Below are 72,089 nucleotides of genomic sequence, written 5' to 3'. Positions count from 1 at the left end.
AAAAATGCAGCACAGTTATGCCAAAGTTGCTCACATGTCAGACTTACTTAGCTAAGTAACAATTGAAAATTTGTTCTCTGTTCTTTTTTTTGTTTCTTTGCTTGTTTTTTAATTTAAAACATTGTTTTAAAATGTTTTTACAATAGCACTAAATGTAAAATATTTTCATAATTAAAATCATATTGTAGAGCATAATTACAGTCAATAAAGGATACAAGTATGTATTTAGTTTTCAAATATAATAAAGGTCAATACACAGTTTGATCAAGAGGTCTAGTTACATACTGAAATAGTAAACTTATGGTTAATTTTGGTTTGTTTATACATTGTACACTTTTATGAGGAACCCAACAATTCTTCTAATCATTTTTCTATGGTATTTTTCTGTTTATTCTTACTATATGCAAGTTTATTTCTATTGCTTTTGCTTTTTTTTGTTGTTTTCAGTAGAATTTTTTTGTTCTTTTTTTTACCAATAATTCAGATTAAGTGAACACTCATAGAAACTAGTTATACTTTTTCAGTTTGCATAAATATGCTCTTGAAAATCTTGAACACAATGCAAAGCTTTGAAAAAATGAAAAAATGATTTTATTTCAATTCCAACTGTATTTCATGTGTTTAACCATACATTTGGTACCTAAGTTACTTTTTTCTACCTAACTATAAAAAGGCCAGTAATGTGTTATTCTGAATGTGTGCAGTAAGCAGGGTACACTGGTTACTGATAACAGTTGCAACTGTTTCCCTTTTGTACCATAATTTTTATTTATTTATCTAAATGTCTACCATATCTGCTATGAAGAACATTAGAAAAAGTAGACAAATGTCTAAGTTCCAAAGCTTAGGAAATCAGTTATATTTAAATCATCACTAGAAATATTTAAACAGAATTAGCATGCCTTTACTAATTCTAAAAAAGTACCAAAGATTAATGGATTAAATAATACCATAGAGGTATTATATTAAAAGCTAAATAATACCATAAAGGATTTTTTTAACTTCTGTTATTTGTGTATGTTGATATGCCTTTGAGTGTTTTATCTTACCACATCTTAGCTCTAAAAGTCAAAACTCACTTTGAATTGTCAGTATTTCTAAAACATCTTGCATACTTCTGATTACCATAGAATCACAGAATCATACAATAGTATGGGTTGGAAGGGACCTTAAAGATCATCTAGTTCCAATCAGACCTGCTATAGGCAGGGACACCTCCCTCTAGACTAGTTTGTTCAAAACCTCATTTAGCCTGAACTTGAATGCTTCCAGGAAGAGGATATTCACAGTGTCACTGGGCAACTTGTTCCAGTATCTCATCATCCTCACAGTGAATAATTTCTTCTTAGTATCTACTCTAAATCTACCCTCTTCCTGTTTAAGACCATTTCCCCTCATCCTGTTTCTGCCTTCCCTTATAAAATGTCCAAGTCTATTATAATTGTTTACATTATTTTCATATTTTATATTATATATATTAATTATCATTATTATTTATATTATTTTTCCTATATAGAATGACATCTAGAGTCAGGTATTTTGATGTCTTAGCAACAGTAGCAACATTTACAAGTTTCTAGCAAAATACTTTATTAAGATTGGCTTTTCTTGAAATCATATATAGGCTCAAATACATCTTAGTTATTTTAGAAAAGATTCTCTCTATCTGCACACTCAATCTGCAGTAAGGAAAGTGTCTTTCTGTAAGTATCATAAACACTTGGACAGTATTTAAAAGTTTACAAGTATAGTGTTCCAGTGTAGCCAAAGTTATTGTTAAATTTAAGCAGGCACAAAGACAGCTTTCTGAAAAGCATGTGTGGCAAATGAAATAAAATAACCAAATAAGAAATCAATGATAATGATGTAATCCAAGGATCATACATGAAATGTTACTGGTGTTTGGATAAGCGTACTTGTGCTGCTTATGTGGGATAAATAAATAAATAGAAAACTGCATTTTTCTTCTTGGGAAGTACTACAGAAGAACTAGAGAAGGATAAAGTATTCATGCTGTAGAAGTCACATACTGTGGAAAGGCACAGAGAATTCATAATTGCTTCCACTAAGAAGCAGGCTAAAACAGTTAAAAAGCATGGCTTTATCTATTTAGCTCATGTTTTTCTGCCTTCTTTAAGGTATTACAATTTTCTTTAGTACATAAAAAAACTGCCACCACTCCATTTCATGTTGCATTTGTAGACAAGAACTTTAAGACCAGAAGTAAGCAGTTATTTGCTAGTAGAAATCTCATTCAGCTGTCAGGAGAGGGGTTTCCTAAGAGTACCTAATAAATTAATATTAGGTAGACCAGTTAGATTTTCTGCTTGTAAAGTAAGATTTAAACAGGCACATTACTTAGCAGTCAAGAACTCACTAACTTTTCAGAAGTTTAGAAATGTGTTTAGTGGAAAAAAATCTACTCTATAAAACAAAGATAAAATATTTAGGCTACTGTGAAACTGAAGATTAAAGCTATTAGTGTTTTGCCATCTCATATTATTTATTAGGGAGATTACAATAAAGAGTAAAGTTGTCTTGTATAATTAGAGTACATTATATTACATTATTAAAAAACAACAACAACAACAACAAACCCACCTAATTCATTTGCATTATCTTAGGTAACTGGTTTCTTATTATTAGTTATTTATGTTCATTAGCTTAGATATCAAAATACTTTTTCTAACACAGAAAAGGTAACACAGTTTTGCTGTTGTTGCTGACAGGTAGGATTCACATAACTTAGCCTTAGCCTGTAATATAGATAGAAGCTTCTGTTATCCTTTATAATAAAAAGTATCATTCAACATTTTCTGGACAGCTATTTTGAGAAAAGAATTATAATTTCAGATTTCCTCATTCTTTCCATTGGCCACACAAAAACCTCAGAAACACTACCTCATCGTACTCAAATTTCTCTATATTAAGTGTTTCTTTCTAGCTAGATGAATAGTTTGAGGTCCTTTCCTACTGCTTTCTGAAAAAGAAAACAAATGTACAAAATGTATGTACATTATTAATCACAATGTTGGAACCCTGTTGTTTGTTGTGTATCAGCTGATAGTCAAGTACCACAGCCAATCTCTCCCTCCCATATCTCTAAAGAAAATATGTTTAAGAAAAGCTTTAGGGTTGAGATGACTTGCCAAATGATGATGTGGGTAAAACAGACTCAGCTTGGGGAAGATTAATGTGATTTTTTGCCTACTGAAAACAGACTTGTGCAGTGAGAACTAAAAGTAAATTTAAAACCCCTTCCAACCACCCACCTTCTACCACCTCCCATCCCCATGAATGGCAGCTTCTGCAGCGCTCCTGCCCCACCATGATCCACAAGCTGCAGCTCCAGTCCAGGGCCTGCCCCTGTTGGGGGCTCTCCACAGGGTACAGGATGGATATTTTCTTTGTCATAATACATGATGAGCTTCAAGAAAATTGTACCCTGGTGTTTAGACCACCTCCTCTCCTTATGCACTCACCTTGATATCTGCTGGGTTGTTTATATCTGCATTGTTCTCATTTCTCTCTCCCAATTTCTCTCATACAGTGTTTTGCCCCTTTCTTAAATCTGCTCTCAAAGAAGCACAACCAGCAACACTCATTAGTCCAGCTCTGGCCAGCAGCAAGTCTCTTCTGCAGACACCTGGGACTGGCTCTTATCTAAATTATCTTTTCTGTTCTTACAGAAGCTACAACTATGGACTCCCCACCCCTAACACCATACCAAACAAACTCCACTCCACTAATGAAGTCTTGACACATAGCTTTCCTTAAAACACTTATATTGTCTCCTTTAATGGGCTATTATTGCATTCCAAGGAAAGAGAGATTTATCAGTTTCTATTGCATGTGAATTAGAAAAGTACAAAAGTTACATGGAAGAATGAACAAAATCTTCCAGCTCAGAATAAATAATAACCTAGTCTGGATAGAATGAGACTGTGATATGTCTTTCAAATTCAAATTTGTAAAAATCTGTGGCTTTTTTAACACAGTTAATTTTAATCCAAATTTAAATAACCTAAACTAAGTTAGAGCTTGAGTCAAAACCAAAATGCTTTGGTTTCATTGAATCTGCTTGCCCCCTTTGTTATTTTATTTTCTAATCAGTATCCATTGAATTTTAGATGGAAAAAATGTTGACTTGAGGTAAGGTCTACCATAGTGTTTTTATATTCAACATTTTGAAATTAAAAAACAGATTTGTCTTTTTATTCATAATCATGAATTGTTTCACTATTCTAAAATAGCAGGGTTCCAATTATTTATTATTCATGAAGATATCTTTACCAAGCAGTATTTCTGTGTCAATTCTAGAAGAGAACAAGAACATACTTGAAACTTTAAGCTTTCTTGTCACAAGGTGATTTCTATCCAGCTCTACAATTTACCCATAAAATCTTATCAAATTTCTGATTTTATGAGACAATTATCTTCTTTTATAAGACAATTGTCTTCTTTTATAGTCCTGCTCAATGCAGTTGGACACTGTTTGTATTTTTTATGTTTTTTTTTTTCCTTGAAACTTTTCTTTGACTGTATAGTTCTTCTCTGAATCATTTTCCCTCATCACTTTTGTGATGTGTGGTACAAATTTGTTTTCAGCATTTTTAATTCTTCAGAATTATTCTTAAATCATGTGCCTTCTGTTATCAAGATTTCACCATTTCCCTCTAGTTTGTTGAAGATATCCAGCCTCTATCATCTACTGGTAAATTGTGAAATTAGAGGATATGAGGTATCTCTTTAGTTATTTACTTAAACTTAGAAGAAGCTATCTCATTTTCCTCCCTTGAATTTCTATCTAAAGCCTACTTTTGTCTTAATGCTTACAATAAATTTTTCAACATTCAGATCAGAATTCCGGTGAGCTGATAACATTGACTTTCATAATGTCATCTTTTACTATGTACTCCCTTTCCATCTGTTTCAATCTCTGACAGAGGTCAAGGAGTCAAGTCTTTGTTTTGTGCTTATAAAGCAATTTTTATAAGACAATTTTCTTTTAGTAAAGTAGTATTTATTTTCAGGAAGTGAAGTCTAATCCATTATGAAAGTTTTCATACTTTTACTCTGTATTCATTACTTTTCTTTCTCCACTACTCTTCTGAAATGTAATCACTTGAAGATAAATCAATATATAGATAAGTTTATCCATATAGTAAAACTGCAATATCAAAGATCTCTCTGAAGAATATTACATTTCATCTAGCAAATACGTAGGTTGCTCTGAAACTAATACCTTCTATTTATTTCAAAGAAAAAAAAATATATGCAAAGAGAACAATAACTTTATTTGCCATCCACTGTTTGATCTCTGTAAACAGTCAACAAGCACCAATGATTGTCAATGGTGCAATATTTTTTCTGCATGGAGGAATTCAATGGCATACCTTTGGTTCATGTACACTTCCATGTCTGATGCCATTTTGTCAGATTGTCCCTCCACTGCCATCTGTCACATAGCAACAAATTTTAACAGAATATTGTTGGGAAAGTTCAACCTCTCAGCATTGTGAGGATTTCAGCAGGGGCAACAGTGACAGCGGGTTGTGTCATTGTGTCAGTTTTCACAAATGCAGCATGCAGTCTCTTGTTCATCACTGGCAAAAAATGCATAAATAATAGTTATGACTATGCTGAAAGAATACTGATCTATAGATGAGAATTTGCCCCGTCATATAGCTTTGTAGTATCGGTTGTAGTTTCCATGGAAAAAATTAAGAGGCATTACTTTCAGAGCTACATATGTATGTATCTTTTTATAAATAAACATCATGAAGAGCTATCAGACTGCACTAAATAAAATATGAATATTTGAAAGCATTGTGCTTGAAGATATAAATTAATTTCATTTATACATTTTTTTATGTAAGAAAATACACTTTAAGAAGTGAAGATAATTTTATATGGTTTGATGAATTCATCACCTTAGCGCATCTATTTTGAGTGACTAAATATTGTTTGTCTTCTCTCTACAAACTGCTATTCTTCCAGTAAAAAGAGTAAGACAGGAATTTTAAAGCATGACTTGAGACAGCTGTCTTAGTAACAGAAATTTATGTCATCATCATTAAAAATATTACCTGCAAAACATGGTAACTTTAAATGAAGCACTTTAAGTCCATGTTTCACATAGGCTAAATGATATTATAGCAAAGTTGATATCTGGTCCATAAGAACCCAAATCAGAATTTCATTTAGTACTAGAAACTAGTACTGCTAAATTACAGGATATAGTTACACGTTACAATCAGATTATTACTTTCTGAAATTTAAATCTACACCTAGGATATAATAAAATAAAAATTTGAACAGATATTCTGAAGTATTTTTTAAATATTACAAAAGATTAAAGTGTTATAGGCACAATACCATTATTTATGCATAATTGTGAAATGTGTTCGCAAAGGACAGTGTTCTTTCATGGAATTACTCCTACTCACAAAGCTTTTATGGCTCTGAACAAATGCAGAAAGGAAGGGACATGTATAACTTCCTCTCCCCAGAAAAAAATTAAGATGGATGACATATATAATAATGTTCTAAATACTTAAGCAGAGCTGGCAATGAAAGCTCCAAGGGACAAGCTGATATTAAAAAAAGACTGAAATTGAGGTATTATGAAGACTGAAATAACTAACAATAACAAGATCAATAATAATATCAATAAATAATAATAATGACAGACTACTACTGTTATGGAAGGAATGCTTCACTGGGGTTGTATCCAGTTTTGCAGTCATGATTACTTAGACCATGGGAACCATGGAAATTAACCATCATTCACTCAACTTTCTGTCTTTTATTCTTGTGAACTTCATTTTCTTATCTCTCAGAGTAGTAATGCATTTTAAAAAAATGGAGGCAAAAACTTTCCCCCTTGATCTGTATGAAGTAGATAACAGGTATTGGGTATCTGGAAACTGAGAAATACTCATCTGTCACAATTTAGATACAATTTCTGATGAATAATTCAGGGAAACTTAGACAGTTTTTAAAACTTCCAACTAACATTTAGGAAATTCATCTAGATTTCCTAGATAAAATTGAACAATTGAAATACTCTAAATGTACCTACACTTCCTGTTTAATCACCACTTCTTAATCTGACATACCTAATTCCTCCTTTCTAATAAACTATAGGTGCTACAAACATTGACATGTTCATTTATTCTATTGTTTAAAATCTCAACAAAATGCAGAAATTGATAAAGATCTTCTCTAAAGTTGTTATTATAGTATTCTACTTTAATCTGTGTGAGCATTTCTGAAAAAGAAAAAATCTTAATTTCAAATACCATAAGGATATACTTATATGAATTCCATGTTCTATCTTGACATTATCATTTTGTTAAAACAAAAACAAAAAAAAAAAGAAAGAAAGAAAAGAGAACGAGGCCATAAAACACGTCCTGGTGAGTACAGTAACAAAAATGTTCTGCAAATAAATTGGGTCACAGCAGGAAGGACTCTGTATGTAAGCAGCAGGCTCTTAAAATTGATCATCTATCTTACTGAAAGTTAATGGAGCTCTCTCAATATAGAAACAATATAGTCAATCATGCTTCATAGTATAATTAACTACTGATTAAAATTGGAATGAGTTGAAAATATTTCATGAGCGTGGCAGAAAGGCTAGCACAGTTGATGATATTCCTGGTTTTGTAATAACAATAGGAGATGTTGGATGTTTGTATCAAGATAGGGTGTACCTAAGCAGAAAAAAAATTAAAAACCAACCAACCAACCAACCAACCAACCCACCAACCAACCAACCAAACAAACAAAAACAACCAGCATATGGTGTTAAATTCTTTCTAGACCGGTATGAAATTTGTAAAAGTAGTTGCACCTTCTACATATGTTGATAATCCAGAATTTCAACTCCAAGGTTTGTAAAATCTAGATCTGAATTTTAGTTGTGTTACTTAGTTATGATGAGTAAATCTTATCCTTTGTAACTGTCATTCAAGTTATTGAATGTCTACATCCTCATAATTTCTAAACAAGTTGTCAACATGTCAGCAGAAAATAAAATATTGGGAAATCATGAGCTGTACTTGAATGAATACAGCTAGAGGCAAATATAAAAAATTCTAAAACAGTAAATGATAAACCATTTTGATGATGTAGGCAAATAAATGAGTCTTTATTCTAGATGCATGAAGTGCTACTGACAAGTCCAGCAGGAGAAAATTGCAGCCACTCCTAGAAGTATGTATCATTCCAAACATAGATATTTCAACAATGTGAACTGGATGAATTCAAAGCTGAAACCGATTATATAAGTCATCACTGTATGTTTCTGTGTAAACTATAGATGAGTGGTCAGACACTTTTGAGCAGCCTTTGATAATAACAGTGCTTTTGAAATTACATAGCGTCTTCAAGTTCATCATTTGTCAGAACTATTTTCCCAGATGGTGAAATGGTAAAGCTTTTACGTTGGTAGTGGTTGCTTTTCGTTGTTGTTGTTTTAAAAATCTATTTATTCATTTATTTAATTGTTTAAGTAACATGGGACAATGTTGTAAAGACTCAAAGTCTTGAAACAGAGATAACTGTTAATAAAATACCCAGGTTAAGGAAAATCAACAGACCAGTAAATAAGAACCTTCAACAATGTCCTAAATTTCCATGATTAACAGTAAAGCTGGCAACAAATGTGTAAGTTAGAAATGCTGCATGTTAAGCATTGTTTTAATGGCCAGTTGACTGATTTTTTTTTTAATACAAGAAATGAACTTGGACACTAAACCTAGGATTTCATTTTTGAAGACAGAGGTGCATTTAAAGTGGACAAAATATCTTCTGGTCTGAGACTTCTTAAATTTAGGGCAGAAAACAAACAAACAAACAAACAAAAAACACCCAGATGCAGGGAAAAGTGCTGTGGATTGCCTTATGTTGAAAGAATAATGTATGTTGAACCTACATATGATTTGAGTGTAGCTTTCTCTCAACAAGAAATTCTGTCCACATTAACTTGAACCCTGGAAACACGAGCCATTGTGGCATCTTTTGTCCGTATTACTTTCATTCAGAGTATACTGGTATTAGAATATAAATGCAAATCTTTATTCAGAGGTATTGCTATTAATGAACAGAAAGAATGAAAGAATGTTAAGCTGTAATCAGGAGCCAATAATATGAGAACAGTGTTTTTATTTAATTTCATTAAGGTTTATCTTGTTTACTGATAAGAAGTAAAACTGCAAGATGGGGTTAGAAAACAAATGTAATATGATGCACATGGATCATATCTTTCTTCATTGAAGTGACACATAAATCTAAGATAAGTGTGAATAATCAACACTGCATATTACATGCTATGGATCTCCATGAAAATGAGAGTTTCTGAAGTTTACAGAATTTTCTAACATTTCTTGTTATAGAAAAAGTGGCTGATCTCATTGTGTGTGACCCAAATATGCAAAGATTTTTAAGCAGTAACATCAACTAACTACATATGTGCATCATGAGAGCTTTGTGGTAATAAGGAAACAATGATGAAAAAGAAAACTAATCAGCTTTACGAAACTTACGTCATGAGGCTTTTCTGTAGGGTTAAGGGGAGTGGATATATTCTAGTTTTAGGCACTTTCCTTGTTCATTCATTCCTCCTGATGATCTTGATACACATACTTTTGCAAGAATTTAATGGATTTTTACCTCCTCTACTAACACGACTATAGGAGCCATTAGAAGATTCCAGAGGATGTAAGGAGCACTCAGAGAGACCTCTGAGAGAAAACATGGGAAAGGCTTCCTAACTTATAACTTTCTTTACCTTGACTTCAAAAAGAAAGGAATAGAATAAGATTAAATTCAAATACCATGGCTTGTAATAAATGGCATATTTTTAAGATCTACAGGGGACTTGATCTTTTTAACACCACAGTCAACTTTCCTGAAAACAGCATCTGAAATTCAACGATTTTCTTCCCAACTTTTCTCATTTTGTTTTCATTGTTAACATAAAAATTCTAGGCCATGAACAAGGAAGGTCAAAGTACACAAAGTTTAGAGTTTCTTTTTATAGACCTGTGATTTATAAGTAAATGTCCTTATGTAATACTTGCTGAAACTATGGAGGGATTTTTTCATTGATTTATCTAAGCAATATTTAAACCTTGAATTATATAAAATATAAAAGTGGAAAGATATCATTAAAATGACCATTATGTGAAAAAAAAATTTAAATAAAATTCTTACAAGGTAGAGCATAAAAATATTTAAAGCTTTTTCAGAAAAAGTGTTTATTCCTTTCTCTTTATTTCCTTCTGTTCATATAAACACCTAAACATAAACATAAGTCTCCACAGATGTACTATGAAATTGATTATTCAGTCTCAAATTTTCCCTGAATTAAATAAACTATTATCAGTATGATGGACCCAAGTGTATAAATACCAATATGTATCTTTCTATGAATTCTGTTGGCAGTTTCCCTCAAAGCACAAAACTCCAATTATACAGATTTCTGTCATTTAAAAACACAATTATGACAATAATTATTCTGTTTTGTTTGATGCAGTAATTTCTTTTAATTCAGCAGCACTCCTGTGTGCACATGTGTGCATACAACTGTTTGTTTTTTAAGGTATTAAATCTACATTAGAGTTGTTAAGATGGAGTAGAAAAAGATTCAGAAGTATATTAAGACAGTATAAATTTTTTAAAAGTCTTTCAAACTAAAACCAAACATAGCATGTAAAGCTTTAAAATTTGAGTGACAGTACTGTAAAGAATACAGAGAAAATTATAGGAGGATACTTCTATGAACTGTGAATTACTGAGGGAGTTTCCAGAGGACTACTTTTACCATACAGGAAATAACTTGGTGTTAAAGAAATCCAGAAAAAGTTATGTGTGCCTGAATACACTTAAATATAAAGCTACTTTCAAGTGCTAACTATGTATTTACTTGACTTACCTGAGGTTTTTGGGTAATATATATGTATATATGCTTGGATATATATGAATTCTACTCAAAATAGCTGATGTAACGTGGTAAATCTGTACAAAATTATCTTAGTGATATCAAATTTATTAGTTGCTATTCATTCATAACTGCATGATTACAGCATACAAAATGCATGTCTATAGTGTGGAAATTCTAACTGTCAAAATGCCTTTTTAACTGTAGCTGTCTATTGTCATGATTTTATGACTTTTTGTTATTGGTATTCCACATCATAACTTCATGTAGTGCGCTGGGAGTTAAAGAGTTAATGCTCCAGTTCTGAGGATCATCGATAGTTCCAGGAATACCTGTCGCAGAAGAGAAGAACTATGTACTCCAGAGGACTTTGTGTTACTTTATGATTTTTACATTTTCCATTCAGAGGGAAAGATAAAACTTTTGGCAAGTCACAAGATCCGTCTCTTTTCCCTTTCTGCTCAGCCCAGCAGCGTGTGCTCCCTAGCCATCTCGCCTTCAGCTTTAGAGAAAGGCCTCTGGTTTTCAGACACTCTCTCTCATTTTATTTGATTTATTAATTTCAATTCCAATTATATTGTCTTATATTACGTTATTTTGGATTCTGATATCTTATTTTAGTAAATTAGCTTTCCTCCTGAGACCATTGCCACTGTTCTGTTTTTAGGACCATCTCCCTACCCTTTTTCCATTTCCCCTTTCCCTTTCCTGGGACATGGGTCTGTGAACCCCCTGCCCTATTAGTCACAGAATGGGACTGAACTGGCCCGAAAACTTTTGACATCTATATTCTTAATCATAAATAGATATTTATGGAATAATCATACACTTCCTCCAAAATGTACATGGACTGTGCAAAGTAATTACATATCCTGGCAAGGAGAGTGTTTTTGATCTTTGGTTTCATATTTATTCTTCAGAGTGCACCTAAGACATCATAATGATTATATCCTTCATTATGCTCTGCCTTCAAATATAAAAAAAATCTAAAAAGATTCATCTGGGGGAAAAAAGTCAATTAACACAAATGAATCTCAGACAAACAGACTGTGGCCTATAGGTGGCAAATCGCTGCAACTGTGAGGGAAATGAGAAAAGAAAAGTGATATACAGCTGTTCAAGACAGGTCATTTTGTAAACAGATAAGGCCACAACTCAGCATCTTGTCTCTGTTGCAACAGATGTTCAAATGTTAGAAAAAAAATTAAGTGTAGGAAGTTATATTATCTCATGGTTGATTAGAAGAAGAGAGCTCTAAGGGTTTCAGTTAGATTTCAGATATAAACCTCTGCTTCCAGCTGAGACATCCTGTATTATCCAAGATTTCTGCAGGACTGACTTTTATGACACAGGCTTGGTGGAAATACTAGTCTTTCTGACGTGATATCTAGATGATATCCTATAATACGTATGGTTTCATAAAATGCCTAACTGAAACAATTGAATCACTTCATAGTATCCAGCTATTTCTGTAGCAAGAGATGCTACTTTTCTCTAGTAAAGGATAAAGGGAGAGAAGCTCTACGTGTTAGGAGGAACAGAATTCATGTTCCAGGGAAAATGATATACTAAGCACAGACTGTGTGACTGTTCTCTCCTTGGAACAATCCTTGGCTGTACTCAGACGAATTTGGAAAGCCATAGATCTTTCTAGCCAGGCTTCTGTGGTCTTGTATATTGTGTTGTGGAGGTAGGAAACAGGACTAATACATAGGATCTCCATAACCAAGCCATCATAGTATTTCTGGGCTGTGGCATAAGCAAAATAAAATAGACTGCATTGGAAAACTACCTGGAAAGTTAGCTGAAAGTTATTCTGTGAGAATGTTTCTATGGGACATTTTTTATCCCTCTGTGATTAAGTAATCATTCAAACCATCCTTGACAACTACTCATTCTACTTCAATATAAATGAGTTATACCAATATGTATGAGAACAGTACGTTTGTGTTTTAGTTCATATATAAACACATATATACTATTACTTAGAAATCTCTTTTCAAGTAAATTATACAGTATAAAATATGAATATTCTGAAAATAGCATCCAGAGTAGAAAGAATCTGATGCAGAGTGTCTTAAAAGACATTAAAAATTAATAGAAAAATGAAATACCTACACCAACTCTATTTAAGCTGATCAGTGTATTATATATCTCTTCTCCCTCCTATCCTAAATCTAAATTTAGTTTCTCTGGACATTTTTTGTGCTTTTTTATTTTTATTTTTTTGTCTGCCTATATTTTCATTTACCTCATTGTACTTTTCTGTTTGTTTGTTTGTTTGTTTTGGAGGGGGGATTTGTTATACACTACTTTTCTCATAGGAAAATAGAACAGTAGCAGTATTTTACCATGTTGCTGCCAGCAAGAAGGGAAGGTTCAAAAGAAAACTTCAAAGGACTTGGGAAGGTTTTTTTTTTTTTGGTAGTTATTATTTTGAAGAACCTGCAGACTGTTTTATTGGAATAGAAACACAGTAGGGAAACTCTGCTCAGAAAACAGCCAGATACTGAATACATAGAACTGTGACTGTAGACACAACGAGCCTCATACCATTTTCTTACATGTATGGCTGTTCAGCAGAATTTTTCCTGATTTACCTTAGTCTAGCTGAAAGCATATTCCAGCCCAATGAGCTTACAAAACATCTAAGGAAAGAAATGTAGGAGTCTAATATTCAATCAGTTGATATTTTATTTCTTGTTTTTCATTTTCTCTTTTTGCTCTTTGATTTCTTATCTCCCTTCTACTTGCTTAAATGAAATTTTGATTAGGTTGTTTATTATTATAGCATAAAGACAGTGTCTCCTTCCAAAATTTTGTCTGGATATGGCATTCAGTTTTATAACACTGCATATTTATGCAGTAAATAATGATTATTTAGAATTAGTAGAGAACAGCATCTTGAATATTCAAACGGAAGAAATGTATGAGTGGGAAAGAAGCTCTGAATATAGGTAGGTATGTTGCTACAGAAGTAATGCCTCCTATTTATTTCCAATGAAACTACAACAGATAAATGGAGCACAATAGTGCTATTTGATAAAGCAAATTCTCGTTTACAAAGTACTATTTGTCAATATAGTCATCACCATTAGCTATGCACTTCGGCCAGTAATGAACAAAATCCTGCATACTGTGCTCATAAAAATATGCACTAGTGGAGATAACCAACTATTTCACAGCCGCTATGACAACATAGTTCCTAGGAAAATTGCAGAATCACAGAATTGTAAGGGTTGGAAGGGACCTCTAGAGATCATCTAGTCCAACTCCCCTGACAAAAGAGGCTCCCTAGCCCAGGTTGCACAGGTAGGCGTCCAGGTGGGTCTTGGACGTCTCCAGAGAAGGAGACTCCACAACCTCTCTGGGAAGCTTGTTCCAGCACTCTGTCACCTTCACTGTGAAGAAGTACCCACACACATTTGTGCAGAACTTCCTATGCATCAGTTTGTTGCCATTTCCCCTTGATCTATCACCACACACTGCTGAGAAGAGTTCAGCTCCATCCTTTTGCCTCTTATTCTTATTTATTCTTTATTTATTCTTATTTATAGACGTGGACCAGATCCCCTCTGAGTCTTCTTTTTTCAAGGCTGAACAGATCCAGGTCTCTCAGCCTTACCTTATTAGTGAGGTGTTCCAGACCCTTTACGATCTTTTAGTACTACATTGGACTCTTTCCAGAAGATACTTGTCTTTTTTTACCAGCTGCCCATGCAGTGCATCTTATCAAACTGAACACATGGAGGTCAGAACAGGCCAAATCTGGAATACATGGTGTGTGTAGTACAACAGTTCAGACAAGATAGGCAATGTGCTCCATGGTTTTCAAATTGGTATTTTTCCTGGCAGTTATCATGTTGCAAGAGAAAGATTGCCTTCTTCTCTGTCATGATTTTGGAACTTCAAGCCTTCAACTTTTCTGGCATCATGATGAAGTGGTCAGAGTTGATGGTTTGTCCAGATCCCAGGAAATCAGTAGGATCACTCCTTTCCTATTCCACAATACAGTGTACATTACTTTTTCTTTGTTAGGGATTATCTTTGATAGTTAATGTTGCTGCACCATGGACCACCATTTTGACTCTTGTTTGTATCAGTGACAACATGCCTAATCACTAGTAATGATGTGATCCAGGAAACTGTCACCTTCAGGCCTGTACTTGTTCAACTGAAAAATTCGCAGTTATCTCTTTTTCTATGAGAGCATTTGTGGGACCCACTTCATTCAAACTTTGTGATTTTTCAACATTGCTACCATCATTTCCAATGCACTGAAGCTGATATTCAGATCAGCACACAGTTCTCTTGATATAATCTGAAAATTTGCATGGATGAGTTAATCAATATGCTCTTCATTTTGTAGTGTGGCAGCTGTGCATTGCTGCCCAGAATGTGGCTTGTCTCATGCTGCTGTGGCCACTGCTGAAATATCACCCACTACCTCAGCACATTCCCATCCACTGTTTGGTTTCCACAAGTGCTCAGAAAGCATCAATGAATGTCATGGGTGCCATTTTTTCTGCATAGAGGAATTCAGTTCCACATCTTTGCTTCATATGCACTTCTATGTCAGATGGCGCTCTGTCAGACTGCCCCTCTGCTGCCACCTTTTGCATTGCAACAAAATATAATGGAATATTAGGTTTTAACCTCTACTACCATACCACCAACATCCACCTCTGGTATCATGGATTAACAAAATAAAATGTTGATTGAATTGCTCTTAGAGAAGCCCTCGTACATTAATAAATATCCTTTGCATATATATTGTTACTTCTTCACAAGTATATATACATGACATTCGGACTACATTGATAGATTTTCTGTGTTGTCGTATTAAAAAATAATAATTCCAACAGTTAGCTTCAATGGAAAAAAAAGCACTTAGTTAAATGTCATCTTCAAAACCCATATTTCACAGTTCAGAAGCATTCCAGAGGTAATTGACAGCTACTCTTTTAATTTGCCTTCATCTACAACAACTCATTCTAGTGATTTTATTATAATGTACATAAATATATAAATAAATGAATATTCTTTATGTGAAATGTTCCATACAACATCTGGTAGTTCACTTTCATGTGTGCTTATGCATACATGCTCACAAGACAAAACCTGATGAGATCCTTACCAAGATTAACACAAAGAAACTCCAAATAATTTTTTCTGCATGAAAAACTCTGGCATGAGTTTACTTACACTGCTTTATCAGACACACAAATGCTGAATTCAGCCCAACATAAAATATAGACCGGTATTCATGAAAAAAAAAAAAAAGTAGAAATTAAGCAAAACAAAATTGAAAAAAAAAACAAAAAAGAGATATTTTTCTATATGATCTTATTTTTCCCAACTGGAGTTTATTTTGCGATAAGCTCATGAGATTCCAATTAACAATATCAGAATTTGGCATAATTGTTTCCTGAATATTTATTTTCTAAAATGTTAGACAATAGTCATCAAATTAATCATTTTTTGAAGAACATACTGACTACTAGGTAAATTGAAACAAATCTTTTGATATTTTATAATCGGGTATAAATTATTAAATTGCACTTTATTTTTCCCTAGTTTCTGGAGAAATATAATCAATATTTACAGTTAGAATGATGTAAATTTAATGTAAAAGGCTTACTAAGTCTAAGATACTCTTTAAACTGATTAGAAAAATAGTTTATTCTAAATGTGAATACATTTATTCTTTGTCATGCTTTTATGATTTTTGGTACTGGTATTCCACATCATAACATCATGTAGTGCATTTAGAGTTAAAGAGTTAATGCTCCAGCTCCGTGGATCATCAATAGTTCCAGGTATACCTGTCTCAGAAGAGAAGAAGAACTCTATCGTCACTGAACTGGGCCGAGTCTGCTCATAAACCATTGACAATCTTTTATAAGTAATTTTATTAAAAAAACCCTAAAAATATATATATTTTTTCCATTTTTTCCTCAAGGATTTCACAGTGTGCATACTTAAGTCATTCTACATTATTATCCATAAATGATTATCCTGGGAACAGGACTGCAATTGTATGTTTTCGAGTTATACCCTATGGTGATGATCCTTTAAACTGATTTTGGTGTGAACCAAAATCGTCTTGCATGAGACCCTAAAAAACACAGCAGATTGACTCTAATTAAATTACCTTGTAATCTTAAAGTTTTGTAGCTGAGAATTTGCTCTATTGAACAGTGTTATTATGTACCATGTATTTGTTGTTGATTCCATGGAAATAAATAGGAGGTATTTCTTTTGGACCAGTAGGCATATTAGCAAATTTACTAGCTTATGCATGACTAAATATTCACTGAATAATATTTCTTAACAGTTTTTTGTACATACATACTGCAATATTTATGTGTATGTTTCTATTCCTCCTGACTAATCAACTGAAAATAATGAAAGGAAAATAATTATGAATATTGAGTAACAAAGATTTTTGCCTGATTGTCCTTAATCTCTAATAGAAGTATGGTGAGTAATCAGCTGCAAATATTATTGAATAGGAATATGGGCATCTAATAAAATGCAGATGAATTATATTTATTTTCTGAGATTTAATTCGTATTATTTAACATCCTATAGATGAGACCATTGCAATAGCCTAATGTACCCTACTATACAGCTCTAACAGAAGGTAGAATAAGTCCATTAATGCAGCACCTGATTGTGCTTCTAACTTATATTAATTATCTGCAAATATAATCTTTCAAAATAAATGGCCTTTAAATGTTCTTACTGGCAAAATTCTGTCTGGAAATTTTTTTTACTGGCAAAATTATCTGGAAAAAAGAAAGCACTCTAGAGGGTATATGAACAGATGGGTAAAGACACAAAATTACTACAAATCTGGAGCTGTGTACTCTTTTATTTCCAAGCTCATCATGTGTGAAATATCCATACCAGCATATTGTCTTTTTTTAAATTATTATTATTATTTAGATTGTTTCCAGGTATAAAACTTATTCATAACACTTAATTGTTATGACGTGCAAAATTAAGATAATCTACCACAGTGAAAAGTATGCTGAAGGTTTTCTAGTTAGTTTTTTGAATTGTAATTAGCTAAGAAAATATATTTAATTGAATACTTATAATTTAAATAGAAACATTGAGTCTAACAGGCAAGGTAAAGATGCTGAGGAATCAGATTCATTCTACCACTGAATTGATTTTTTTCTTAATCAGATGAGACAGTTAAGAATTAAGTCTTTCCTGTTTTCTTGCTTCTTTTTTTGTTTTTTCACTATATATAAAAAAAAAGGAAAACAAGAAGGAAAACATTCTTAAGGTATCTGGCTTATCTACATAGCTAATAGCCTTGAATAAACACTGAAAATTATTTCCATTTTTTTCCTTCTGAACATATATTCTGAGGTTATTTTTCCAACTCCATAAAAGTTAATGGGAATTTATATGTTAATTTTACATATGCCAGAAATTCTTCTAGGACCTGGTCCTCAACATTTGTGCGGTAAAAGAAAAGAAAGAATAACACACTAACACCAACTGAAACAAAATCAAACAAACAGACGAACAAACAAGAAGTTTAAGTTTTGACTTTCAGCAAATGTTAGAAGCTGTTTTACAAGCAAGACACCTTAAAGAACATAATTTCAGAAACACATTTCCTTTCTGAATAATGATCTGAAAAGAATCATGGAATCATATAGTCAGAGAAACAATGAATTTTAGAATGGCTTGAGTTGGAAGGGACGTTAAAAATCATCTAGTTCCAATCCCCCTACCATAAGCAAGGTTACCAACTATTCGGCTTCCAAATGCCCCATCCAACTTGGCCTTGAACACCTTCAGGGATGGGGCATCCACAGCTTTTGTGGACAACCTATTCCAGGCCCTCACCACCCTCTGAGTAAAAAAAATAAATAAAAAGTCTCCTAATATCTAATCTACATCACCCCTCTTTAAATATAAATGTTATGTGAGATGTTGAGTGGGGACACAGTCCGCCAGCTGATTAAAATTGAACAAAGGGATACCACGTGATGTTTTGCTCAGAAATAAAATATGACAAGCTATCCAAGCACGTATGCAAGCTCTGAAAAATTGAAACTTTTTCTTCCTGTTTCAGTTTGTTAAAAACTTTATTTTGTTATAACATGAATGAAAAAGTCTCCATTTGTAAGTTGATTGAACAATCCCTATTTTAAAAAATATCGCAGTTCTGAGAAAAAGCCTGGAAAGTGTAGCTGGGGTAATTCATTGTTCTCAGAGTTATCTGGATTTAGGATTTTGAAAGAAATAGCTGCACAAATTTAATTATTGAAAGTGATAAAGGAAGAGCTGTGGCTTGTGAGGTCAGTGAGCAATGAAACGATGAAAGGCTAACGTCCTTTCAGATCTCCTTCCTCCCCTTTCTTTCTTGTGCTTATTTTCCTTTCTTCTTCCACAGCAATTTTGTTTTGTTCAATGGTCTATACTGGCTGCATGGGAAATAATTTGATCAAATTTGTGTTAAATTTAAATATAACTCTCAAGACAATATTCTCATAAACACATTTTCTATTATTTGGGTGTTCAGATGAAATCTACTGATATATTAGAGATGATGACAAGAAGAAATCAAAGAAACATTATGTTGACTTCTCACCAAACAAACAAGTATCATTACGTTTTAAAAGATTAAGTATGCTCAGTCCCATAACCTTACATACTGAGTTTTGCAACAATAATAGCAATCTCTATGGCATAGAAGAATTTTGGAGGATTGATGAAAACTGGAGATGAATTATGCAGTCTCTTCTTATTTCTTTGGAGAACTTAGCATTTGGGAAAATACAATTCATTAGGTTACAGGCTTCCACATAACAAACTTCAGAATTTACAACTGGCTGCACTGCTGATCTGATACTGCTTTGCATACTAGTTGTCTGAATTGCTGGGTGTGATTCAGAACTATTGAGGCATCTGTGTATGTCAGTACCCACATATTTATACTGTGCTCAGGGCGGTTCATTTCCACCTTGATGCTCATGCAATGCTCAAATCACTTCTCTTAAGTTTTAACATTTATGCTGCGTTGTCCTTTGCAGTAGACTGAACTTTTAATACATTTCATCACATTTTTTACGGAATACTCTGTCTCAGTACTGAGACATTACTAAAGCCATACTGATGATGGTTAAAAATACAAGGTCAATTTAGAACTATCATGTTCAATGTGGATTTTGAATGTGCTGGCAATTTATTGAGGTTACTTAGAAATTAATTTTGATATGTCATATGGGAATCCTGTGGGAGAAATTTAATTATAATGTTAGGAATTTTCTTCAAAATAAGAAAGGGGAAATTTCAAAATATAATTGTCTTATAAAAGCAATATAAACTATAGTGCAAATATTTATTCCAGTAAACTTATTCCAAGGGAGTTGTATACTAGGCTTGGGAATCTTATAAAAAAATTACCTTTTTAGTTATAGGTTAATAGGTTCATAGGTAAACATATCATTTCTTCATCTTCACATACAATAATAATTTGATTGCATTCTTCTCTGCTTTTAGAGTAATTCTGAAACTACCAAATTAGAACTAGTTGGAAGATGGAACCAAGGTATGTATTAACTAGTTGATAAGTAAAGGGATGTGAGCACGGGAAAAGAAAATGACTGCACAAAACATATTGTCAATTTGTGTTTGGTAGAATATTTTCAGAGGTGTTTTTGCTATTAATTAGCTCTTTCACCAGTTTCACATTGTTAACAGGCTTACACAGGCAACTGCAACTGCTGAAAATACATGCCCTCAGATTCTAAATACAAAGTAAAATTTAGGAACCTAGGTACAGGATGGATACTACAGTAACATATCTATATGCATATCACTCAGCTTGTCCTGGAAATTAATATCTGATACTTCACAAATGTTTTGGAAAGCCTTCAGATGAGAACAGGTTTTGAATAGGATAATTAACCTTGATGCTAATTTCTTCATTTCAGAGCCAAACAGTGGCTGGAAAGATGTACTCACTTTTCACAGAGCACTAGATACTTATGGCTTGGAAAGAGGCTCTAATGATTCCAAAGTAAGTGTATTTCAAGCAGGCACTGAAAAGTTTTCCAACAGAGACTCATCCATCAAAATCTTGAAGAAGGACGCGATTCACAGAGAAGGTAATAGAGTCCCTAGCTGAATATTTACAGTGGTTTATTTTCATTCCTAAACCAGCTGAAGTGACTGTTTCCTGAGCCACTATGCTCACACAGCATAATACATATCCACTATCCTAAATGGTGCTTTTAGTTTATTAAAAATTAGTCTACATGCCTTTACTCCTGCAGCAAAGAGAACTGGAAATAATTAATCAGTAAGGTATCAAATCTGTATGTAATTCTGTAGGTATATCTGTTTGCAATTTATTACAACAGATACATTTAAAACAGATATAGAAGATTCTTTTGATGTTTTCAATTTCTCAGTTTTCATCAAATAATTCTCTGTTATTTACATTTTTATTTCATAAATCAGAAAATGTAGTGTTTTGGCTTTTGTATTCAGAGGTAAACTTCCACCATGTGAACTATGGATATTATGTCCAAAAGTAAATAAATAAAGTATGTAAGTAAGAAAAAGAAAGTGTGGATTACTTTACCTGTTTAGGGATCTGAAATCTAAGTTCATACTGCTTGTATAATTTGAGCTGAAAACAGCTCTCTCACAAGATGTTATCTGAGGCTTTTTAAGAATGATTAATACAAATCTGATGTATCCCATAAAGTACTGCTGTTTAGAATTCATTTTTTTCTGAAGCAACATGCAAATTGTAAAAGAGAATTTCATAGGAATATCATTTGAATGAACACTTCTATTACAGCTATCCTACTTTGTCTAAGGTTCTTTATTCTAAGGCTTCTCAGACAAACAATGGGTGAGATTTCTTAAGATTAAGAGAGGTGATATAAATCAGTTCTTAACCTGCTTACAAACCCTAGCTAAATATAAGCATGCACAGAAAGCATAAATTGCAAGTCTAGTTTTGAAAAGGTATAACTTCAAGTTGAGTTAACAAGCTATGTAGCACAGAAAAATCTCTAATTCAAATAAAACTGAATAGCTCTATCAATTCTAATGTTTGCATTGATTTGTTCTTCATAAAACCGTAACAAAAGTTTAAACATCATTTCCACAGCTTGGTTTTAGACATCTACTTTGTAGGTGCTGAATTCTGTGCTACAAGTTTCAGTGTAAAATCAGAGCAATCATCAGTGGATAAATTCTACAAATTAACCTCAGTAGTAGTTCTTGCTATATCAGTGGTAGGCATCACAAGATATATTTTAAAATTTCTTAATGGATAAATATTGTAGCCTTAAGTAACTTGCTACAGGTTGTAAACTTCTCTATTGATTTCTCTTCATGTGTGAATTGTCCTTGGTAGAAAACTGAAAAGTCATTCCAGACAGTGGATTGTAGTATGGCATTTAATGGAATATATTTCTTTACATTTCTTTCAACGTTTTAGGGATTTGCCTCACAAATGGAAACTTCATGTTCTGAAATGTATGTGTACAGGTGCAAAATTATGGTGGAAAAAGGAAGATGGTACTGTTTAGCTGGCCTGTGATGCACCTTCTTGGTTGCATGTTAATTTACTTGTAAGTACCAATATCTAAGGGGAAACATTATTAGAGGCATGTACTGAATGTAGCCCCTGAGCCACATGCACCCTGGCCAGCTCACAGCGCAGCTGACCTGGTAGCAGCTATTCCCCAGCAAGCAGTGTGGCCCAGCTCCCAAGCATGCTCCTACTGGTCAAAACAACCAAACACCAGAGTGCAATTGGGACTGTCTGGGCTGAAACTGGGACATGGGAAGGGCACAGTGCTGTGTTAAGGTATGGGAAATAATTGTATGCATTTTGGTACATCACCTAAACACAGTTCTGTGAACAATTAAAAAAAATGCACCCTTGCTTTCTGTTTTGATGTAGGAATTTGAGAATAGGTTTCAAGATTGCCAAAAAAAATCATCAATATATATTTATAACTCCACTTTCAGTCAACATAAATACATTACCTGTAATTTTTCAGATGTAATGTATAGAGTTATAATCAGATATTCAACACAAAAATTGGATCATATGTCTTTATCAGATTGATTTAAGTCCTATCTTAGCAGAAAGAAATATTATTTACCTCAGTCATACTTTATTGATGTCAGTGCTTTTTGGGAGTGCATATATTTGTGAATAATTTCAAGGGTGAAGTACAGGAAGAGTAAAATTTCATCAAAAATCTGATGAACAACTTGAGAACTCACTAAGAATTGCAACTACTGCCACTGAACAAGACTGATATATTAGTTTCACAAAAATAAAGTCAAATAGCCCATTAGTTTTACGCTTTCGTTTCTACTTTAATGTTTTAATAAAATGATTAAATATTAAAACATTTTATTATTATATATAAACAGTTTTATGAGGACTGTTCTGAAAGTAATGCCTTCTATTTTAGTATTTTGGCTCATAACTATAAGAATGGGTGTTAGTGGTATGGTAATAGGTTAAACCTTCCAACAATATTCCATTATATTTTGTTGCCATGTGATAGACAGCAACAGAGGGGCAGTCTGACAAAATGGCATCTGGTGTGGATGTGCATATGAACAAATCGAATTCCTCCATGCAGATAAAAATTGCACTCATTGATGTACTTGCTGAAAGTGTATAGAGACCCAAATAGTCAAAGTGAGTACAGTCAGGTGCTAGGTAGCGCTTTTCAGCAGTGGCAATAGAGGGTGCAGATTTTTACAAAACTTATATGTAGCTTCTTGTTCATAGCAAGCAAAAATGCATAGCTAATGGTGATGAGTATGATGAAAACTAGTGCTATGTATGTGAGAATTTGTTCTACCAAATTGAGTTATTGTGCTCTTCATATCTGTTGTAGTTACCATTGAAATAAATAAGAGGAATTACTTTTGTAGAGACCTATGTATATGCAGTCCAAGACAATTCCTCTTCACTCAGTGTGCCCCAGGCAAGTCAGATTGAGACATCCATGAATTAAAATTTAAGGTATGTTGATGTAAAGAAATTACCTAAACAAGCTTATATTACCACTCATTATGTTGCTTACATATGGAGAGAGATAGTTGTTTAGACTGCAGAGAACATATTAAAGAATAAAGGAGAAAATCAATAATATGTGTAAATTAAGTCAGAAGTGAAATGATATGATTACTACACAACAGCTCCACATCTTGTTCTGTGGTCCCCAGGTCTGGACACAATACTTCAGATGGAACCTCAGAAGGGCAGAGTAGAGGGAGACAGCCACCTCCATTGATCTGCTGACCACTCTTCTTTATCCACTGAATAGTCAACAGTTCAAATCTGTGCAACCTTAACTTGGCAACAAGTGCTCACCATTCTCCTTCTGAAGCTTGCAGAGCCTTAGTGCCCTGCCATGTGAGCTACTGCTCTGGCTGTTGCAGTATGCCATGGTTGTACAGCTGACACTCACACTCTGCCAGCCCTGTGTTCAGTGTGCAGTGGACTAGTTGCTGATCTCCCTGAGGCTTCTTTTAGGGACATGGATGGGGTCTCCATTGCCCAGGCAATGCCTATGCCATATCAGTCTTTCTCTCAAGTGTGCATCTTGAGATCAGTCGCTCTGGTTCTGGCTGGGCTGGCTCCAAAGTAGCTGCCTTGATGACTGTCATCTGAATGTAGTCATATGAAAGGTCGTTGATATAACTACATTGAATGTATATCTTTGCATAGTCAGAAAAATGAAACATAAGACACTTAGATCAATTTAATAAAAAGTAAAAAGCCCAAAACTCTTGCCTTTCATAATGCTTCCTCCTATATTGTCAAGACAAAGCAAAACAACAACGACAAAAAAGCAGGTATCTGTAAGAACAAATGAGAATAGCCCAGGCAAAGCATAGAAATTATTGCAACAGGATATACTCTTCCATTGTTTCCTACATCAAGCAAACGAATAGGATCATCTGCTATTTGTTAATGCTGGAATCAATCAGTTAAGTCCAGAAAACAGTATTCACTTCCTAAGAGGAGTATTCTTCTGTCTAAGAGTTTAAACAAGATTTTCAGAAATACCAAACAATGATTATGTAGTAACCCTAAGAAATATCGACTCTTGCATTTTTTTCTTTAGTTTCAACTTGAAAGGCATTGCACACAGAGAGCTACTTGCTCAGATCTATTTACTGAATTGCTAATGGAAGAGAACAGAAGATTTAGTTGCAATTCAAACATATACTCAGGTTTTTCCTCCCTTTGATATTAAGTGGTTTCACTAAGTCATTATTTATCTGTGGCAGCAAGGTGGGCCTTTAAATGTTACCTTTTACTAAAATGAAGATTCTTGAGTATTTTTCAAGGAAAAGAAAAAGTGCCTAAAACTCGACATCTCTTTTTTTACATCATTTAAATAAATTTAAGCGCTACATCTCTCAGAGAAATCTTGATTATGAAAAGGGCAATTTTCATTAGAACCTGTCTACTTGAAGAAAGCCAGGATAAAAAATGAAATGTTAAAATGTGGGTTATGTTAGATGTTACTTTAGAATTTTAGAAAAAATGAGAAATAATCAATTGTGTCAAATAATACACAGCATGCAAAAGCCAATTATGGAAATGAAGGCCCAAGGTTAGATTGCTACAATATTTTGTAATTCAATAAATATTAAAATCAACATCTTCCTTGTCTAATATGTAGCTATGGCAAGAATGAAAGAAGTGAAAATGCTTTTGTAGTCACCTGTCTAATTAACTTTTCTGTATTAAGACCTACATTTTCCAGGACTGTAACTGCAAAGACCACCAAAACCCAGGTTTACTTTAAATGTTTTTGTAACTTGTTTAAGAGATCAAAGGTAGAGCAAATAGTTTTTATACACCTTCAGCTGAAAACAAGTGACAAAATAAACTCATATTGCTGCAGCAATTTACAGAAGGTAAATTCTTTCCATAGGAGCATACCTCACTTCATTCTAACCGAAGCTTATAAATGGTGTACTGTAATTACATGTGTTAAGGCTATAAATCTCTAAAAAAAAATAATATTATGTATAATTCCCATTCCATTTTTATTTTTTTCTCTTATTTCCATTTGAACTCTCGTTTTGCTTTCTCTGGAATTCTATATATAATGAAAACAGACAATGTTTTATCACTAAAAATGTCAGCTAGATTTCAGATATCATTAGATTAAAAACAAAAACAAACAAAAAAACCCACAAAAATCTAGATGCCAGAGTAATGTTATAGAAAATACATCATTGTATTCAACATGAACTTATATGTTTATTTTAAGGATAAATATTAGATTATATTTTATTAAACTCATTCTTGAATTAAACTTATTCTTGAAATTTTGTCACTTTCTGATTAGTATGGTCATTTATACTGCAAATGGGACTAAAATTTAACATTTCCAAGCTCAGGAAAAACTAAAATAATAAGCAAACCTGTTTTTTTTTTTTTTTTACTAGACTCTCAATGATACATAAAAATAATTAGTACTTCATAAAATATATATAATAATAATAAGACATAGATATCCACTGAATGAGTTTTAAATAGATCTCAGAATGTGGAATAATGTTACTACTTGCTCTCAGAAAAACATCTCCAGCAATAGCCATATTTGATTTTGTTAATTTCATCTCACATTTTTGCCAGAATGGCTGGCAAAATTAATTTGTAAGTTGTTAATTGGGGTTATCTTAGTGCAAAACTAATTCAATAAGGAATTTTTATTTTTTTTTCAAACTGAAAAGCCTTGTAAAATACATTATTATATTTCCTTTCTTACCAATGTACTTTTTTATCTTCCTTTCTTACATTAATATTTCACCTGAATACCTGCAGAACAAGTTTCACCAGTAGTATTTTCTCAAATTATTAAAATGCACTGGACAGACACTAGAAGGATACCTGCAAAGCAAACATTTATATTTCTTGTTTTCTATTTATTTTGAAATATATATATGAAATAAATGTTTCTTTACTTTCAAGTAGTCTAAAATTTTATTGCCTGTGAAGAAGATGACCTTGTATTTGTATAATAGAATTTAGAAGTAAACTATAATACATGTAGAACTGGCAAGAGAAATGCAGAGAAAAAGTAAAAATAGAATCCACAAAGATAAATGGACAGACCTTGTGAATCATCATGGCTTTCAGAGCAGTATTACACTATATGTTTGGTGACAGAATAGAGAGTCCTTGAATCGTTTGAGTTTCTGAGTAGCTGATTCATAGATTCAAAGATTCATAGATACATTAGGTTGGAAAGACATTGGCTATGGTGCATATTTAAATAATTAAACATAATACAAATTTATTTCCAATCATACTACATAATGGTAAACAGCAGAATAAATCACTTTAGATTATGTTAAGACTTGCTATGATTTTAGCATATGTAGTTCTAAACACATGCAAAAAAAATGACTATTATAATATTGTAGAGAATAATTATAGTTATACGTACACTTGATAGGTATTGAGTACTTTTCTTCCTTGATTGAAATCATAGCTAGAGACAAAAAAAATGGGTCAGATTTGGCAATGTGTTAGCTGACATGTTGCACTTATCTTTGTCTCTGTATAGGAAAAAAAGAGATTTAATATGGTCACAAAGCTTCACGTACCTCAGTTAACAGGTGGTGACAGAATCATTTTCACACCATGGTAAACACAAATCACAAAATCTCCCTTTCTGGACTAGAAGCAATACTATGAGAAACAAACAAACAAACAAACCTAGCAAATAATAAGTTCTTTTCTAAAAATATTGTTAATAAAAAAACTCACATTAAAAAAATGTCCATTCTATTTCATATGTCAGTTAGCAGAAGCAATGTTCACAGAATCACAGAATTGTAGGGGTAGGAAGGGACTTCTAGAGATCACCTAATCCAAGCCTCCTGCCAAAGCAGCGCCCTAGCCCAGGTTGCACAGGTAGGCATCTTGAGTGTCTCCAGAGAAGGAGACTCCACCACCTCTCTGTGCAGCCTGTGCCAGTGCTCTGTCACCCTCACTGTGAAGAAGTTTACATGCACATTTGTGAGGAAATTCCTATGCATCAGTTTGTGGCCATTTCCCCTTATCCTGTTGCTGTGCACTGCTGAGAATAGTCCAGCCTCGTCCCTTTGCCTCTCATTCTTTAGATATTTATAGATGTGGATCGGATCTCCTCTGAGTCTTCTTTTTCCAAGTCTAAACAGATCCAGGTCCCTCAGTCTCTCCTCATAAGGCAGGTGTTCCACGTCCTTTATCGCTGATATCTTTTGTGGAGATTCCTGTCTTTTTTGTAACAAGAAGCCCAGAACTGGACACAATACTCCAGGTGAGGCCTCACCAGGGCAGAGTAGAGGGGGAGGATCACCTCCCTTGACGTTCTGGCCATGCTCTTTTTAATGCATCCCAGAATGCCATTGCTCTTCTTGGCCACCAGGCACACTGCTGGCTCATAACCAACCTGTCATCCACCAGAACAGCCAAGTCCCTCTCCTCAGAGCTCCTCTCCAGCAGGTCGTTCCCCAGCCTCTACCAGTGCATGCAGTTATTCCTCCCTAGGTGCAATTCCATGTATAAAATCTCCTATATATTATCCCTGAAAGACTTTTCAGAGTCTGCTTTTATGCAACATTTTAAGTAACAGCCCACCACTACTTCTGGTTCTATAAAGCAAATAAGAGATTACATTGAGACTGGCACTGTCTTTTTTCTTCCATTAAATCAGACAATTTATCTCATCATGTCCATTACAGAGGAAACTATCTCCCACTGTTAACTAGCTCATATCTAAATTCGTTCTTTCTCTCAGCTTTCTGAAGAAAATATATACTCATCTTACATTTTCCTGTTTTCATTTAATGCTTCTTACAAAATAAAATATTCAAAAGGTCTATTAATCTTTGTGTTTCAAAGAATCATCTTAATCTGAGCTAAGGTCAAAAAAATGCCTCCTGGAACAGTCTGATATTAACTTCATTTGATTGCTTTATTTACTGTTCTTGCTTTGAAACACTTGACATAGCACATCAGGGAACTATGTTAACCATTCTACGGTGGTCAAGTGATATTATTTTTAAATTATAGAGTAGATTTCTGAATGCAGAGATTTGATTAGTTTGTTTTATGTATTGTGGGCAAAGACTTTTTATACAGTATTCTTTTAATAAGATAAGTATCAATTTTATTATCTTTTTTTTCATTGTTTTCTGAGTTGCTGTAAGCTAACATTTGCTTTAATTAAAACAATCACATCAAACCAGATAATGTTCTGGTTTTCTGAATGTAGGAAAGGCCAAAGTGGAAAAAAGTTTTTCAAGCTGAAGTGAGGTATGGAATGTGATCATAATTTCTTTTTTCCATTTGTAGGGAAAATAGAAAACATTTATAATGGGATATTTGTGGCCACAAGACCTTTGATTTAGATGCTTTTAAAATGTAGTAAAAACAGTAAGGATTAGGAGATTTAGCTACTGAGCAGTTTCTACAATTGACAAAGACTTTAATGAGAAAGACATGCCAAAGACCAAAAGGAAATAAGCATAATTTGTAACAAACAGGAATTCTAAATCATAGAGATCAGTGGAGAGACCTGCTGACTAGAGGGAAGGTAAGTGCTGCATCCATCTTCAAAAAGTACAAAAGAATGATCCAGGAGTGCAGTACAGTCAACCTCACTTCGCTTTCTGAGAGAATCATGGAGCAAGAACTGAGAGGAAGAGTGGAGGCCTGCAGAATGGGAGAGGTGATTGTCCTCCTCTACTCTGCCCTTGCAAGACCACATCTGGAGTACAGAGTACTGAGGATTTGGGTCCCCAGTACAGGAAGAATGCAGAGCTGTTGGAGTGGGTCCAGAGGAAGGTCATAAATATAATCAAAGGGCTGGTGCACCTATCCTATGAAGAGCTGGTCTTGTTCTGTTTGGAGAAGAGAAGGTTAAGAAGAAACTTAATTGTAGCCTTCTAGTACTTGAAAGGAGGAAGGAGCTTATCAGCTGGAGAAGGGGAGCAACATTTTACAAAGACTGGTAGTGATAGAACAAGGAGAAATGGCTTTAAACTAAAAAAGGGAAAAATAGGTTAGATGTTAGAAAGAAATTCCTTACTCCGAGAGTAGTGAGACACTGGTGGAGTTGTGGATACCCCATCTCTGGAGGCATTCAAGACCAGGTTGGATGGGGCCATGATCAGCCTGATCCAGTGAACGACAACCCTGTCTGGGGCAAGGGGTTTGGAACTATGTGTTCTTTAAGGTCCCTTCCAACTTAATCTATTTAATGATTCTATGATCTGGACATAGTTATCGACTATCATTCTTCAGATCTTGTCTTACAACCGGTTCCTTATCCATCGAACACTCTCCTCATCAAATCCATATCTTTCCAATGTAGAGAGAAGTATGTGGTGAGGGACTGTGTCAGAGACCTTACTAAAGTCCAGACAGACAACATCAGTAACTCTTCCTTTGTCCATTGATGCATTTTGCCACCATAGAAGGCCACTAAGTCGGTCAGGCTGGATCTGCCCTTAATGAAGTCATATTGGCTGCTCCGTATCACCTCCCTGTTTTCCATGTTCCTTAGTGTGGCTTCAAAGAAAATCCATGATCTTTCCCAGCACAGAGGTAAAGCTGATATGTTGGTAGTTTCCAGGGTAATCTCTTTTACCGTTCTTAAAAATGGATGTGATGTTTCCTTTTTTCCAGTTATGAGGGACTTCACCTGACTGACATGAATTTTCAAATATAATTGACAGTGGTCTGGTGACTGCATCGTCCAGTTCTCTCAGGACTCTGAGATTCATCTCATCAGGACCCATAGACTTATGGATGTTCAGTTTCCACAGGTTTTTGAGAATCTGATCTTAGTTTACTGTGGGAGGGACACTTCACCACCAGTCCCCACATTCTGAGTAGCAGCTACCTGACCTTTTAGTCTACATTAGGAGCATTTCTTTGTGCAAAACAACTAGACTTACTTGCATCTATTGTACTATTTTTTCTTTAAGGAAGTTGCCTAGAATCTAAACATTAAGTAATAAGGTTTGTACGCAACTTTCAAATTAACATTATTTTAAAAACTTGCTATTTATAGAAACAGGTGTAATATTAAGAATCCAAAATTTATGCCCATTAAGCAGGTTGTCTGTTGAGACTTTTCCTTGTGTTACAGTGGAAAATAAGTCTACTTCTCCAACCTTTAAATTTATCTGCCATTGTGGATGGTTGTGGGTTTTTGTTTGTATGTTTGCTTTGTAATTGTTGGTCTTTGTTGTTGTTGTTGTTTGTTTTTAAGTCCTATACTATCCACCAGTGACTGTGTTGTGGTTTAACCTGGCAGGCAGATAAGCACAACACAGCTATTTTCTCACTCTCCACAGAGAGATGAAAGGAGAGAATTGGAAATGAAAAAAGTAGAACGTGGGTTGAGATAAGGAAAATTTACTAAGACAGAAAAGGAAGGGAAAGTAGTTGTTGTAATAATAACATATATATTTACAGACTATGTGATAGATAGTGCAATTGCTACTTGCTCACAGACATGCTCAGTCCCCAAGCCCTCTTGGACACCTCCCATAGCATTGTATTTCTACATGATATAGTATAATCCTTTCATCAGCTTGAGTCAGTTGTCCTAGTTCGTCCCCTTCTATTTCCCTATACCCCCTTAGACTCTTTGCTGGTAAGGTATCACAAGAACCTGAAATTACTTTGGTTCTGTGCAGTGCAGGTCAGTAACAAATAAAACATAAGCATATTATCATCATTTTTCTCCTAAAGCTAAAACACAGCACAACTACCAGCCACTATGAAGAATAATATCCCAGACAAAACCAGGAAAAACTGTTAAAAGAACACAAACATTGTCATTGTGTAAGCTAAATAAAATGATGATCATAATATGAAATAATATTTTTAAAAGTAATAATTCTAGAATTCTTTATGGGATGAGTAGCTTACAAAATTTCCTTGTTGAAAAGAAGAATGTTTAGATAAAAAATAGGGTGGTTATTCTGACATATATTCAATTAACATACTTCATTTCCACTAACATTTCTATTTTGTCTACGGGCACTGAAAATTATAGTCAAGTATGGAAAGGTTTGGTCAAGACCCAGAAAATGAAATGTATTTTAGTGTTTGATTAAAAAAAATTATTATTAATAATAATTACAATAATAATAATTGTTACATGTCAATAAAAACTTTGAGTTTTGTGGTAAGACATTGATTAGATTTGGATCAGATCTAAAAATGGGTATGAAATTTTATTAAATCACATCTTATTACATAAATCATAGAATCATAGAATGTCCTGATTTGGAAGGAACACATAAGGATCATCGAATTCAAGAGACAAGGGCCCCATTATTAAATCCCCTTTTTTGAATAATTGTATTTCTCCTTTGAAATTAATATCTATTTCCCTGGAAGAGGAAAATAGCTTGGATCAGCAGGATCCTTGGATCCTAATTGAGCCCCCCCCAAAAAAAGAGAAAAAGAAAGCCAAGTGAACTAAAAGCCAGCTAGAGGATTTGGGGACCTCAGATCCTCTAGAAGCCCGGTTATAACTCAAAAACACAAAATCCAAGACAGATCAGCAGGGCTGGCACCTGAAGAGTGGCCCCCTGCACAGACCATGTTAAATGTAATGGCACACATACACGCAGCTGCTGAGCTTATGGATCTGTCACAATGCTTTAAACGAAGACCACAACAGAGCATACTGGCTTGGCTTTTGAGATTATGGGACATGGGGGCTGAAAGTGCAATAATTAGTGGGCCTAATTACCCACATCTCATTTTTTTCTTTTCATCTCCTACTTTTTCCTTAGTTCTTGCATTATGTGTCATAACTTGTAAGTATTTCATTGAGTTTATCTTAGTGAAAAATTGAATCAAAAAATAATTTGGAGTTTTAAAGATTCTATACACAGTGAAAGACAGAATACCTTATAACACATTTGCTGTTGCATTTATAGAAACATTAGATGTCTCAGAAACCATAGTTTTCTAGTTCTCACAGGTATATCAGCATTCTTACAAATGCCAAGCAAAGGTCAATAGAGAATGCTGAAAATCAGTTTGACTTTGGAATTATTCTTAATCATAACTGTACATGACTATGGTTTATGTGAAGTAGACCATAAATATGTATTTAAGAGCCAGAAACTAATTGAGAAAAATAAAAAAAATATACTGTGAGATCTAAGGGATGTAATAATTCTTATTCAGTATCTTAAAGCTGTGTTTATATTTTAGGCTATCATATCTGAAGAATTGAGTTCTCATAATGTGTAAATACGCATAATTTCTGAACCAAAACTGTATGCCTTCTGAAAAAGTTCATAGGATTGATGTCTGGCCTAATGTTACCCTCAACACACAAAAGAAAAAATTAAGCATTTGTACTTTTCTTCAGCTATCATAATGTAAAGTTGCAAGATTTATTGATTTTTTTTTTCTTCTTTCTAACCAATGTATTAAATATGACAGGAAAATAAATGAAAAATAAGGCGTTGTAATAGGAAACCTTTTTCTTGCTGCTATATCAAGCTACTAAAAATCAAAAGTTGGGAAGTTATCAGAAACTTGTGATCACTTGAAAAACAGAAAAAATTTTCCTCGGTTGCTACATCTCAATGTGAATTTTAGTTCATCATGCCAGCATGCAGAGAAAGGATTTTTGGGTAACTTAGTGTTCTTGAGGGAGTCATGAAATAGACCTAAAACAGTTGATTGCCCTTTACGGATAGTGCGGTTGAGATTTATCTCATATAACTTTAGAAGTCTGTCAAAGAGTCATCTGGCTTCCCTTCATATCTCTTTCTGTGAAAGAGATACTTCTAGCTCAATGTGTCCTGTTTAAACCATCTCCCATTCATCTGTGCCAAGAAGAAAAGAAGAAAGAAAATTAAGGAAACAGCATGCTATAGGTCATGTTCTGGGTTAATGCATTTGGGCCAAGTGGATAGGAATCAGAGAACTTTGCGGAGTGTCACTGACTATAATGTTTTATCTGAAATATTAAGGCAGTCAGCATTCCCTGTAGTGCATCTGGCAGAAAGAATAATGATGGACTATTGAGAAAATCACTGGATCTCATAATATAAACACTATATGATCACCTCTTTATAAAATAAAGTACTGTGATTCAATGATTCAGGAACAGTCATAAAAATCATGTGGTAGACATCTTATTTGAAACACAGATTTCACAATTATTTGATTAGAAAGAAAATTCTGTACATGATGCAGTTATAAAATTATTTAGTTTCAGTCATCAAGTTTTTCCATTCAATTATGAGATCAAAGTAGATAAAGATAAATGTATTTGTCATATTGTTTATTTATTTTGACTAATAGACTTTGTAACAGACGACAGTAACAATTAGAAAATTCTCTAAACAATTTCATGAATAAGAGGATTAGTTAACTTTTTGCTACAGCATCAGAAGTGTTAAACAAATAACAAACTTCTTCTCCTAGATTTTGTTATGAGAAGATATTTATTCAGTTTCATGTCCTGTAATTTTCATTCAATCTTCATTATTTCTTAGTCATATCCCACTAAAAATTTTGTATAATGTTTTCCGTATTCCTTAAACCTGATTATATCTGGTTACGGCAAACTTTATGTTTAAGACAAAATAAAATCAATATAGGATGTGTTTGTACTATCAGTTTGTTGACATGCACTCCTAGATCCTGGTCCCCTGATTGTCAGTATAGGAAGATATTTGTCATAGTCCCTTACCATATGTGTGCCTGAGGAAACAGAATGAGATGAAACTGTGGGATACAGGAGAGCGATGAAACTGATGATGAATGCACTTACTTATTGCTATTGGAGAATCTAGGGTCACAACATGAGCAAAAAGGAACTCAGAAGATTTTCCATATCTAGCAGCTTAGATTTGATATAAAATATTCTGAACATAAACCTCTTGATTCTTTAACTATAGTCGCAGGTAAAATGATGAGGTTTATGAGATGAGATAAAAGATTTAAGTCTAAAATATTTTCTTAAACGTAGGTGATACCTAGTATTCTGAGAAGAAAAGTCCAGTTATATTGTCTTCACAGAGAAACATAAATGCTGTTCTTGTGTTAGAATAGTGAAAGAAATATATAGATCATTACAGAATTCTGGGGTTGGCAAGGCATTTACGCCTCACAAATAGAACCTCTGGCTTCCAATGGTTCACTGCTGCACAATTTTGGAATTTAGAATAAAAAGAATACTCTGATTTGTGTAATTGGGTGAAATGTATGGTCTAGTGATCTGACTAAATGATTTAACAGTCTCTCTGGCCTTAGAATATAATACAAGACTCTATTTAGGTTGTTAGTCTGATCAGTATAGTATGATGTTTTCAAAACTAACAAAATATTATTATTTCTGAAGACATTTAAAAACAAATCTAACAATATGAATGTTATTTTATGTATGAAACATGAAAAAAAACCAACAACAACAGAAAATCTCTGCTCCAGTAGGATAACACTTTATCGAAGAAAATTAGTTTTACTGTAGTAAATTATCCTTTAATACATGTTATTGCTCCAAATGTAATAACAGTCAGCCTTGAAATATGAAGTTATGAAATCCTTCTTTAATCTCTGTTGCTTTTCATATTATTTATATTGTCATATTTTTTTTTCATTTACTAGCCATTTACACTACCTCATAGTACTGTATGAAAAACAGAAAAAAAACAATGTTATATGATCCACGTACTTTTACTATAAAATTCAAACAGAAACAGTTATTGTTATATTAAATGTTAAGACAAACTAGTTATATCCTCTGTACTTCTGTAATATCTCTCAGCACTGGATCTCCTTGTGTTTATAGGGCTTGTTAATTAAGCTTGTAAAAGTAGCAGGTGATTGATTATAAGGATCACTTCATCTAGCATTGAAATGAAGCAAGTCCTCAAGAAAATTACATGACAAATGAAAAAACAAGTTGAGAAGAATAGTGTATCCAATAGAAACACCAGAAAGTATGGGTAGGAAGAGACTCATTATCCAAGCTGGAATTAAATCAAGAAAGCATGAACTAGTCTAATTAAGAATTCTGTGGGATTTTTAGTTTCCTAGTTCTCAGTTCTGTGTGCATATGCAAAAGGCACAAAAAGTGTACATTACCAACAAGGCAATTCTAAGTCAAGTATAAAGAAAAGGACAAAAGAAGCTTATAGCCACTACCTTAAGTAACAATAACAACAACAACAACAAAAGTTATAGCATTCTTTTCAAAAGTAGCTTTGAGTTATGTAGAACTATTTAAAAATTCTCATATCAGGCACTGCATTAACCTATTAAGGATGGAGTTTAACACAGTTAACTTCAGTTATCTGTAGTCACATAGACGTAAGTACCTCCTTGTTCAGTAAGGATGTAACAGGAGCTGAAGGTCTCTTGTAAGATACACAGTATTTAGATGGCTATTATTAATTAATTACCTCCTCAGGGACTGACCTCTCCTGAAGAATTTGCAATCAAAATTTAAAATATAAAAAAAAATAAAATAAAAAAAGCAAATAAAAGAAAAGGAAAGGGGAAATAAAAAGGAGGACAGGGAAGGAAAGCTTGGCTTGCAACTTGCACTACCAATACAGTGTCCAATGTCATGTGCTGTAGTTTCTTTTTCTTTTCGATGATTTTCAGATGATTGAGGGACATCCTGTATATCTCTCTCTAACCTATGTGTTATAGAGGTATATGTGTTTTCTCATGAGTAAATACGACAGAATATTGAGGGAACAGTGGCCACCCTCAGAAAGTTTTCTGATGATGCGAAGTTGGGAGGATTGGCTGACACACCTGAAGGCTGTGCTGCCATTCAACAAGACCTGGACAGGCTGGAGAGCTGGGCAGTCAGAAACCAGGTGAAATTTAACAAAGGCAAGTGTAGAGTCTTTCACCTAGGGAGGAATAATTGCATGTACCAGTACAGGCTGGGGGATGACCTGCTGGAGAGGAGCTCTGGAGATAGGGACCTAGGTGTCCTGGTGGACGACAGGTTGACTATGAGTCAGCAGTGTGCTCTCATGGCCAAGAGGGCCAATGGCATTCTGAGGTGCATTAAAAAGAGCATGGCCAGCAGGTCAAGGGAGGTGATCCTCCTCCTCTACTCTGCCCTGGTGAGGCCTCATCTGGAGTGCTGTGTCCAGTTCTGGGCTCCCCAGTATAAAAAAGAAAGGGATCTCTTGGAAAGGGTCACAGAGATGGTGAAGGGCCTGGAGGATCTCCCCTGTGAAGAAAGGCTGAGTGAATTGGGTCTCTTTAGCCTTGAGAAAAGAAGATGGAGAGGGGACCTGATCCAGGTTTATAAATATCTGAGGTGAGGGGGACAAAGTGGTGAGGCCAGACTCTTTTCAGCAGTGTGTGGAGACAGGACAAGGGGGGACAGGAACAGGAGGTTCCACAGGAATGTGAGCAAGAACTTCTTTACAGTGAGGGTGACGGAGCACTGGCACAGCTGCACAGGGGGGTTGTGGAGTCTCCTTCTCTGGAGATATTCAAGACCCGCCTGGATGCCTACCTGTGCAACCTGGTGTAGGGAACTGCTTTGGCAGAGGGGTTGGACTCGATGGTCTCTTGAGGTCCCTTCCAACCCCTATGATTCTATGATATATTTCTTATGCTGCCCAGGAGGTTAAAGTAGTATCATTTCTTCAGTCTGTAAGGCTTAATGATCACTTACATGTTAGACATCATTTACTAAATTATTATATAAACGCCAAATCCACATTTCACCTAAGTTGTTTAGACTAATATGTAGCCTGCAGTTCAGCATTATTCCCTGACAATATTGTGTTACATATGTGATTATACTTGGCAGTTAGCCTGAACAAAAGCCGCCTGCTTTGATAAAAGCCTTTTGGATATTCTTGTTTATCTGATGAGACATCCGATACCATAGATAAAATGTTAAGGCCCATATATTTGGCAGAGAAATGTACACTTGAGTGTACTCAAGACAGGGAAATATTCCCCAGTATATTATTAGAAATAGAATTCTATAAATTGGGAACTTGCATTTACTTTGTGAAATGCAAAGTACTGGAGTGAAAAATGGTGTTCAGGACAAGGACACGTCAAAAATATTTCATTGGTTAGATTTTCAGGTTCTTCAGTTAGTGGTTCTGAAGGAGTTTCCATTGAGAAGTAAAATTACTGATATTAGTGTAAAATAGTTGTGTGCTAGAAATCAACCAATTATGAATTCCCAGAGATACATTTCTTGAAATGACTTTGTGAGATGCTCCCTATTTCAGTGTGATTTGATAAAGAAACATGTACAAGCTCTTTCAATCCTCCCATCTTTCCACAGATAAAAGTTATTGGGATATAGTTCTGTAGGAACTATTGTCTGACTCTTTTAAAAAATACTGCCAGAAGGAGTTGTTCTGTCCTTCACTCTCTGAATTCCTCCAATCCTTGCTACACTTTTTCATGCCTTCTCTTTGCCTGTCATGAATAGAAAAACATGGTAGGAAAGTTTGCTTCTTTATATAGTCAAAGTGAGATGATGCTGGAATAGATACAGTGAGATAATATACTATTAATGTGTGGAAAGTTCTCCCTACAGATAGTCCTTCTCATTTTTTCTTTTTTTTTTTTTTTCTTTTTTTTTCCCTCCACCAGGATGTTTTTACCATTGCAGAAATGCAGAAATTTTGGTCTACGAGACATCTTTCTCCAAAAACATTTTTTCTCATTTGAAATATGAGATGAAACAATGAAATAGAATCTGAACCAATACCAAATGAAGGAGTATTACTTATTTTTGCACTCAGTATAGAATAAGAAAATATACTTTAAAAAATACAGTAATAGAAATCATTCTAAATATTCTAAAAGTGAAATAAAACTGCTTTGATATATTGTCTTAAACTTCTGGTGGTTTCATACTGATGGGCAGCTGAGCTCCACCACAGTGTTCTTTCACTCTCATTCATCCTTAAAGGAGCTAGAGTAGAAAGTTCAATGAAAAAGGGCTCAAGGACTGAGATAAGGTTAAGGAAATATCTCAGCAATTAGTATCACAGGCAAAACAAACTCAGTATAAGAAGATTAATGTGATTTATTGGCTATTACTAACAGACTAGAACAGTGAGGACTAAAAGCAAACTAAAATCACCTTCCCTTCAAAACTCCCTCCTCTAACTCAGGTAATACAGGGAAATAGAGTTTGGGGGGTGTATTTAGCATGTAATACTTCATCTACTGCTCCTTCATGGTCACTCTATTCCCCTTCTCCAGAATGGAGTCCCTCCCATGGGGTACCATCCTTCCTGGACTGATCCTGCATATGTTTCCTTTTTCTTTCCACTCCTTTAATGCACAGTGTTCTTTCAGGCAGAGACAATGCCATCAAACACATGAGGAAGATGCTCATTTGATACTACTTGATACTTGTTCCTTGACATATAATCTAAAAGCAGAATGAAAATGCATGCACTACTGTTACATAGACTGTACTTGTTGGCAAAGTTGTTTTAGATTTAATAACAAAAAATTAATAAAACATGTAATTTGAATTGATGTATAAAGGAAGATGCTTTCCAAATTTCATATTTAAACTTTGTACTTCTTTAAAAATGATAAACTCCAAGCTACTAGACAGTAGTAAGTTTTTGGATGTCAATGGTTTACGGGCTGGTTTGGTCCAGTTCTGTGTTTACCAATGGGGCAGGGGACTTCTGGACCTATGACCCAGGAAAGAGGAAGAGGAAAAATGGGAAAGGGGAGGGAGATGGGCCTAAAAGCAAAACAGTGGGAATGATCTGAAGAGGAAAGCTAATTTACTAAATAACACATTGAAATGTAAAATAACACAACATAATACAGTATAATTGGAATTGAAGCTACTTTCCCTCTGAGTGGAAAACAGGAACAAAAAGTCCTCTGGGGTATCTCTTTTCCAAGACCCAGGTATCTGGAAATTTGTCAGTCCATGGAACTGGAGCATTATGTCTTTAATTAGTGCCTTACATGATGTTACGTTGTGGAATATCAATAATAAAAATCATAAAACCATGACATTGGGGTAATTGATAGTTAAATTAAAATGGCAGCTGGAAATAGGATCTACGAGGTTGCTTATGTAGTGCTTATATGGAAAGCTCATTACTATCTTCTTGTACTCTTCCTTGGACATTTGATTTTGGCCCCAGGCTTGAAAAAAAAATGCTAGGCTTTTACTCTTTCTTCTGTGTATCTTTATTCTTTTAGGAATATAAATCTATTTTATATCATAATTACTACATTCACACTCAGTTCAGAGAAGTTAGAAAAGTGAGTTTACCTGGTGTTCTCACTCTGTGACCCTCAACATTACAGAAGGTGGTACTAGATAAATAGAACAAGAATAGATAAGCATTCTATGCAATTAAATAAGAATAAACGAACAACAGTGGTTCAGTGTCATCAGCCTCTGAATTATTTCTGTATTTGCCTTCTTATTTAATATGAACATATTGACATGATAAATTCCTCAAGCATATAAACAGCATGTTTTCAAGAAAGTTTTATACTAGTAAGCCATCAAATGCTTGTTATTTATGTAATAAAAGATTTATAAAATAAGATTTCATATAAATGTGAGTACTGTTTCAATAAATCCATAAGTATAACAAAGTAGCACTGAAAATATGGAAATCATCCAAATAATGCAAATAATAATAATCCAGATTTCTGATCTTGTGTTTAATTTTCATCATTCTATAGGAAATTTCTGACTTCTTATGTATCTCATGTAATCACTTTCTTGGTTTTCATAGATGATTTTTAGGGGAGAAAGCACCACAGATATTATTGAAAAGAAAGAAACTTAGAATTTTAATCCACATGCTATAAAGATATCACTACTTTTGGTATAATGATTAATTAAATTATTATGTAGAATATTTTCTATATTGTTTATTTGTTTCCACAGTAGGGACTCTGTTTAAAAACAAGAACACCTCATTCAAATTCTCTGTTCAACTTCTAGATTGTTTACAAGTAATTTTATAGATAAGCAATCCTAAAGATGATTCAACACACTAAATTATTCACTCTAGCTGCCACTGATTTCACTGTTAGAGAAAATGTCTGGGTGCTCTAGTGAGGCACATAAGTGATTCTCTTCAGGAATGGATGACTCCACGGTTTTAAAAGACAAGTTTTCTTATGTGTTGAAACATCAAAAAACCTCAGAGATATCAAGGATACATGTACAAATTCAGGGTATGTATATTTCTTATGCCTCAATCTTAGATATTTTCTTAAGTACCAAACTCTATTTAATTTCTTGTTCAATACTTTTGCAACTTTATTCTTGATGAAGAGATATTAACATTTTAGTAGGGACATAGCTTCACAGTAAGAATTCTAAGATGATTTGTTGTTAGAGTTGTGGAAATTATTTCTTGCATGAATAGTGAGTTAACTGATTTTGTGTGTGTGCACTGTTTTGACTCATTTAGACATTCAGAATTATGTGAACCTGACATATTCCAATTACTACTTACTATTCATTTATCTGAGTTGAGAGTAAAAACTATACTTTCAAATTACTACTATTACATTATAAAAGGTAGTCAATAAATTACTGGTGTGAATTAAAAAAAATCTCCAGCTTAAGTTACTACTGAGAGTTCAAGCTACTGATGCCTCATACTTTTCTGTTATTGTTGAGGTTTTCATCATAACTGTTAATAAGATTAACACTTAAAAAGATGCTTATAACAAGTGAGCACTGAATTAACAAAGCCATAGAAATCCAAAACATGGAATATGGATACGTACTGAGAACAGCAGAATCAAATGAACAGAAATCATGGGCTGTTGTTTCTAAATTATCTTGCCTGATCTAGAGGGTACGACATGTTCTTGCCTTAGAAGCTTACTTCTAAGCTATTTTCTTCTACCAGTAACTACTAGTGGTGGCAGTAAGCAGTTTGTTTGGTTAACTTTCAATTTTGAAAAATAATGCAATAATGCATAAATAAATGCCTGGATATAATTATATTATAATTATTATATTTATTTTATATTTATATTTATATTTATTATAATTATTATAAATAATGCCATAAATAAATGGTGTCCTGGGCAGCCTGGACTAGTGGGTGGCAAATCTACTCATGACAGGGAGGTTTGGAAGAAGTTGATCATTAAGGTCCCTTCTAACTCAAGGTTGTCTACGATTCCATGAAGAGACTGACTTGAGGATTGTTTATGCATTGTAGGTGTAGATGACTAATGTGCTTCAGGAGGCCATATGCTTCCTTGCTGAACCATATCTACAGATGAGCACAATAATATCAAACTCAGAAAGAGGAAGATTTCTAAGAAAGATCATATGCCATCTTGTTCCAGTGTTATTGCCTCTGCTAATTGTTGTTTTTTTCTTTAACTTCCTTGAAGATTGCGTGTGTATAGAATTTCTACAGGGAGAGGTCTACAGTTTTGAATACATTCCAAGTATAACTAAGAGGTTTTGAAAAAAAAACAATGTTTAGGTATAATATTGAACAAAAATTTTGTTGATCTGGTCTCCAAATAATAAAAAATAAATGAACCACTCATCATACCATCACCTTCCATACCACAACTCCAGCCCCCCCCCCCCCAAAAAAAAAAAAAAAAACCAAACAAACAAAAAACAAACAACAAACTAAACCAAACTAAAAACCAGAAGTGGAGAACTCGTACAATCTAGTAAAATGTTATATTTTTTCCTGTAGTCTTTTTCATAAAGTCAGTGTTCAAACACAAGCCCTAAATCTAACACTCCTTTTTAGTATAAAATGTTACTTTAGTAGGGAGTGTAGTGACAGGACAGTGGATAACATTTTAAAACTGTAAAAAGGGTAGGTTGAAATTAGATCTAAAAAAGTTCTTGACGATGAAAGTGGTGAGTTACTAGAATAGGTTGTCAGAGAAGCTGTGGATGCCCTGAATTGTTCTAGAGAAGTTTGGATGAGGCACTGAGCAACATTATGTTATGTAATATTATTACTATTTACTGCTTCTTGATGACTTTGAGTCCTATGATAAAACTTGACAATACAGATAAAAAACAACATCATTTTAAAAATTAATAGATTTGAAAGGAACTAAAATAATCATTTCACCAGCAAACGTGTATCCTCTTAAGGAATGCTGATAGTAGATGACTTTATTGTATTATTCAAACCTTATTTCTGTTTTCAGAAATACCATCTCTGTTGCAATTTCATAGGACACATTTCTCATCTCACTGCTTTTTGCTTGGATGTCAATGAGTTCAAAGGAGCTTGAACCAGTAAAACAAAGGACAGACATTAAAGCAAGAAAGAGTAAGAGTGCTTGTGAGGAACTGGGTGAGGAGGGAGATCTTCTTAGGACATAACTGGAACTGTAGAGCCTTTTTCCACTGACAAGTGCTGTACAGGTGCTATTACACAGCAAGGTGAATACGATAAAGCCAAGTTGCAGTGGTAATGGCTCCATTACCCTATTAAATCATAAGACTTCAGACTCATACTCAGATAATTAAGTTACAGCTATGGTTATGGTTTATTTATTTAATCAAGGGCAAAGTTGTTGAGGCACAATTTAATTTTAAAGGAAGCCTGACAAGGTAGGTGGCAGTAATGGCATAGGACAAATGGACTTCTTCACTAGGCAGCTAATACAAAATAAAACACAACTCTGGAGGACAGAGTATGTGTTCTTAAGAGGAAACATAAAGCAATGAAATGAAATATCTACTGAGCATTAATAAACCCATTAGTGAACATTAATAAAATAAAAAGATTCCCTACTTTGCAGCCCTGGGAGTCAGCAGCTCTAGTCTCCGTGAAGTATTTAGTGGGGCTGGAAGAATGATTTGAGGGGGAGAGCTAGGAGAAGAGTAAATCAGATGGAACATTTTAGCTAATGGGTAGGGACTGAATATACCTAAAGGCTGAATCAGCTGAAGTGAAGGTTGAAATGAGTCTATGAGGAAATTAATAATTCTGTATACAGAGGAGGGTTTCAACAGCATGCAGCAAATAAAGCCTAGGGACACATACTGAACAGTGAGGAAGAAACAAATCATTAAATAGCTGCAGTCCCTGGAGCCTCTGTCTTTCCTGAATGGATGGGGCAAAGGTGAGGTAGAGAAAACAGTAATTGAAGACCACATCAGAATGAGATGGTATCAAGGCTGGAGGTTTTGTTATTGAGGGTTCCCACTCCAGCCAATTACTCTGCCAAATTCTGTCTGGGTTCCTACAATGTTAAACTTAATGTTTTTTATTTTTTCTCATCTATTTGCAGCCTCTGATCTTTTCAGTGTAGTTTCTAGAGTTATTCTCTCTTACTATGCATAAGCTCAAAGGGAAGAGAAAGGTCCATGAAATGTGGAATAAGGGTCTGATTACTTGGGAAGAATATAGGAATGCTGTCACAGATGCAATGAGGAAGGCCAAAGCCACTCCTGGACCGTAGGTGTAAGTGGTCTGGGAATGGAAGGCTTCCTTTTGATGAGGGAGGAGGTGATCCTAGAGTGTCTATGCAAAATCAGTGCAGGTAAACCCATGGGCACTGATGGGATGCATACACGTCTGCTGAGGAAGTTGGCAGAGGTGATTGCTGAACAGCTCTCTATCATCTTCAAGAGGTCTTGGAGAATGGGAGAGGTGATCAAAGACTGGAGGATAGACTATGTCACTCTGATCTTTAAAAAGGACAAGAAGGAGGATCCAGGTTACTAAAGGCCAGTCAGCCTCACCTCTGTCACTGGAAAAGTGATGGAATAGTTTGTTCTGGATGCTGTCTCCAAGTAATTGGAAGAGAATAGAGTTATCAGCAGTAGTCAGCATGGGCTCATCAGGAGGAGGTTGTGCTCGACAAACCTGATGGCCTTCTATGATTTTATTAATGGCTACGTGGATGGGTTGAAAGCAGTGGATTTAGTCTACCTTGATTTCAGCAAGATGAGGTTTAACAAGAAGTGTGGAGTCCTTGCACCTAAGGAGGAATAACCACATGGTCTGGTACAGACTGGGGAATGACCTGCTGGAGAGGAGCTCTGAGAAGAGGGACCTGGCTGTTCTGGTGGATGACAGGTTGGTTATGAGCCAGCAGTATGACCTGATGGCCAAGAAGGGCAATGGGATCTTGGGGTACATTAAATAGTGTGGCCGGCAGGTCAAAGGAGGTGATCCTCCCCCTCTACTCTGCCCTGGTGAGGCCTCACCTGGAGTATTGTGTCCAGTTCTGGGCTTCTTGTTACAAAAAAAGACAAGGATCTCCATGAAAGTGTTCAGAGATAAAGGACATGGAACACCTCCCTTATGAGGAGAGACTGAGTGACTTGGGTTTGTTCAGCCTTGAAAAAAGAAGACTCAGAGGGGATCCGATCCACATCTATAAATACCTAAGGAATGGCAGGCAAAGGGACGAGTCTGGACTCTTCTCAGCAGTGTGTGGCAACAGGACAAGGGGAAATGGCCACAAACTGATGCATAGGAATTTCCTCACAAATGTGCATGGAAACTTCTTCACAGTGAGTGTGATGGAGCACTGGAACAGCCTGCACAGAGAGGTGATGGAGTTTCCTTCTCTGGAGACATTCAAGACCCTCCTAGACACCTACATGTGCAACCTGGGCTGGGGAGCTGCTTTGGCAGGGGGCTTGGATTAGATGATCTCTAGAGGTCCCTTCCAACCCCTACAATTCTGTGATTCTGTGAAGAGGCCAAAGCTGGTTCTCCTGAAGTCTGGGCTACCAATGCTATTTATTGCTTTGCTTTTTTCATACAAGATCTTGAACTCCGCCATCTCATAATCACTTCCATCTGCTTCTGGACTATCTCGGCTCTAGTGCCTTTTGCACCTCCTCCCCATATTGCTCTATTAATGTCCACAGGATTGTTTCTTGCAAATATTTTCATCACTTCTCTCTTGTCCAGTCTTTTTGTCCTTACTTAAATATACTTACTTAGGGGTACCACCACATGAGCTGCTGAACCCAGACATGCACCAGGGCTGCTGAAGCCAGCTGGTATCTGGTAGTATACTGCAGAGGGCAGCCTCAGCCTTGCTTCACAGAGCCTCATGTAGCCCTTGCTGCCAGTTCTTGGACACCTGCACTCACTACAGTATGTTATGCGTCTGAAAATGTAACTAAAAGAAAAAAAACTTATTGTTTAAAACTTGTGATCACTGAAAAACAACCATTCTAGAAAATGGTGTTTTGCTTTTTTTTCATTAAGCTATTTCCATTTTTGTACTATCATAAATGGATCTTTTTGTACTTTTCTCTCTTTATCTTCTTTCACCTTTTGCATACTCTACTGTTTTAATTTTATTTAAGAGTCTATATAAAATTATTTTTAAATAAAGTTCCTGCTTTGACAGAGGGATTGGACTGGATGATTTCTAGAGGTCCTTTCCAGTCCCTGAAATTCTGTGATTCTGTGATAGCATCTAACTCAGGCACATCTTTCCAAATCCAGTTGCATGCATCCCTTAGGGTTCATATACATATTTGCTTGTTACTCCCTGAACTTTCTGTCTGTTCTCTGCTCAAAAGGGAGTTGTACAAGTAATTGAAGAGAACTGTTCTCATTCATTCAGTGCATGCCAGTAATATCTATTTTGCCTCAGTAAGAGAATTATAGAAACATATAATGTCTTGTATTAGAAGGGACCTTAAAAGATCTTCTAGTTTCAGCCTCCCCGATATGGGAAAGGGCATCTTCCATTAGATCAGACTACCAGGGACCCATCTAATCTGTTCTAAGTGCTTCTAATTTAAATTTAGTGTTCTTTTTTTCTTTTTTAAGTTTAAAATCATTTCCTCTTGTCCTGCCTCTACACTTGCTTATAAATGGTTTTCACACACACCGTATGAAATGCAGTAATACTATATTTTAAAAGATGCATATGTATGTAGCACCTATTGCTGAGGAAAAGAAATGTTTCTACTTTTAGTGATTCAATTGTTTTTAATTTTTTTCAGACTTGAAGTTTTAAAAGTCATTTTACTACTAACAAGAATAAATATATTTATTTTGTTCATCACCTGCTTTTATTATTGTATGAAAAATATTTGGTAAAATGATTTAAAAAACAATTTGCTGCCATGTTTGAAGAGGGAGAACCAGATTTAAACATGTTTTGTTTCTTTGCTTTGTTTATTTTAAATTCTATGTCTCTTGGTCAATCTATCAGAGCATGAAGCACGATGTCACAATTCAAAATTCTTTATTTTCTTTTTCTTCAAGAATTTTTCATATACCAAATTATTTTTATTTACATCTAAGTCAACATAAGTTCACTCATTAACTTCAACTGTTGCTAGAAGTTATAATTAAAAAAAAATGTATGTGGTCTTCATCACTATATGTTGCTTTCCTAACCTTCTACACTACATAACTAAAAAAATTGTCCTGAGCTATCCTCTCGAATGATGTGAATCAATGAAGTGAGTTCATTTAATAATTCAAGTCTGTAGTATACCTATACTGCAGTATGAGCATTCATCTGAAATTACGTGAGCCTATGGTTGAAGAGGTAGGATTTTTCTGGTCTGGGCTACAGTGAAAGCCTACAGTGGCCTAAGTGAAGCCTATAGGGGTGACTGGACAGCAGCCTTGAACTACATAGAACAAAAGCAAATGTCAATGTTTTATGGGCTGGTTCGGCCTGGTTCCAAGATGTTTGGGGCAGGGGGACCCACGGACCCACACCTCAGGAAAGAGGGAAGTGGAAAAGGAAATGAGAGATAGGCCTAAAAACAAAACAGCCACAATAGTCTGAGGAGGAAAGCTAATTTACTAAATAAGATATCGGAATGCAAATTAACACAATATTATACAATATAATTGGAATTGAAGCTAATAAATCAAATAAAATGAGAGAGAGTGTCCAAAAACCAAAGGCCTTAAGCTAACACTGAAGGCATGACAGCTATGAAGCACACGCTGCAGGGTCGATCCGAAAGGGAAAGAGCCTGTGTCTCATGACATGCTGACAGTTTTTATCTTTCTCTCAGAGCAGAAAACGGAAAAAATGCAATGCAACACAATGTCCTCTGGGGTACGTAGTTCTTCTCTTCTGAGACAGGTATACCTGGAACTATTGATGATCCACAGAACTGGAGCACTGACTCTTTAAGTCCCTATGCCCTACATGATGTTATGATGGGGAGTACCAATAACAAAAATCATAAAACTATGACAGCAAATTACAAGAAGTTAAAATGACATCCTTTTTGGTAGTGAGGAACTCTTGTGCTTAGACAAGAATTTTTATGAGTCAATTTGTGATTTCCTTTTTCTTCTACAAAAGGACTCATTCATTCTTCATATAAGAACACTGCATAAGGTTTTATTAAAAAAATGGTCACAAGGTCCCAGGTATACCTATCTACAATGAAGGTCTTTGCTGGATTAATGCTATCTCTAGCCATCTGTTTACTAGTCAATAGACTGGTTGCCTGTCCTTTGTGAGTATGTAGTGCAAATTCTTTGCCATTTATATATGCTTCTTTGCTAGTCTTTGTAAAACAGACCATGACAGATGCTACAGGAATCAGAATCTATTTAGCTTCCCAGGTCTCTCTTATTGTTCTTTCTCAGCCAAAACAATGATCAAAATATAAGAAGTCTTGATTTTGTATGCTTATTGCATATACAAACTTATTATCAGAAAATCCAAAGGAAAATATTGCTGAGCACTTAATCTTTATTATACTTGCTACAAACCAATTTTCTTGCACCACCTCAGTCTTTGTGATATGATTTAAATGCTGTTGTAGTCTCTGTAAGAAAATGTCAAGATATGAGAATTGAACAACATTTCAGGATAGATCTGGGAATATGTTTAAATTATGGAATGTGCTGTTAAATATGGTCATTAGAACATAGAATACATAAGTGGATTTCCACAGTTCTGATTCAAAGAGATTAGTTCAAATGAGAAAATTGAAACAGACCCTGCTGATTTTAACAAATTGTTTTCCACTCACTGAAATGAAGACACTTTCTGTGCTTGGTTTTATACATGAACAATTAGTAAAATGTGCATAAACAAATTAATGGAATATATAAAAGGTGAACATCTCTAAGATGATCAGATTTGTTTAACAAAGCTAGGAATCAGAATGACAGGTGTACACACTTCACATGGGCTTTATGTAATTATGTAGTTATCTGAGTGGAGTTATGCAGAGGAACATTAGTAAATTAAAATAATAATAGTTAAAAAAAATAAAACATAAAATCACTAATTGGTCAATTAGAAGCAAGTAAATTCACCTGCTTGAGTTATTCCAGATGATATTACTGAAATAAACTCAACTTACTCCTTTTGGATGTCCTTACTGCAGCAGCCTGACAGAGTTTCTGTAGTGTTTAAAATAATAATAATAATAACAACTAAAAAGGGCAATTTTGAAAAGGAATATTTAGAAAGCTGCTAAGTCACTAAGGTTTCAGATTAAACTATCTCTTTGGCTAGATGTGTTCACAGACAAGAAAGAGAAGAAAATTAGCTTGACAATCATAGCACAGGGAAACCTATGGATAACTCAGTTGGATTCAGATTCACTACCAGATAAAATTAGTGGTTCCATCTACTTATCCATCTAAAGGCATTTTAAATGTGACGGAGAACCAGTCTAGACTGTCTCATCCACTATAGAAATATGGAGACCTTAAAATATAGCTAGCAAACTGACATCTAAGACTCTCTTAGTCTGAATGAAACTTGATATCTTCGTTTGCATTTTTTACAAAACCAGATTCTTCTTTTTGACTATTATCAGACATATTTATTGTCTGTAAAAAGTAAAAAAAGAATTCTAGCTCCATTATGTGTTATTAATAAAAAAGACTGCAGTCCCCAAGGTGACTTAAAATAATTTATACAGTGCTGTAGTAACTCTTATATTATAATGTTGTTTAATGGGCTGTACATTATGTATATGTCCAAAAATAGTTTACAGTCTTGCCTGTAATTGTTTAAAAAGTTGTGAATTGCGACTCCAGAATTTCTTTAATTTAGAAATAGTAACTACTTCCTGAACTATATGTGTATTCCTTTTATCTGTGAAGATTATAACAGAATATAATAGCCATAATTCTATATTCACAATAGGCCTACATGCTGGTTACCCTGTCAGAACTCTCTCAAAATATAATCAGAATTTCAGAGCATTCGATTTTGTAAATTACATTAGGCTCCACTCTCAACCAGTACCCACAGTTATCTCTCATTGATGGTGATTTACCCTCAAATGAACTCTAGGAAACCAGTAACAAAAAGGCAGTAGAAATTTAAGGTATCAATTATCCATCACTACAAAGTGCTTAAATGCAACTTTAATACCTAAATAAACCATTTAGAACAGAAATTTAAAGTACTGTCTGCTCAATTTAAGCAAAATGTACTATAGATTGTGAGGAAAGGCACTACATATGATAATGAATGGTCAGAGATTTAGATTAGAAATTAAATACATAGTTAAAGGACAGTACTTTCATGTGAATGGAAACTTCTTTAAGTACAAATAATCTTGAAGAACCGAAGACACCTAAAAGCCACATATAACGCCAGATAGATTGCTACATATCACACAGAAAGTGAAAAGCTACTCTAAAAATTCTTCTGCAGCATGAGCGAAGAAGCAGTCTTGTATTCTTGCTTTTCTGCTTTGCTAGTACACTGGAGATAGCCACAAGAATGCTCATACTAAACACTTCCCCTTCCTTTCACCTTTCTATTGCTGTGTTGAGTAGCATTTGTACAGATCTTCAGAGGAAGAGGAAGGAACTAACTCGATCTGAAAGCCTTCTTTAACCCTTTGTTCTGCTGCCACTTTATTCTCTGTTAATTATAAGCTAGGAGTTATTTTTGTGATTGTGCTAAATCATATGTACATGTGACTGAAAATTCATGTATACTTACATTTTTTTGAAGTGAAACGTGTTACTAAGGCACAGCAAGTATATTTACTGAGTAAAATGAGTAACAGAAGGGATGAAAAATAAAGCTATAAGTAAAGAAGATGGCTATAGGAACAGAAACACCAAATGCTCTTTTCACAAACTTCGGTTAAAAGAAACCACAATTGATTGACTCTGCTTCTTTCATCAAGATTATATTAAACATAACAGAATTCACATAGACATACATTTAGAAAAGTGTTTATTGTCTGTCCTGTTAGTTCACAGTTAGTCATCACTTTACTCTTTTATTCTGATGCAAAGAAGTTACTTTTGGCTCAGTAAAGAGAACTTTTGCATTTCTCAGAAACTATCTTATGCAAATCTTCAACTCTACTTTGGATACTGGCACCATCTAAAAATGATTTTGGAAGAAAAAAAAATACCTTAAAAACTTCTGAATAGATGTTTTTCAATAACTAATTTCAGTGAATAAACTATCTACTTCATCCCCATATTACACATCCCTGCTAGTAGAAACAGAGCGCTAGAAGACATAAAGCATACCAATACTCATTTTGTATATACAACTACTCTAACTATGTATTAAAAAATGTTTGTAAATTGTCTTGGTGCCTGGAGTTGTTCCTTCCCACATGCAGAACTTTTTTGCTGGATCCAAGTATTCAGCAAATGGTAAATTGAATAAAGTACACTTGGAACTATACCATTATGTGGTATCTGTGATCTTGGAATAATGAAACAAGGACTACTAAGGTTTCCAGTCGTGGAAAATAAAAGGACCACTAACTCTGTCCATATAACACAACACTTGACATAAAATGTAACAATTTACTATAGGATGTTCATTAGTTGGATTTGTTCTTGTTTATTTTGTTTTTTTGTAAATTATTTTTGCATGAACATTTATTTCACATTCCTTAATGCATTGCCATGGTTTTATGATTTTTGTAATTGATATTTCACATCATAACATCATGTAGCACATTGGGAATTAAATAGTGCTCCAGCTTCATGGATCATCAATAGCTCAGGGAACAACTCTCAGAAGAGAATAAGAACTACATAACCCAGAGGACTTTGTGTTGCTTTGCAACTTTCCGTTTTCTGCTCGGAGGGAAAGATAAAAACTCTTTGTGTATCAGAAAACACAGGCTCTTTCATTTTGGATTGACCCAGTAGCATGTGCTCCCTAGCCGTCTCACCTTCAGCATTTACTGTAAAGCCTTCGATTCTCAGACACTCTTGCTCATTTTATCTGATTTATTAGCTTCAATTCCAATTATACTGTGTTATTTTGCATTCCGATATCTTATTCGGTATATTAGTTTTCTGTTGGGAAATGGCTGCAGGAGCAGGGAGGTCACGGTTATGTGTACGAGCATAGTTTGCACTGCAGCACAGACTATACACTCATGGAAAAGTATTAAATGTTGATAGGAGGTCACGATGTCCCTGGACCAAGTGACAAAACAACTCAAGGCAGACATGAACTGCTTCAGCTGAGCAACCCAAGTTGCCAAGACGTCTATGGGAAACTTCTGTGATTATGTTGTTCAGCCTGTATACAGCAAAGAGGGCCTCACAGGACTGCTGATAATTGCAACTATAGGTATTTTTAGAGTAAGCTGTCCTTGATAGTCTGTTCTGTTCAGCTAGCAGGTGTTCCCTTTGGGCTCTGTGTTATGCACTGTCCATGCTGATACAGTGCTCAAAGGAAACTACACTGTTTGAACCTTGAGAAAAGTAGAAGCAGGAAATGGTCTGTGGCGAGTGGGAGAGGAAAAGTGCACTTTGAAACAGGGGACGCCCTGCCAGCACTGCCTTTCACATCCATTGCCGACGCATTCCTGCCTGGTTTCTTAGGATTAGGATGACAACAAGAGTTACCTCCCTCAGGATGGTTTCTCACTGCTGTTAATTGATGGGAGTTGTTTTTCTCACGGCTCTCTACCAATGGTTGTGTGATATTTTCCATATGCCCCTTTCTTAACACTATAAGAATAAAGCTGTCCGGGTAATAAACTGAAGCCTGATCACTCATATATTGAGTCCTGTCTTGCTACCCCACCCGAGACCAATCATCTCGGACCCTGATATCCATGGCAGTTTTCCTCCTCAGATCATTGGCACTGTCTTGTTTTTAGGCCCATCTTCCTTTTTTCCTTTTCCCTTCCCCTTTGCCAGGGCATGGGTCTGTGGGTCCTCCACCCGTCGATATAGAACCAGGCCAAACCAGCCCATAAACTGTTGACATTTTTTGGTGCCCAACGTGGGGCAAAAGCTGCCTTGGCAGGGTAGAGACTTTTTATAGTGAATCTCTTTCTGCTCTTGGAAAGCTTCATTAGAAAGCTTACCTGCACTGCAGGTGCTCTACTGAAAACACAGTCTTGAAGTCCAGGTGGACTGGCAATTTTTCTGGGATGTTTGTAAACTTTTTGGGTTCTACCAGATTGCTTAAGTAAAGAGAAAAAAAAAAAAAGATTTGTCTTTTAAAACTGCTCTTAAAGGGACTGCATTGAATCATTTTTTCACTTTTAATGCTCAGAGCATAATTAAGTTTGCCAGTCTGATCTATGGAGCTATAGGTGCATATGATAAACTAAGAACTCTGTTGGCAGTACCTACCCAGTTTGTGTTTCAGCTATTGCAAAGGTAACTGAAAAACTGGACAGAAAGGAAAACAATCAAGAGGATATAATGGAGGAACTGTCTACCATGGTGGTATTAGATACATCTGATGGGAACCAGGATTCCCAAAACAGTGAAGTCTCAGCTATCAAAAGAAGATATTCTCCTGCCCAAGCAAATGACAATATTAAGTCTATGTAACATATTGCCTTGTGGCAATACCTACGCGACTATGGAGAAGATAGGAAGAAGTGGCATAAAAAACCCACTCCTGCACTTCAAGAATGGGTAAAAGGGTACAAGATAGATCAACCACCAAGGTGAACTTCTCCAAAAAGGTGACTGCTCCAGTAGCTGCTGGACATGGCAGTAGCTGTAAGAATGACAGAGGTAACAAATAAAAGGTCCTGGCCCCCAGCTGTAGTGTAAGGTATAATAGAGTGTATTGGACAGTGTGGATTTGATGGCCTGGCACATCGGAACCAGAAAAATATAAGTCACTGGTGGACACTGGCGCACAATGCACTATAATGTCCTCGAGTCACCAAGAGACAGAATTAATTTATATTTCTGGAGTGACTGGTGGTTCCCAAGAGTTGACATGTTGAAGGCTGAAATAAGCCTCACTTGTAAACACTGGCAAAAACATCCTATTGTGACTGGCCCAGGGGCTCCATGTATACTTGGTATTGATTACCTCAAAAGGGGGTATTTTAAGGATCCCAAAGGGTATCGATGGGCTTTTGAAATAGCTGCTGTAGACACAGATGACATTAAGCAGCTGTCTGCTTTGCCTGGTCTGTCAGAAGATCTGTCAGTTGTAGGGTTGCTACGAGTGAAAAAGCAACATGTACCAATTGCTACGAAAACACTGCACAGCCCGTAAACTGTTGACATGCATACTATAAGAACTGCAGGATAACAAAACAATTTTTTTTCCATTCACTGAAGTATGTAAATTTAGTTTAGTTGTTAAAAAATACGTATGCTTTACATTAGATTTATAAATTTCATCAGCACAGAAAAGCAACTTGAAAATACACAAAAGGTATTGACTTGCCTTGCCAAACATTATTGGTACAGGCCCAAGTTCTCCTGTATTTCCTTTTCATCCTACAAATAATTATACACCTGCAGCTGTAAAATCTTACATGTACTTTAGCAGCCATGAAAATGATACTTTTCTCATTTTTTTTTCTTGAAAGAAGTGAGGAATAAATAATAATAAAAAAACAATGTAGGATTATTATTTTGACTCAAATGAACGAGTTAGACTGTCAACTTACTCTCATAGTTCCCAGTACTAAAACGAATACAAGCTTTGCACAGTCAGAACACACAGCAACATAACATAGCATCTGGTCTTGTTCGAAATTTGTAGGAGAATTTTCCAGATAACCTGTAATTCTGGACAACCTCAACTAATAAAAATAGATTTCAGAACTTGTGCTCTGATTCTTTCTACTATAGCATGGAATTTTGCTCAAGGGTCTTAATATGATGTTGCCTCTTAGATTGTTCATATAAAATAGCATATTGCTCTTGGATTATGGTTTTAATCGACACACTGTTACATGTGGGTGTCCATGCCACTTCACAACTGGCACACACTGTCACAGTTTGTCATTATGGTGGTTTTTATTACTATCCAAATGCCAAAAATGTACTTAGCAATTTGCAAAACAAAACTACAGAGGGCTGTACTGAAATCTATATTTTCACATATGCAATCAAATAGTTGGAAATGAAAATGCACGAATTCATTTCAAATGTAAGGTTTCACATTTTTCATACTGTGACTTGAAACACTGAACAGAGTCTTTTCTCAGGAAAATAAAAAGTATACAATTAAATGAGAGATTTTAAAGGTATTATAAAGGATGTAATTCAAGACAGCAAACAGAGTAATTATGAGAGCATTGCCAATAATGCTAGCTAATGTTAGTATTAATATTATCATCATTTAATTTTTATGGTATTTTGAGGCACAAGGAAGGAATATTGTTAAGAACCTCACAGCTACCTAGAAAATTGGCAATCCTTGTCCTTTTAAAAACAAAATTTCTGCAATAAAGGTGGAACTTGATCAAAATAAAGTCACAGAACGGCTTGGGTGTAAGGCACAATGATTACCTAGTCCAAACCCATACACAGAATGGGTTCAGCTAGAGAAAGTTGCTTTAAATTCTATAAAAAATAAAAAGGATGCATTGGTTACAAGTGTTCAGGTGCTGGCTGTAATGTGGCTTGAGGAGTGGCCTTCTGTGAAGATATAGAGGGACTGCCCCAGATCTGACACTACCAGTTCCAACCAGCTTCAACAGCAGAGTATGTGTGAAGGTTACTTCTGATCCCAGAAGCTAAGAAAGTGGCACCTTTAGGTAAGTATATTGAAGAGAAGGCAAAATGCATCACAGCAGTGGGTGGCAGAGAGGATTATGGAAAAAATGTTAGAGCAGCAACATTGTTAAGGAGGTGGGTAAAGCGTTCTAGGTGCCGAAGCAAAGACTTCCTTGAAGTTGATGAAGAAGGCCACGGTGGAGCAGGTTATTTCTGTGCAGTGTGTACAAAGGACTATTCTGGGACAGATACACACATTGTAGTTCATGGAAGAGATAGTGAATATTTCCTGAAGAAGCTGTGGCTTATGAAGAGACCACGCTGGAGGAAATCTTTTCCTGAAGGACTGTGTTGAGATACACACAGGAGTTGGGAAAAGTGTGAGAAAGGAGAAAGAAGGAATGGCAGTGAAGAGCTGTGATGGACTAACCATAAGTGACCCCTCTCCATGATACTCAGAGTTGTGATGGGGGAAGTAGATGGGTCAGGAGTGAAGAGGTGAAAGAAATGGAACTGAGCCTATGAAGTAAAAGGGGAGGGATTTTTTTTAATTACTTTCATTGTATCTTACTATCCAAATGTATTTTAATTGGTAATATACCATCAGCTACCACCCCCCCCCCTTTATTTTTTCCTATGATGGTAGTTGTTAAATGATGCTACCTTTGTCTCATCCTACCAGATTTTTCATCTTATTTGTTTCCCTTTGTCCTGTCTGAAGACAGAGGGTGAGAGAACAGTTGGGTGATCATCTGGAAGCTAGGAAAGGTCAAGCCATCCAAAAAGGAAATTAAAACAGAATTGTCCATATAATAAACTTCAGAAATGTAATTTCACCCCCAGACAGGGTAGAGTAAAGCTAAAATATGCTTAAATGGAGCCTGGGAAGAGTACTATTTGTTATCGTAACTGAAGCAACTGCTTCAGCAAACAACTTCCTGCATCTCACAGAAAAACTACCAGTAGTAACAAATGAACAGATAACGTAAATTATTGAAATAACTATTTCAATAAATGTTAAGAATTAATAAGAGTTCTCAAAAAAAAAAAAACCAACAAAAAACCCTGCATTCTTTTTTTCATTTGGTACTACTCAGCATGAAAATTAAATAATATTTAATAATTAAATTCACAATGGGAGAGAAATTATGACAGCCATTTCAGCGTTTGTTATTTAAATTACTGCAGTATTTGTATAGTCTTCAGCTTTTCAAACCCTGGGCAAATTTAAATTGGAGTAAGGATCTTCAAAATATCATTCAAATGGAGATAAATGGGGATTACTAATGAATAAAGAGGTAGCAGTAGAGTCTTGTTGCTGAAGGCTGAAGCATTCTGATTCCATAGAAGTTTTCTGTACTTTTTCTCCAAATTTTCACTAGTAAAAGGGATCGCATAGTACCATTGCTACCACAAGCTACTAAACCATATTTCCATACCTCTTGAACACTGCCAGGGACGGCATCTCCACCACCTCCCTGGACAGACCATTCCAGTGCCTGACCACTCTCTGAGATAAATTTTTCCTCATGTCCAATGTAAACTGCCTGTGGTACAACTTGTGACCATTTCCTAGGGACCTGTTTGTTGCCTGGGAGAAGAGGCCAAACCCCTCCTCATCACAATCTCCCTTCAGGAAGTTGTAGAGTGCAGTGAGGCATCCTATTCACTAGGCTAAACAATCCCAGCTCCCTCAGCCGCTCCTCATAAGACTTGTGCTCCAGACCCCTCACCAGTTTTGTTGCCCTTCTCTGAACACGCTCCAAGGTCTCAATGTCTTTCTTGTAGTGAGGGACCCAAAACTGGACACAGTACTCGAGGTGTGGCCGCACCGGAGCTGAGTACAGGGGGACAATCACTTCCCTGCTCCTGCTGACAGCGCTGTTTCTGATGCAAGCCAGAATGCCATTGGCCTTCTTGGCCACCTGAGCACACTGCCAGCTCATGTTCAGCCAAGCATCGACCAATACCCCCAGGTCCATTTCCTCTCTATATTCTTCAAGCCATTCTGCCCTACGCCTGTAGTGTTGCTTGAGGTTGTTGTGGCCAAAGTGCAGGACCCAGTACTTGGCCTTGTTGAACCTCATCCCATTCACCTCAGCTCAATGATCCAGCTTATCTAGACCCCCCTGAAAGGCACCCTACACTCAGGCAGATAACACATCCTTCCAGCATGGTGCCATCTGCAAATTTACTGAGCATACACTCAGTCCTCTCATCTAGGTCATCAATAAAGATATAAACAAGTTGGGCCCCAGTACCAACCCCTGGGGGACACTACTTGCATTGGGTCACCAACTGGACTTAACTCCATTAACCACGACCCAATGGATACAGCCCTCTAGCCAGTTCCTTACCTAAAGAAGGATATACCTGTCCAGGTTACAGGCAACCAGTTTTCCCAAGGGGAAGACTGTTAGAGACTGTGTCAAAGGCTTTGCAGAAGTCTAGGTAAACTACATCAACAGCCTTTCCCTCATCAACCAGATTGGTCACCTAATCATAGCAGGAGATGAGGATGGTCAGCCCTTAAATGGGGTCTGCAAGAGATGGAGCCAGACTCCACCCCTTCTGATCACACAGGTGCATTATCTTCACTTGTGCTCCTGCAGCTGACTCAGTGCTCGCCTCAGGTGATCAGTCAGTGGTTCAGGCCGTGATTCAACAGTTCCCATACACTTCCACTGTACAAGACTTTTTAAAGAAGGAGTACTGTGAGACAGTTTGCTAGTTAACAATCTCAAAAAGTCAGAGACTTACCTTTGCCTCTAAATTCTGATTACCATCAATAAAGTAATAATATCTCTCACCAGTGAAAATAGAAATGTAAATATACCTTCTATTTTCTAATATCAAGCTCTTACATCTAGGTAAAAAAATACAATTATTATTTTGTCCTGATTTGAGCCAAGACAGTGTTAATAGCACAACAATAGTTTTGATTGTGGTTTACTGATGGAAACATGTCTAGGGACCAGAACACTCTGAAGGGAAGAGCCACTGTATTTATGTCATGACAACAGAGAGCAGAGTAGAGCTGTGACAGCTTACCTGGATTGGCCAAGGTGTTACTTCAATACCACATGACATTATGCAGAACACTATAAAGGATGTTGGCTGGCCATTGTTTGGTTGGTGGTGAGCCATCTTTTTTATATATAACTTCCTTCAAATCTTTCCACGTGGTGCCATACCCTCTGCTGATGTGTGATAAAGGCAGCAGCTCTTCCCTGATGAGTGGCCTGGCCCTATCTCAAGTGTATTCCCATCACTCAGCAAAAAACAACATATCAGTGTGTTTTTAACACTATCTCAACTAAAACCAAGCTGAAGTAATAATTCTGTTTTGTGTGAGTGCATATATATGTATATAATACTTTATCATCACAGTTTTGTTTCTAATTTTCTTAATAATTAGTTAATAAATAGTTTCTATCTCAAACTACAAGTGCTATTTTGATTCCAGTTGTCTCTTATCCAGCTTTGAGAGGAATGAGTGAATGGCTGTGAGGTGCTGAGCTGCCTGTGGAGTTAAACTACATCATACTTGAAGCTGCTAAATAAAATTATGATAATTCTTTCTTATGCAGAGTGCACTCCTGATTCTATGACAATAATTTTAATAGACACTAAGTTTAAAGTGGATCTTATTTTGTTTCTTGAACGAATTTCTTTTCCTGGCATCTTTGAGAACTGTTATTCTACAATCATTTTCAAGGATGAATAGCTCCCTTCTCTTGCTTATGTAATAGCAGTAAACAAATTGCTGCAAATAATGGAGAATTCTGAATGTACATTTTCTGTTAGTCTTCTGATGAGACAGATTGCAAAGAAGTACTTCACAGAAGTGGTTATTGAGTAGAAATTGGTTAAGCATATTGGTGGAAAATGGAGAGAAGGAAAATCAAACTGATATCCAAGAAGTAAGTAAACTTGAGACTAGGAATCAAATGTATTGTCTTTTACTTACATAAACCCTAAGTTATATTAAAAATAAGATGACAAAAGTAATTAATTTATTGTGCTTAGAAATATAACATTTTTGGGAAGTAAGAAATTTGTTTGCTGTTTACACTGCAATCTGAAAACAGATCTATTACAAGGTAATAGTCCTAATAGGATTTAAAGTTTATCTTTTTTTTCTCTCAGATCAGATATCTCTCAGATATTAGAATTGATATGCACTTTAACCAATACAAAGAGAATAGCTTTATAACCAGATGCTGAAAATATTCAGTCCCAAATACCCAACTGACTGAAATTGAGCATGTTCTGTTGAGGTAGCAATGACAAACATTCCTAATCTAAATGACAGAGAGTAGAATTTAGTATAGCTAGTTTTACGTTGTACATACTGAGACTGTGACTCAGCTGCCTTTGAAATGATCCCAGTCTAAAGCAGTCTTCATTTGCTAGTTTCAATGACTCTTTAAACTCTACTGACTCTAATTGCTAAAACTTTAGTTCACTTGCAAATGGTGATCACCTACTCTCTTTTCAAATGTAATAGGCTTTCCTGTTTTACCTTTACCTGTAGATGTTTGTTGTATTAGCCATGCCTAACAACCAAGCTCTCATCCAACTTATTGTTCACCCCTCTTTCTCATTAGGATTGGAGGAAATTACTCCTAGTCTTTTTTACAGACTAGACAATACATGTGACTAGACAATACATGTGACTAGACAATACATGTGTACTCAATCTTTCTCTTCAGGACAGACCTTCCAGCCCTTTTACTAGCCTTGTACTCCTCTGGAAGCTTTCAAGTATAGTAATAAATTTTATATATTGTGGAGCCCAGAACTGCCACAGTTTTCAAGGTGAGCCCATGCCATTTCTAAATTTAGGGGAACCACCTCTTTTGAGGCTGTCTGAGTTGCATGTGGTGAACCCCAAAGTGCAATTTGTCTTCTTGGCTTCCAGGGTGTGCTATTGACTAATATTGAGTAAGCTGTTGGACAGCAACTGTAGATCCCTTCCTTGAGAACTGCTCCTGAAGCACTCATTTGTAAGACTGTACTTGTGTTGGGCACTACTGAGACTGAGGTGCACCAATTGGCCCTTTTCTTTCTTGAATTTCATGTCATTGATGATTTTCCAGAACAGTAATAATAATAATAATAATAAAAGCTGAAGGGCTGATGTGAAGATAGGGAGATTGTTTACCAATAACTGTGGCATGCAAAAGGGTTCAGTCTTTTGTTCTTTTTTCACAAATGACAACTTAGTTGATAGGCTCAGCTTTGGCCTGTGGTAAATTATTTGCACAGCCAACAGGACAGTCTATGTTCTGCATGGGTCCTCCTCACAGAGACAACACATGCAGCTCTATATCCCCTAACAAAATGTTGCCTTCTACGTACCATACTCCAGAAGGCCAACATCTTCTTAGGAACTCATTTATATTTGAAGTCCTGTTGCTAAAGGCTGAAACATTCTAATCGCTTACAGACTTGCTGTACTATTTTTCCAAATTTTCACTAGAAATATTGTTAAGATAAAAAAATAAAAAGGAAAATAAAAAGAAAAAGGATAGTTCAGATATGTTCAATTTTCCTAGTTTAAAGGGAATTTCAAATTAAATTGAACAGTAGTTCATAATAGCTGTTAAGGAATAATTCTTCCAATTTCTGTTGCATAGAAATGACAACTGGAGATTAAAAGGCTATAGAAGAAAATCTCAATAGGGTCTTTGGATTTGTCTTTTGCTATGTATGTAGTCACTGTTATTATACCCTTTCTAGAAGATAGGTCAGAGAAGGCAAATGAGTTTGAAATATATAGAAAAAAAATATCCAGCGGAGAAATTAGATGACAATAAGTCATCAGGGCTGCACAGTTGTCTGCCTGATATATCTGAGAACTGTCAAATGAGAAACTAGAATTGGTGAACATAGTTTGTGTAACCTACCATTAAAAAAATCTACAGTGAAATTGCAACTGCAATTTCAGCATTACCATCTCCATTATGACAAGAGATGTTAACAGCACAGTCTTTAGCTCTGTGGATGACACTCAACTTTTTAGACTAAACTTCAACTTAAATAAGCATAAATCAGTACGAGTAGGGGGGGAAAAAAAGCAAAAGATTGTTGAAAAAATATGCATGTGAAGACGAAATCGGATTTGACAGTTACAGTGAGGGAGATCTTGGACCTTATCTGAGGGGGTCCTTCTTTGAAATTAGTGTACAGTAGCAGAAAACAAAGACAACAATATGTATTTGGCATCACCATTAGGAAGAGTACCAAGAACAACATAGCATTTTGGCTCAGTATAAGATCCTGGTCTGTCAAAAGAGTTGTGCAAGAAATTTGACATGAAAACTAAATATTTTGAGGTAATCCTAACCTCTAGATCTTGAAACAAACATGAACTCTGACTTAATTTTTTGCTCATCTTTCAAAAAATGATCTGCTAAAAACAGATAAACAGATAAACAGATTATCCGATGATTAAACTGTGGGTTTGAAAATGTTTTAATGTAGAATAGAAAATACAGGTGATCAAAAGAACATATGCTAGTTGTGCTAAAAAATTATAAGTATTTCTGTAAGTTTGAACACCAATTCAAAACTAAGTTTGCACTTAGAGATTTAAATGCTAATTAACTTGCCTAGATTCTTATCTGGTCAATGATATAATATATATATAATTATAATATATACAGATAAATTGAAAAATACATTTAAAGAGGTGTACAAGAAACTTTTTTATTCTAGGTTTAGATATCTTTCTGTAACTTCCTGTTACAAGTCATTTGTTTATATACATTTCTTGCTATGATATTCTGAGAATTTCTGTGCAATTTTTCATTCTCTGATGGCAAGTATCTGAACCAATTAATGCCACAGTAATACATATTTGGTAGGTTTTCTGACCAGTTAAATGCCTAATCTGCAGCTAGATGACGAAGAGCTACTTTTGTTTGTTTGTTTGTTTCTGTTTTAAATTGTCACATATTGATATGCTGTAACACAAAGCAGAGACCTGTAGCAATTTTCCTTACTGAGCAGGAGTTACACATCTAACAGTCTTATACAAGTTTCAAATGCTGCAGGATCTTATGTTAACAAATTTCGGTTAAATATTTAATAGTTCAGAAAAAGGAAATATAGAACGTAAGATAAAAAAATATTTATTCTTTTTCTGAGGTTTCTGGTTACTGGCTAAAGAATAATCATTTAATTTTATTGTTTTGTCATTCCCATTAAAAAAAAAAACACACACAAAACAAACACCAAAAAAGAAAAACCACAAAAAAAAAAAAAAAACCCTTTCATTAGACATCCAACAAAGATTCCTCTCTTTTTCATAAAATTGTCAGATGCTAAGAATATTTTTCTTGTGGGAACCTATCTATGAAACACTACTAAGAGATTCTATATTTTCTACTGATTCTGAAACATTTCCAGGAAGCCTTTTTCTGATAGGTCTTTTAAATTTGCCTGAGACAGGTGGTGACAGCTTGTGAAGTTATCACAGCTATTTCAGATAAAAAGTGATCTATTCCTTCAGCTATCTTTTGGAAACAGTGAAGAGATCTGCTTATCCACTTTGTTATCAATGGAATCAGAAAGGAATTAAATAACTTACAAGGATAACTTTACACATGTTATAGGAACATGCTGCCCATGGTGGTTGTGGAGTCTTCTTCTCTGGAGAGATTCAAGACCTGACTGGACATCTACCCGTGTAGCCTGCTGCAAGGATCCTGCTTTGCAGGGAGGTTGGACTAGCTGATCTCTAGAAGTCCCTTCCAGCCCCTACAACTCTGTGATTCTGTGATTCTAACTTAAAAATGGCTCAAATAAATTCAGAGCAATTTAAGAGAATGACTTGTAAAAACAACACAAAACATAACAAAAACAAACAAACAAAAACCACAAACTAAACAAAAAAGTCAATAAATAAATAAATGAGAGAGGAAGAAAGTAGATTATTCTACTAATAGAAGAGATAAAGAAAGAGAAGAATTTTACAGTATCTAAAATGTTGCTGAATTGACATAAAACTAGAGTGCTAGAGATTTTATAACTGCCACTCCTGCAACTTAGCTTTTTCAAATTCCATCACCTACCTACCCCAGAATAGTCAGTCTAATGTGAAAAGTAAGATTTTCTTTGTCCTAGCATAAGTAATGAAAAAGTTACTTAGACTTCTATATCTTAGTTGTTCTGAGTTTAAGATTAATTTAAGCAATCCCAGATTAGAACAGTAGGTAGGAGTCTAGGAGGAATATCAATCCCATTGCAAGAAATTGTTTATACCAATTTTTGAGTATTTCAGAGCTGTATGTTTTTACAGTTGCTATACTGGAAATTGGAAATAAATAAAATACTCCTTTTTGTAATAGGAATTGCAATTCCTATTGCAATACATTTAAGAGAAAAAAAAATGTTGTGACTGAAATTGAAATAAATTCTGAATAATTCCTTACAATTTTTTGAAGTTTTTATTCCAGGCATGCAGGAAACATTTCTTTTTTATGTCAGTGAATCTCTGTTTGCACTCCTAAGATATTCAGGGATAACTGATGGAAAGACTTCAATTGCTTAGTAGTGGCATACACATGAACCATATTAAGGACATTTTTCACTATATTTGGTTACACAAGTATTACCCTCAGAAATGAATGCGTTCCCAGGTGCATATTGTACTGGATCATAAATCATCTTTTAGATTTTAATTATATAGACATTAAAATCATAACATACATCATAAGTCAATTATCTCACATACTGGTTAATGAAAAGAGAACTATATAAAATTTTGAGGCTATCCAGCGTGAGTGAAAACTATAATTCTTTCTACTATCATTTTATCCACTCTTAAAAGGAAGATCTATGGACTGCAGTATATTTTAAAACTTTGTTGACTGAATCAAGTCTTGCTGTTTTGTGGCCATTTTGATAAAATGTTTCTAACTGATTTTTTTTCTTTAATAGCAGATAATAATGGATTGGATTATAGTATAGAAATGAATTCTGCAATTTTTTTTATTTGAAATAATTTAGATTTTTCTAAACATTGATAAGGTTTCTTCAGCATTGAGCTCATTATATAGAAGAATGCAAACATTGCTTAAAAGTCTAAATGAACAATGGAAGTTGTTATTACTAGCATAATAATTCAGGTCAGTCAATGTTTTTCATAATTCATGAATGATAAGGGTAACAGCTTTGTAGTCATTTCAGTTCTGTGTACTTTGTAAAGAGAAGCCAAAAGAAGAATATACTATTATATTGTTAACATTTGTTATTATATTGTCAGTTTTCCATATTTTCATAAATTCCACTACAAGAGAGAACTCCCATTCAAATTACTTTAATATTTTACATAATTAGAAATAGTATCTACTCTACCTTGCCTTATCAACAACAAAGTTAAGGAAAATGGAATGAATTGGCTTTGGAAAGTTGTATTTTCTTGTTCTCCCACTGCTGCAACTTCTCAGCAGGAGAAAAATGTGAGGATGTCAGACCCATTTTCTCATTAGCCTACTGAGAAACAGATGCAAAAGTGTTCTGTTGGCTAATTTTTCAGCCAGCAGGCATTCTTATATTTCTGCTAGCAGGCATAGAAAATAACAATGAAAAAAATGAATAACTATAGATCAGCACTGTTGGTTAGAAGGTTATCAGTATACTGGGGTGATCAGTAATACATTCTCAGATGAAACTGATAGTCAAGTAATTTGAGGGCTATCTTACTGCAGTAAATTCAACTAAAAATAGGAAGAATCAAATTAAAAGGAAGTTCTTTCCACCAGATGGCCTATTGCAAAAAAAAAAAAAAGAAAAGAAAAAAGAAAAAAAAAGAAATCAACACAGATATTTGATGTTGTCCTATGCTAAATAATGATGAAATTAAAATGTCTTACTGTCATGAAAGACAAAAAAAAAAAAAAAAATCCAACCCTCCACAAAATATTCACATCATTTACTTTAAATGACGTGTAAAAATATTTGTATTTATTGACTAATGAAGATAATGAAGAAGATTTAGAAAATGGTTTCTGAGTTTTCTCTTTGTCATGTCAGAGCTAGGATTCATTTCTGGTGGAGTCATCTTGAAATGTTTAAAATCAGAAATAGTATTCTGTCTTGGACTGTGTGATAATATTTTATGTTGATATTTAATGTTAATGTTAATAATGTTTATGCTATGTATGTAATGTTATGTAATGTTTATGTTAATATTTAATGTTTTATATCTGTAGTTCTAGATATTTTTACAAGGAAGTGTACATACACACTGTACACACCAAATTTTGAGAAATTGCAGGCTATAGTTGGACTTCTCAGACATGGAAACAAGCTGGAGTCTGTGGTAGATCATGTCAAGCTTATAAACTTCAACTTCTTTTACACTCAATGCAGAACTTACTGAGAAATGGGAATGAAGCTGAGTGTATGGCCATGAATCAAGTCAACGAGATCAGGACAAGTCCAGGACATATACTCAGGTCAAAACAGACAGACTGACGGTGCTGTTTAGAAAAGTAATAGAGATCCAAAGATCAAGATGATGCTTTGTTCACTTTGTAATTATTTATATTTCTTTAGTAAAATATTGGAGTCATAAATAAATTTGAAAATAGATTATACTTCTATGAAATGAAGTATAGCCATGAAGCCATGAGCCATTTTGAAACTTGAAAATACAGAAAGCTGAGAATAATGTGCAATAATTACACAGTTCATTACTTCAAAGTATTTTATTAATATTTCAGTCACTTTTTGAACTTCTTTTACCTCCTTTACCTGTATAAAAAATAAAAATAAACCTGTACCTATTAAACTGCATCTTCTCAATTTGCTCTAGTATCAAATGATGCTAGAAAAAAAAAGAAAAAGAAAAAAAAGAAAAAAGAAGAAAACAAGAAAACAAAACAAAACAAACAAAAAAGCTTATATAAAGGCAAAAAAGAAAAGAAAAGAAAAGAAAAGAAAAGAAAAGAAAAGAAAAGAAAAGAAAAGAAAAGAAAAGAAAAGAAAAGAAAAGAAAAGAAAAGAAAAGAAAAGAAAAGAAAAGAAAAGAAAAGAAAAGAAAAGAAAAGAAAAGAAAAGAAAAGAAAAGGAATCATTTAAAAAATCCACAACCTGGTTCTACTAAGATGCAGTGTACTATTTTGAAAATCAACAAATTCAGACTGTACAGAACCAGCTAAGTTGATATATTGTAAATAAAAAAGGTTCTGTTTTTTAGTAACCGTCAATTACAAGTACTAAATGTACCAAAGCACATCCAGTTTTCTCTGAGTAATTGAACCAAGGCAATTTGTTCAGTGTAGCCAACTTCAGAACCATAAATTGATATGACCTAAACTAAAAATATACCTTGAGAGAATGTAAAATAAATTAAAATTTACTAAAGATTAGCTTAGATAATATGTTACAGTCTTATAAGAGAAAAAGAAAACTGTAAGCCATAATAAATTAAAAAATAATACAGCAATGCAGTTTACTTATGGACAACAGTGCTTAATTTGTTTATAGGCTAAAACTAAGAACTCATCACTGCTACCAAGAGTAGATTTTTGATTTTCTACCAATTCTCAGCTTTTCTAATTGATACCTGAGATAAATGATTCAACATATCGGTTGCAAATATATTTTTTTCTAAATACATTTAGACGTGATTATATTTAGTCATATTCACAGGTGTTTTCAAACCATGTGTCTATACGCTCAGTGGGACAATGAGGATAATTCACAATTACCATTTTAAACAAAATTCTGAGTTCACTACCATTATCTTGTATTGCTAAATTTTGTTTAGTTTTAAACATCCATGTCATGGATTCCATGAACTATTTTTAGCTGTTTTATAGGTTTCTGTTTTCTTCTAACCTTAACTGATTTTCTTTGATGGTTTCCATAGCTGTAGTTGTTCTGATTAAATCTGTAACCTTTTCAAAGTAATGATGATGATTGTATTAAGATTTTGTAGTTTATCTATGTTTGTAGTTTTCTTAATTAAGGTCTTTTATGTAAGAAAGCTTTAATCATTTGTAGATCTTGTGGATGCCAATCTCTACTTCCTCTAATTTAATCTTCCACCCATACTACTTTTTCCTTTTGACTTAGTATCTCACAGAAATAAAGCAATTTACACTTATTCTTCCCTGCATTGTAAAGACCAGCAATTGTATTCTCATGGTGAAATGACCCTCTTAAGACAGCAGAATCCTGGAACTTTACAAAATGAGCTTTGACAAAAAATTTTGTGAGGGTTCAGTGGTAAACTGTATTTTAACTATGCATTCAGCAAGAGTCAATATTTTTTAGTTTTGATAGAGGCTTTATATTAAAATATTGGATTCAAGACAAACAAAAAAGACCTCATCTAATTGCTTTTTGAAATGGACATCGGTAAAGTTTTGGAACATTTTTGTTCTGTTATTTGAAGATCAATTGTGACAACTCTGCAAATGTTACTCTTGTACTCTCCTATAGAAAATCAATAGAATAAAACTCTACCAAAAAGCATTCAGTGGAATCATTCTTGAGGGTTTCAACTCTATATCATTGTGCAATTCATAAAATAAAGCACTACAAATACCAAGCAATCTAATGTTAACACACTGTAATAAGGTGGGTGGCACGCAGTAGGAAAAGTACAGTGTTATGTAAACATTAGTTATCTCCTGGGTATACTTTTGATGATAACTATTTAAGAGTCCTTGTAGATGAAAAGCTTTGCATGTGCCAGCAGTATTAGCTTGCAGCCCAGAAGGCCAACTGTATCTGGGCTACATTAAAAATTTTTCTGAGTAAGCCTTGGAGAATTTGAAGAGTTAGTCTGCTGATAGATTTGCTTCAGATTCTTAAACTTAGACATCTGTGATAACTGAGATATCCTAGGACATCTGGGCAGTTCTTCAGGTGTGACTCCAGGGATCAGAGTGCTGCAAAGACCTCTACCAACCTTAAGCAGATGGCATCCTTGATGGCTTCTATATATAGGCCATGAATTAAGCTCCTTTAGGCTCTGTTTACAATGACAGTTTAGATACTTAACGTACAAATCTGACATCAGTACATTTACATTTAGTTAGACACACTCTGGAGTTGAATTCTAAGTGATTATTTTCATAGTGTGCTATAAGGTAGTACCCTTTATGAGCCACAGAACTTGAATATAGTAGATTATTTATTTACTTGTTTTCTTTTTTCCAAACAGGTTGTACAAAGTATTTGCAATCCATTCAATAATTTTCCTTTTAATTTGTAATACTACAGTGTATCACATAGCACAATACAAACATTTTATGTAAAAAAATAGGAAAAACTGGTGTACAGAACATGATTACAATACATCAATTTTTAGTGGCAATATAGCAAATTTAGCACATTTGTGCCCATATGAAGCCATAAACATTTGATTACATGTCTAATAAAAATTCTGTATGATATTTGGATGAGATATAAAGATTCAAAAAAGGTGGAATGCAGTGTCCCTTAGATGGAAATGACACGGTATCACATGGTGCGTTCTTCTTTGGAATCATCACATTGTCTTTGCTGTCAAGTAATATAATAGACAAACTTCCTGATCTGAGAGTCCATACTGGGGAGCAAGATCTTCTGATCAGCTGTGTTACATGGATTTAAATATATTTTACAGACAAATTATATATTGCCCTTTTTTTTTCTCTAGACTTTCCTCAAAAAGTCACTTGTTAGGTATTAACAGTTCAAAGACAGCATGATTCACACCCACATAAAATTATTCACAGTATTCATTCTTGATTCATCTTAAATAACTGTTATTCAGAAAGGAAATTATCTGAAATTAAGAATGTATTTCTTGAATTTAATCTTCTAGAATGAGGTTCAAATATGCTTAAGAAAAAATGAGACATGAGGGAGCATTAGTTTTATAATTATATGACCAGATTACAAAGTTGTTTCCATAAATCTCTTCTGCTTGAGACAAAAAGGAAAACTTTCTGATGTATGTAAATATCATTTTAATTTTGTTAACATTAGTATTCATATGTAAATAAACACATTTTTGTAGTGCATTTGCAGAAATGCATTAATTCACTGTGGTTTAGATTTAAACCCAAAGTGATAAAACTCCCTTTGTGTGAAATGAATAACATGAAGGATAAGAGAGGAAAGAGCAAAAATACCAGCTGAATTTACTGCAGGAATTTTAGATCTATGTTCAATTTTCTCACTATAAACTTCCAAAAAGTTCCAAAAGCTCTCTAACAAGGCTTGTAGTTATTGGTACATCACTGATACTCTGAAAATTAAAGTTAGCCAAAAGCACACTGGATGTTTTATCATAGAATTGTAGAATCGTTTGAGATGGAAGAGAACTTTATGGGTAATTTAGGTCAACTTCATGCAATAAACAGGGTCATCTGAACCTAGATCTGGTTGCTCAGAGCCTGATCCAGCCTGACCTTTTATGTCTCCAGGAATGGGATATCCACCACATTACTGGGCAATCTGTTCCTATGCCTCACCACTCTTCTAGTAAAACAATTCTTCTTTATATTCAGTCTAAATCCCCCCATTTTTAGTTTGAAAACATTTCCACTTCTCCTGTCACATCCTGCAGAAGATTCTGTCTCCTTCCTTCTTATAGCCTCAATTTAGATATAGAAAGGCTGCTATCAGGTTCCCATGAAGCATTCTTTTCTCCAAACTGAAGAGCCTGTCCTCGTAAGAGAAGTGCTCCATCTCTAGGATCTCTTTTGTGGCCCTCCTCAGGAGATGATCCAACAGGTTCACATATTTCCTCTACTGAGGACTTCACGTCTGGATGCAGTACTCCAAGTAAGGTGTAATTAGTGCAGAATAGAGGGGCAGGATCACCTCCCTCAACCTGATGACCATACTTCTTTCGATGTAACCCAGTATCCTGGTTGGCTTTCTGGGCTACGAGGGGCACACTGCTGTCTCATGTACAGCTTGCCAGCCACCATGCCCTCAAGTCATTTTCAGCAGGGCTGAGCTCCATCCTTACATTTCTCAGCCTGTACTGATAGCTCAGGTTGCCACAACCCAGCTGCAAGACCGTATACTTGGATATGTTGAATGCCATGAAGTTCACTCGGGCCCACTGCTCGAGCCTGATCTAGTTCTCTCTGAATAGCATCCCACCCCTCAGGCATGTCAGCTGCACCACACAGCTGGGTATCAACTGCAAACTTGCTGAGAATGCACTTGGTCTTACTGTCAATGCAATCAATGAAGATGTTGAAGAGCACTGGTCCCACACTTACCCCTGAGAAGCACCACTTGTCACTGATCACCATCCAGACACTGAGCCATTGACCATGACTCTCTGGATGTGATATGACAAGCAGTTTCTTGTCCATTGAACAGTCCATATCTTTACAATTTGGAGAGAAGGATGTTGGAGAGTATCACATCAAAGGCCTTACTGAAGACCAGACAGATGACATCTGTGGCTTTTCCCTTGTCCTCTGATGCAATTATACCATCATAAAAAGCATCAAGTTTGGCGAGATAGGACCTGCCCTTGGTGAAGCCATGTTGGGCATTCCATATCAGCTATTTTCCATATGCTTTAGCATAGCTCCATGATCTTCTCCAGCACAGAGGTGAGACTGACAGGTCAGTAGTTTCCTGAATCATCCTTTCTACTGTTCTTATAAATGGATGCTATATTGCCATTTTTTTCCAGACACAGGGATCTTCATCTGACTGCCATAACTTTCCGATTATCATGGAGAGTTGTCCTACCGCATGGAATATCCCTTTATATCTGTTGGGGTCTGGTGTCACAGCTGTGTCCCCACTCAGCATTTTTTTCCACTCCTGTATACTCCTAAGATGATAGAGTTAGGAAAAATGAAAGCCTTGCTGCAATGCAAGCATTGTCCAACCAAGACACTGGTTTGATATCAACACTGTTTTAACCACAAATGCAAAACCCAGCACTATAAAAACTGCTCTGAAGAAAGTTAACTATAATCTGATCTAAGGAGCCTGCTTTGGCAGGGGGTTGGACTAGACGATCTCTAGTGGTCCCTTCCAATTCCTATAATTCTGTGATTCTATGGTCCCCGACAGATTCAATATATTCATGATCAAATAAAGTAAAATGAAATAATAAGCCTGAGAAACAGAAGAGAAATCCATAAAGACTTAACTATGACACAAGTATAATCTCACATGATTTAGTTACATGTTTAGACTAAAGTAGTTTTGTAGAATT

The sequence above is a fragment of the Cyrtonyx montezumae genome, unplaced genomic scaffold, assembly GCF_038088225.1.
Source record: "Cyrtonyx montezumae isolate F1298 unplaced genomic scaffold, pur_monq_1.0 scaffold_3, whole genome shotgun sequence".
Lineage (NCBI taxonomy): Eukaryota > Metazoa > Chordata > Aves > Galliformes > Odontophoridae > Cyrtonyx > Cyrtonyx montezumae.
The sequence above is the reverse complement of the archived record's forward strand: the minus strand, read 5'-3'. Positions refer to the sequence as shown.